We start from the raw sequence: 72,089 nt of genomic DNA, 5'->3' as shown, positions 1-72,089 counted from the left end.
TGTTGATACTCTGAATAGCGACAACAATTGCTGGGTTACCTATGTATTTCTTTAGGAAAGAGACATGGAAGACTGGATGGACTGAGGCTAGATCTGAAGGCAACTCAAGCTCATAAACTACCTTGCCGAAGGGACAAAGAATTCTGAAAGGACCGACATACTGAGGACTGAGTTTTCCTTTCTTGCTGAACCTCTTCACTCCCTTAATGGAAGAGATCTTAAGATAGACATAGTAATTGATATCAAACAAGAGATCCTTTCTATGAACATCTGCATAGGACTTCTGTCGGCTCTGAGCAGCCCGGAGTGTCTCCCTGATCAATTGAACTTTCTCTAAGGCGTTGAATACTAAGTAAGGACCTATGATTGAGGCCTTACTAAATTTGAACCAACTAATCAAAGATCTACATCTCCTACCATAGAGAGCTTTGCATAGGGCCATCTGAATACTAGAATTATAGCTATTGTTGTATGTTAACTCAATCCAAGGAAAGTGGTCATCCCAACATCCCTCGAAGTGAATTGCACACGCCCTTAGCATATCATTAAGAGTCTGAATGTTCCTCTCTACTTGACCATCTATCTGAGGATGAAATGAAGTGCTGAGATGGACTTGGGTACAGAGACCCTTTTGGAATGATTTCCAAAAGTGAGAAGTGAACTGGATACCTATTTCTGAGATGATAGATAGCGGAACACCATGTAACCTTACTAGTCCTTGATATAGTGTTTGGCATAATCCTCGGTGAAATAAGAAGTATAAATATGAATGAAATGAGCTAACTTGGTCATTCTATCTATAATGACCCAAACTGAATAATGCTGATGACGAGTTCTAGGCAAACCCATCACGAAGTCCATGTTGACTTTTTCCCACTTCCAAGTAGGAATGGTGAACTCTTGCATAGAACCACTAGGTTTTTGATGCTCTATCTTAACCTGCTGACATTTAGAGCTCTAAGCCACAAACTCTATAATATCCTTCTTCATCCCACTCCACTTATAGATCGCCTGCATGTCACGGTACATCTTAGTGGCCCCTAGATGAATAGAGTATTGCACACCATGCCCTTCTGCAAATATTCATTGTCTCAATTCATCTACACCTGGAACACATAGATGACACTGACAACAAAGAACACCATCTCCCCCTTGGGAGAAAACCTTGACTTTTTGATTCTTAACTGACTCTTTGAGCTTGACAAGGCTAGGATCTCTCTCTTGTTTCTCTTTCACCTCAGAAACTAGAGATAACTTTGAACTACTATGAACACATACATCTCTCTCTAAAGAATTGACTAAGCGAATGCCTATTTTGGCAAAATGATGGATTTCCTGAGCCATCTTTTTCTTACTAACCTCAACGTGAGAAATACTACCCATGGAGAGTCAACTGAGAGCATCAGCCTCAACATTGGCCTTGCCCGGATGATAAATAACACTTATGTCTTAATTCTTTAAGAGCTCTAACCACTTTCACTGGCGAAGATTGAGCTCTTTCTGGGAAAAGACATACTGGAGGTTTTTATGGTCTGTGAAGACATCTACATGAACATCATAGACATAATGCCTCCAAATATTCAAGGAAAAAAATGCCGCTACTTACTCAAGATCATAGTAGGATACTTCTTCTGATGTGGCTTTAACTATCTGGAGGCGTAGGCTATGACCTTACCATGCTGCAAGAGGACACAACTTAAACCCACTCTAGATGCATCACAATAGACTACAAAACAGTTTAAACTATCTGGAATAACTAGAACTAGAGCTGAGGTGAGTCGAGTTTTTAACTTTTGAAAGCTCTTCTCGCATGAATCTGATCATTAAAAATTAATCTTCTTCTGAGTCAATCTGGACATGGGACATACAATAGAAGAAAATCCCTCGACAAACCTCTGTATTAGCCATCCAAACCCAAGAAACTCCTAATATCTAACAGAGATATGAGTCTAGGCCAGTTTCTTACTACCTCGGTTTTCTGAGGATCTACTCTAAGTCCATCACTGGAAATAATATGGCCAAGGAATGCTACTGAGCTTAGCCAAAATTCACACTTGCTGAACTTAGCAAATAATTGGTGATCCCTGAGAGTCTAAAGAACAATCCTGAAATTGTCTACATGATCACACTCTGTGCGAGAATAGACCAGAATATCATTTATAAAGACTATGACAAATATGTCTAAGTACTGCTTGAACACACGATTCATCAAATCCATAAAAGCTGTGGGGCATTGGTAAGACCAAATGATATGACTAAAATTTGAAGTGACTATATCGAGTACGGAAAGCTATCTTCAAAATGTCACATTCTCTGACTCTGAGGTGATGATAGCCTGACCTGAGGTCTATTATGGAGAATTAAATGGCACCTTAAAGTTGGTTGGATAGATCACCCATTTTGGGAAGAGGATATCTGTTCTTGACTGTGAGCTTGTTGAGTTAATGGTAATCAATACACATCCTGAGAGAACCGTCTTTCTTGTGCACGAATAATACTGTACACCCCATGGTGAAATGCAGTGTCTGATGAATCCCTTATCTAAGGGATCCTTCAACTAATCTGTCAGTTCCTTGAGTTCTGCTGGTGCCATTCTGTATGGAAAAATAGAAATAGGTTGATTATCTAGAAGAAGTTCTATGCCAAAGTCTATTTCCCTTTTGGGAGGAATGCCTGGAAGATCTTCAGGAAAGACATCTGAGTATTTATTAAAAAGAGAGGCTATTTCGAGGTTGGGATATTCAAAACTAGAATCTTTAACATGCACGAGATGATACACACACCCCTTAGAAATTATTTTCCTTGCCCGAAGGTAGGAAAAAGTTCACCCCTGAATGCTAAAATGCTACCCTTCTACTCTAGGATGGGCTTATTTGGGAATTGAAACTGAACCATCCTATTTCTGCTGTCGATTGTGGCATAGCAGGAATGAAGCTAATTCATGTCGAGAATGACATCAAAATTAGTCATTTCTAACTCTACTAAATCTTCTAACGTGGATTTCTAAGATATCATAATCGGGCAGTTCCTGTATACCCACCGGGCTATAATAGATTTAGCCACTAGGGTAGAGACAGAGAAGGGCTCCCCTAGGTCTGCAGGACTAATTCCAAAATTTCCTGCTATGTATGGAGTAACAAAAGACAAAGATGCTCCTGGGTCTAGAAAAGCATAAACATGAACATGGAATATCTATAACGTACCAGTAACGACATGAGGAGAACTTTTCAGATCCTGCCAGGACTGAAGAGCATAAAGTCTCTTTGGGCGTTGCCTACTGGTAGCACTAGAAATGGCACCCTGATGGTTCGGGCGACTAAACTGAGTTGTAGAATGATTTTGCTGCCCCTGAAGACTGGACTGCATAGACTTCCTAATCTTGTATCCTGGCTTGCGACAACTAGAACAGACATCACTACTGGCTCTGCAAATGCCCTTGTGGTTCTTACCACAAGTCTGACAAAGGGGATTCATTCGAGCACTGCTAACACGCCCTAAGATTTAGATCTTTACGCTTTGTCTCTATTGTCGTCTCTGAACTTTGGCACTGGAGTGCTGTCAGAAGAAGGAGCTAGAATGGCTGACTTAGAGCATAATTGTGAACGGTTTCCTCTATCTGACTTAGGGTGACCAAAGTTGAAGTTACCCGACCTTGCTCTCTTGTTCTGCCTCTCCCTAATCTTAAACTTCTACTCTTCTACTTATTGGGCATGGGTTATGAGTCTGGCTAAGGTCATATAACCGATCAGCATTGTAGATCTACACTCATTTACCATGCTATTGTTGACCCCTGACACAAACTTGCTCATCTTAGCTCTATTATCAGCAGCCACATAAGGACAATGCCTGGCTAGCTGAGTAAATCTAAGAGAATACTCCCTATCCGTCATATTCCCCTGCCTGAGGTTGATGAACTCAAGAACTTTGGCGTCCCTCAGCTCTTCGAGAAAGAATCTATCTAAGAAGGCTGTGATAAATTCGTCCAATTTGATAGGGCCTGTATCATCTAACCTCTCAGACTTCTACTATTTGTACCAATCATGAGCAACATCCTGTAATTGGTAGATGGCTAACTCAACACTCTCAATAGAAGTAACACCCATGATGTCTATGACCTTCTAGACTTGGTCAATGAACTCCTGAGGGTCCTCATCAGACTTAGACCCATGGAAAGATGGAGGGTTCATCCGAGTGAAGTCCCGAACTCTAGAAGCTTTGTGAGTGGCCACTGGATTGGATAGAATGACTGGTGGTAGTTCATTCTATGCGGCCATAGACTGAGAAAGTGTGGTAAATGCGGCTCTAAACTCCACATGGGAAACATGTTTGCCCAAAGGATTTTTGGGCTGAGGAGCTGGTTTGTTTCTTCTCTTTGGGGCCATAGTTTGGAATAAGAGAAGAAAGGATTTGACTGAGAGTTTAACTTGTTATTATGCTCACTAGCATGACATGAATAATGAAGAAAGGGGACTTTTCCTAAAATATCTTATAGCCTACCGCACATAAATGTGGCATACAACACACCTATGTACAAGACTCTACTAGATATGATCTTCATACTTCCTAGGACTCTATTGAACCTTAGGCTCTGATACCAAGTTTGTAACACCCCAATTCGTTGCACCGAAATGCTACATGGTTCTCATGACCCCGAGGGAGCACAAGCTAACCCATGACTAATATTTGTACCTGTATATTGTAAATTATGATATAATAATGCTGAATACATAGAACTGTAAGGCCATAAGTTTCAACTAAATACAATCATGTGGGTGAAATTACCCAAAACAACTCAATCTAAACGTAAATCTAAACATAAATCTAAAAGCCTCTAAACTATCTGAATAAGGAGTTCAAGGAACATGTCTCCAACTAACTCTGTAAAACTGAACTAAAGAAATAAATAAATAAATCAAATCATACTTTCCTCAAATCAATGAGGACTCACTATGTCTCTGCGACTGGAATGCTACCACTACTACTGGGCTGAAGTTCATTTCTCGAAACCTATGGTGTAACATGAAAAGAAAGCACTATAGCACAAATGCATCAGTACAACTGGAGTACTGAGTATACGAGGAAGGTAGGCAGAACATAAAGTATTTCATGCATGAATAACACTAACTGACTAATATGAATATGGGAGTGCAAACATACATATATAGAAACTCGGACCGTGAATACGTGATAGCATGACCTGTAAGCTAATACATGGTTTAGTGATAACTTTCATGACTGATACTAAAACTGATAATATGGATGACTGTATATGACAGTCTTGCATGCACTAAAATCTGAAAAACACCCTGAGTTATTTTACTAAGACTGATACTAAAACTGTAGGAAGTAGTGTTTAATGGACATGCACCACGTATGGCGTTATGGCTAAGTTGAGGTCTAATCTCTGCCCCGACTGAAGGGGTGTCAATACCGTGCCACGGGTAAGGTCAGCCTGTGACTAATCCTTATCTGGCGGGTACTCAATGAGAATGGTCGGAACCTTAAACTAACAGGTTAAGCCACCTCATCAACCCTAATCTAACGGGTTCATATGTCTCAACCTACATTGTTTATGTATTTCTGGAACACAAGGATGACTACTAAGAATAACACCCTGAACTGGTGGGTCAGTTCCTATCGCTGAGTTCACTCGGTGCTAACCTCTACTCGCATCTGGAGGTACTGGACATGAATTACTGACTGTGCATGACTTAATCTTACTGAATTCCATTGAATGGCGAAATGTTACTAATATCTGACAGCTGACTCAGATCATGAGTTTTTCTTGAGTCACATGACTGACTGAATTCTATGGAATCATAGCTTGAGTTTGGATATCGTGAAACATGTCTTGGCTCTAGGCACACAGCTATAGTTTTCCGGTACAAGTACCCCCATGACTTGATAAAAGAAAACTAACACGCATGACTGACTTGATAATAAGAGTAGAGTCCAGCATTTATAATATCATAAGTAAGGATCTCATACTAAGCATGGTTATCAACAATGTATTGCATGGAAAGGATTTCATATCATATAGAAGTACTTGCACAATCTTAATATCATGTTCATTGCATAATCATATTGGCGATACATACAAATAGCATGGAAATTCATGTAGATTGCATGGTTATTATACATCTTGTTCATAAGTAGGATTTGCAAGTAAACATAGCATAATCTCATAAGAATAGTTCATGAGTATTCCAACAACATTTACAAGGCACATTATCAATATAGAAGTCATTGGAATGTAAGGGTATATCATGAATCCTTCACTTAGTCACAATTTAGCTATGTTGCATGATTTCTAGTTTCTTAGGAATTTTATCAAACACCTTACATGCACATCTTAAGCATAGGTGAAATCAACAAATTATACATCATGAAAAACCAAATTTACATGTTTCCAACTCATATGATCATGAAATTCAAAAAAAACATATAAAGATTCCATCTTGGGAATCACCCATTATCAACAACATGATCATCAACACCTAACAATATAGCAATCATACTTTATATTGCAAAAGAGGGTTTTTGAGCTTTATGGATGAAAGGGATCCATAAATCAACTCACGCATACCTTAGAAGGAAGATTCTTAATGATTGACGAAGGAATTTCATTGAAATCGGATCTTCAAGCTTAGTTACACAATCCTAGTTGTTTTTGTATTTTAGTTCTCTTGCATGATGATATTTGAGAATATAATACGGTTGTAATATGTTTAGAAGATATATATTTTATAGGGTTAAGTTTAGGGACATGTAAGGAGTGTTAAAAGACTTAATTATCTTCAAAATGACTCAAAACGGAGTATTTTTTGCACCTAGAACTAACTTAGGTGCCACATAACCAATCGCCTATTCTAGGTTTGGCAAAGCCTAACCAATTGCCTATGCTTGGGTTGGGCGACGCCTAACCAATCGCCAATCCTTACTGTCTCTCACGAAATATTTTGCTCGGATATTGGATTAAGGCAAAATTGGTATCGTTAGAAAGCTAATTCAATTCTCTAAAATTGGGTGGGTCTAAATTAGCCAAAATACCACATTAATATCTTTTTATATTTATTCAAAGATGACCCTTGCAAAATCAAACACTAAAACTTGATGAATTCAAAAACTCTTAGCTTGTATTACTTGAAATGACCTATATGAACATTCTTAATGCATCATAAGCTATCCTATCACTAGAATATTCATTGTAAGTCATGTACTCAAGTATGAATCACAGGATAGTAGATTTCATTCATAGGAATACTTATTCATTTCCTAGCTTAGAAACATATGGGGTATTACATAACTCTATTTGAACAATTGAATCAGGCCTTGTGAACTATTTAGACTAATGACTAGTCTTACCACAACCATGACAAGCTCTTGAAATACTCTAAGGTAGTAGGTGCACTAACCCAGAATGTCTAGCATAGCCTAAAGACCAACACCGAATACTCTACATTATCCGATTAGAGCTCTACTTATTGTGATCACCATGACTAATCTTAGAGCCACCTAAAGTTTGAAACACTGCCTATGTAGAATTAATGGGAAACAACTGACACTGCCCTCTGTTAAAAGAATCCTCACTCTAGATGGAATACCAATAGCACTATACTAATAACATGTCCTCTTACAACCACCTCCATAAATCTCAAAACATATTGTTTATGTGCCCATCACATGATTAAGAACATGAGGAAAAGAAGCCCCATTTTATATAAAATTCTTTTACACCAAATAATGTGGCACTGCTAATTCTCTAATAAAATAGCAAACAATTTCACGCTATGAAGGATATAGCATACGAGTGTGTATAGCCCAATCAAGAAATCCAATCATCTAAAACTCATAGAGATCCTTATTGAACATCAGAAAACCCAACTTTAACCAAAAAACTAAGTAATGATTCAAACCTTAACTCCGACTGTGGCGTATTTGGTAAAATAATTAGAATGCTCGATGTTGAATCTTAAAAGGTTAAAGCTGTCACAAACTCTACCAAAGCCTGGATTTGTACCAAATCCTCTAGTAGAAACTAAGGATTTTTAATATCGATCGTTGAATACCTAGTTTGATGTTGCAATAAAGCTCAAGAAATAGGTGTTGATGCCTTATTCTCTTATATCAATAACCTCATATCAACCATCTAGGATAGAATAGGGTCATACAATTTATTTTAGGGTCATATAAACATGGACACACGATAAGGAGCCCAAAATAAAATTTTCTAAAAATTTGTTGTAGCCTGTCAAAGATACGATATAAACATATCTGCATCAATCTGCAGCACTCGACTAGACACTTAGTAAAATTCCCTGGATTTTGACCCTTGAAATTTATTAGATCTTTGGACTCACTGCCTTGGTTATGACTCTACCCCACGACTCATTTAGTATCTTGATGGATCAGTTAATCCTTGTCATAAAGTGACCAGTGTGCAGTGATGAGTTTCTATCCTTGGTAGAACTTGAGGAAATGATTTGTAAAGATTCATGATGAGTCTGTAAGAGATGTCATAACCAAATAATGTAAGATTATTGGATGATTCTTCTATTAGTATGAGTGGCTCATTAAGAGCCTTAGTGATATGTCTGAGTCATGGGATAAAATCATAGAATATCTAGTGTTCTGTGTTTATTACGACAAGACCCTATAAGTCATATGGTGTATTATGGGTTTTTTTTTTGGAGTTTTAGGGATAGAAACTTGTATCCTTGGTAAGACTATCCTTGTTATGACTCATGGTGATGAGTCGTAAGGATTGGATTGACTCGTAGTCAAAGAGGACACTTTTCCTGCTTTTAATTTAAGGGCATTCTTTACATTTTCCCTTTTGTGCAATCGAAACTTGCATGTTATAACCCTTTTAGAGCACCATTAACCCCCAGACACAAATCAAATAACTTCTTAGAGTTTCAAGAGATTAGTTGATTGACGCTACCAATAGTGATTTATCTTTGTATTTCTTAGTGTTAAAAGCATGTCATTTCCCCCCATAGTGAAAATTATAAAAGAATGTGATTTAACATATTATTCATGAGATGATCATGTTTGTTTTGATATAAAGAATCAGAGTTTAGAATTCTTATTCTTAAAGAATCTTTTCCCATGGTTTAATTATGATTATTCATGCTTTAAATAAGGTTTTAAACATGTGGGTGTATAGGAAAGGTGGATGAAAATAGGGGTACAATGCAATCCCCAAATTAATTCTTTTAGTATGGAAATCGGTAATAAACTCAACCCATTTGAATAATTAATTTTAATTTATGCATTATCACTTGGCTTGGTATTTTTCTTAAAACTAACGCATGGTATAGATGGTCAAATGTTTAAGGATGGTTTTAAAAACATTGTGGGGTACAATAAAATCCCATAAGTGAAGTATTTATAAAAACCATATGTAGTACATGGAAATCCCCTATGTGATTATAAAAATGGAGTCGGTGGGGTACTTGGGAATCCTATAAGTGTTAGCAAATGACATTGCTTCAAAGCTCCAGTCATTATGATGATACCACTTAATAATGCCATAAGAATTGACTCCTAGAATTGGTGATTTGGTTATGTGTTAAATGTTTTAGCTAAGCAATAATGGGTGTTCTCATAGTTAGCCGTGAAGGTGTGAGTCCAAAGGATGGACACTAGAAACTCATATTTACAGACATGAGTGTTGATATTGATGATTGGGTTCTTATCGGATACAATATAATCTGCTTGGTCTATACATGTATATATATGTATCATGCATGGTGAAGGGTACAAAGCAATCCCCGACCATCTATGATAACTCTGGTTGTGCAGCTAACACACACTAGGGACTATTCAAGGGTAATACTGGACACATATAGCCCTGTGCAGCTAGCACACACTAGGGACCATTAAAGGGTAACACTGGACACATATAGCCCTGGGTAGACTTATGATATTATAGCTACACAAACCAGGATTAGGTTATGAAATGCATGCTAAACCTTTTTACCTATCCCGGTATGGTATGAATATATGTATATTTGTTTTTACATATGTTATGTCTATTGGTTTGACTTGGTTTTGGATTGGTGGAATTACATTATCTTTATCCATAATTTTAATGCTAGTGTTTACCCCACTAAATATCATTGAATGTTGTATCCCCACACGATGTAGGAACTGGTCATACTTCTACTCCTCCCGCTCAGTGACTAGGTGATTTGGGCATAACTTTTTTGTCATACTAATGCGGTCAACTTTCATAATTTAGAAGACCCATTTCATGTTATAGAATTCCTTATGTCTATACTATACCTTTTGTCTTCATCTTAGCTATGGTCGAGGGAATTTTTTAGCTAGATATTCTTTGGTTTTTATTAGAGATTTTGTCATTCTATTGTAAGAATGGGCAGTGTCGATATTAGTGTTAGCATTAGCATTGGTACTGGTTGGATGTTTTGTTATGAATGGTTGGTTTTGTTTTTAAACTTATTATAATATTTTTAAATTGATATTCACTTATCTTGTTATATGTTAGAAATTCATCCAACTTAAGTGTAATATGGGCCATGGTTTTGGTGTTGGAGATGGTTTTTTGTCCTGGTTGGACATGATATACTCGACATTGTCAGGCCCAAATTTTGGTCGTGTTAGATTGGTATTAGGGAGAAGTTTTACTATAAATTGGGTATCCATAAAGCTGTGCTAAATAAAGTCTCTTTTATCGGTGTGTGTGGCATCACATTTATAAGGGAGAGGCTACGAGACATTTATGTAATGCCCTGCATTTTGGGCTACAAATTGGACCGCGATTCCGATGTGTTGATAAACCCCGAAACCATAAAATCCAATGCCATTATGGCATGTTAATTATTTTTGTAGCATGTGAATCCATTCAAGCTTGAATTTAGACTATAGAGGTCGTTCCTCTCAAGGACAAGTTGAAACTATATTGATCGACTAAGTTTTAGTTGATGTTGTCAAATATGTCAGCTTCCACCAACCATAACTCTATGTATATGTCCAATTAGGGATCCTACTATTTTTCAAATGATAGGTCTTCGAGTTAGCTTTCCAACGATACTAATTTTACCAAAATTTGACACCCGAGCAATAAGTTATGGCCTTTTAAAGTGATATGTGTCGACTAACCAATCACCCATGGCCACCGGAAAGCATAGGTGATAGCCTAGGTGGAGCCTATGTGAAAATAGGCGATGGGATGGGCGGCGCCTATGTAAAGAATTCAAGTGACTTCAACACTCCATTTTGGGGCAAAATGGTCCTTTTCCATCATTACTTAGCCCAAAACACGAAATTCAATTCCAAGGACCCTAAAATACACATTTATTCATCAAAATTTCTCAAGGATTCTCCTTAGGATTCAAAATGAAAACCCAAGAAACTGAAGATTCAACCTGGGATTTTAGGAATATAATCCCGACCGATTATATTATTTGACTAACTGCCAGGAGGCAAAAGTTTCATGAGATGTTGTCACTGGTATGTTATGAATATTTTCTCATGATGTTTATGTATTGCTTCATCCTGTATCTACTTTATCTTATGTTGCCCCTTATATGACTGTTGGTTTTGGGTTTGAGCCCAAAGTTATTGTAGAAACCTTTTCTATTGCTACTCTTGTAGGTGATTCTGTTGTCGCTAGAAGGGTGTATAGAAATTATGTCATGTCTATTCATAGTAGGGAAACTGTCCTAGACCTTATAGAACTTGATATGACAAAATTTGATGCCATCCTTGGGATGGACTAGCTCCATTCATGCTATACACCACTCGATAGTAGGACCTAAAAGGTCTCTTTTTTTCTCGAGTGAGACACCAATTGTATGGGCAGGGAATTTTGTGGAACCTAGAGGTCACTTTATCTCTTATCTTATAGCCCGAAAGCTTATTCTAAAGGCTGCATGTACCATCTAATCTGAGTAAAAGATTTAAAAGTTGAAAATCTTTCTCTGTAGTCAGTCCCTATAGTGAATGAATTCCCAGAAGTCTTTCCCAAAGATCTCCTAGGGATACCCTAGATAGGGAGACAGATTTTGGGATTGATGTGTTGCCAGATACTCTTCCTATTTCTATTCTGCCATATAGAATGGCTCCCGTAGAACTAAAAGAGTTAAAGGAATAGCTTGCAGACCTTCTAGACAAAGGTGTTATTCGTCCTAGTGTTTCCCCATGGGGTGCACCCATGATTTTCGTGCGAAAAAAGGATGGATCCCTTCGTATGTGCATAGACTACCGTAAGTTGAATAAGGTCATGATTAAACATAAATATCCTCTTTCTATGATTGACAACTTTTTTGACCAGCATAAGGGTGCCAAGTGTTTTTTTGAAAATAGACCTTCATTCGGGTTATCATCAATTGAATGCTAGGGAGTCAGACATACCCAAGACAAAGTTTCAAACCCGATAGGCTCACTACGAATTTCAAGTCATGTCATTTGGGTTGACTAACGCCCCTACAACCTTCATGGATCTTATTAATAGAGTGTTCTATCAGTTTCTTAACTTGTTCATCATTGTATTTATTAATGATATTCTGATCTATTCTTGGAGTAAAGAGGTTCACACCAATCACCTCTAAATTATTCTTCAGACCCTTAAAGATCATCAGCTGTATGCCAAATTTTCTAAGTGTGAATTCTAGTTAGATGCTATTGCCTTCTTGGGGCATATGGTGTCTAGTGATGGGATAAGAGTGGATCCCCAGAAATTTGAAGAGTGAAAAAATGGCCCAGACCCATTATTCCAACCGATATTCGAAGCTTCATGGGTTTTGTGAGGTATTACAAAAGGTTCATAAAGAGTTTTTCTTCCATAGCTGTTCCGCTTACTAAATTGACTCAGAAAAAAATAAAGTTTGTGTGGTCTGACTTGTGTGAAAACAGTTGTGAGAAGTTAAAGGACAAGCTAACTATTGCTTCTATTTTGACCCTTCCTGAGGGTGTAGATGATTTATGGTTTATTGCGATGCATCCCGTGTAGGACATGGTTATGTATTAATGCAGCGTGGTAAGGTGATAGCTGATGCATCTAGGCAGTTAAAGGTGAATGAGCGTAATTACCGCACTCATATCTTAGAGTTAGCAGCCATGGTGTTTGCACTTAGAATTTGGAGGCACTATCTCCATAGAGTGCATATTGATATTTATACAGACCATAAGAGTTTGTAGTATGTTTTCTCACGAAATAATTAAAACTTAGGAAGAGGCATTGGATATAGCTTTTGAAAGACTTTGATATGATTTTACATTACCATCTGGGCAAGGCAAATGTTGTAGCTGATGCCCTCAGCAGGTTGTCTATGGGCAGCCTTTCTCATGTAGAAAAAAGAAAGAAAGAGATGGTTAAGGATATTCACCGCCTTGCAAATCTAGGAGTGTGACTGTTAGATTACAAAGATGGAGGGGTGATTGTTCATGAGTTAGCTAAGTCATCCCTTTGTATTGAATTTAAGGAGAAGCAGGTTGAAGATCCCATCTTGATGCAAATCAAGAAAGATGTGGCTCAACAAAAGGTTATGTCCTTTGAAATTAGTGGTGATGGTATTCTAAGATTTCAGGGTAGGTTGTGCATTCTAAATGTTGATGGACTATGGGAAAGAATCCTTGATGAGGCGCACACTTCGAGGTATGTCATTCACCTAGGCTCTACTAAGATGTACATGATCTGAAAACCTTGTATTGGTGGAATAACATGAAATGTGATGTAGCTGATTTTGTGTCCAAGTGTTTGAACTGTCAACAAGTGAAGGTAGAACACATGAAGCTAGGCGGTTCCAAGAGATAGCTCTACCTTTATAGAAGTAGGAGATGATAAGCATGGACTTTATTACCGGACTTCTGAGATCCCAAAACCAGTGTGATTCTATATGGGTGATTGTATATCGGTTAACAAAGTCAACCCACTTTTTGCCTGTGAGGACTAATTATTCAGGAGTGGGTATGCTAACATTTACATTGACAAGATAGTTCAGTGGATTGGGGCACTAGTGTCCATTATATCCGATAGAGGTACACAGTTTTTATCTCAGTTTTAGAGATCTTTTCAGCAGGGTTTAGGTACCCAAGTTAATTTGAGCACAGCTTTTCACCCTCATATGGATGGAAAAGTTGAGTGTACCATTTAGACCCTCGAGGATATGTTGACGGCATTCGTCATTGATTTCAAAGGTAGTTGGGTAGTTCACCTACCACTGGTTGAATTTGCTTAAAATACTATTTACTATGCCAGTATTAAGATGGCTCCTTTTGAGGCTTTGTATAGGAGGAGATATAGGTGCCCAATAAAATGGTATGAAGTGGGTAAGACTCAGTTATATGGGCTTGATCTTGTTCATTAGGCGATGGAGAAAGTGAAGATCATTAAAGAACGACTTAAGACTGCTCAGAGTCGTCAGAAGTCTTATGCCGATGTTTGAAGAAGAGAACTAGAGTTTGAAGTTGGTGATTGGGTATTTCTCAAGGTTTGTCCTATTAAAAGAGTTATGAGGTTTGGGAAAAGGGGTAAATTGAGCCGTCGCTACATAGAGCCATATCAGATTCTAAAAAAGTTTGGTACAGTTGCTTATGAGCTAGAATTGCCTGCATGTTTGGGTTTCATTCATCCGGTATTCCATGTATCCATGTTGAAGAAATGCATTGGAGATCATTCTCTGGTATTGCTAGTAGAGGGTATCAAAGTGACAGACTGCTTGTCTTACGAAAAAGAGCCCATTGAAATTTTAGATCGCCAAGTTTGAAAGCTAAGAAGCAAAGAGATAGCCTCAGTAAAGGTACTGTGGAGGAATTAGAAAGTCGAAGAAGCAACATAGGAGTTAAAAGTTTACATGAGAATTAGATATCCCAATTTGTTTGCTTCGATGGAGGATGAGACAAAAGGTACTATTCATATCTTATCTTTCCTATTCCTTTATTATGCTTGAAATCGTGTTTATTTGTGTCTCCACATCATCATTCGGGGATAAATTATCCTAAGAGAGGGATAATGTAATGCCCCACATTTTGGGCTACAATATAGACCATGATTCCGATGTATAGATAAATCCCGAAGCCATAAAATCCTATGCCAATACGGAATGTAAATTTTTTATGTAGCATGTGAATCCATTCAAGCTTGAATTTAGACCATAGAGGTCCTTCAACTCAAGGATGAGTTGAAACTATTTCGATCGACTACGTTTTAGTGGATGTTGTAAATTGTGTCAGCTTCCACGGACCATAACTCTCTATTTATGTCAAATTAGGGAGCCTACTATGTTTAAAATTATAGATCTTCGAGTTAGCTTTCCAATGATACCGATTTTTCTAAAATCTGACACCTGAGCAAGAATTTATGGCTTTTCAAAGTGATATACGTTGCCTAACCAATCACCAATGGCTACTCGAAAGCATAGGCGATAGCCTAAGCGGTGCGTATGTAAACATAGGTGATGGGATGGGTGGCGCCTATGTAAAGAATTCTAGTGACTTAAACACTCTGTTTTTGGGGCAAAATAGTCCTTTTCTAACCCTTACATAGCCCTAAAACACAAAATTCAGTTCCAAGGACCCCAAAATACACCTTCATTCGTCAACAGTTCTCAATGATTCTCGTTAGGGTTGCAAAATTAAAACCTACGCAACTCAAGATTCAACTGGGGATTTTAGGAGCTAATTGCATGTTTGGAATCCTCTCAGTGTAGGTTTTAAGAAACATCTAATATTTGTAGTAATTGAGGTACGTGGGGTTATCCTAAAATCTCATGAGTGTAGTTTTTATGAACATACATTCTTTTAAATGGGGGTTTTCAATGAAATGCTAATAACTTTCTTTCAATACGATTTCTAAGTCATTTTTCTTTATATCATGGAAATTGTTTGCCTATATACTTCAATGGTTGAAACCATGCATATGTGATTTGAGATTTTCCATGGAAGTTTGATAAATATGAATGATAAATAACTTTCAAATTCCTATGATAATGTCTTGATACCCCATATCATATTGTGACCAATAAAACATGAGTTTGAAATAATTATTGTTCACCACTTGTAAATGATGAAGTAGCTTTGTTTTTACATGATTATGCATATGTGGATATGATATTGATTACTTACAAGTTGGGTATGACGATACCCTACAAAATATGAGATGTGATTGAATCAGATAAAATTTGAATGCATTGATTTTAAATGAGATAGATGGATGCCCTAAGAAGGCATTTAAGTGTAAGGGCTCATCACAACAAACTGTGTTTACCGACACAGAAATTTGGTACCATGCTAAGTGATCTAGTGTACTTGACTTTACGTTATTCCCAAATTGGGAATATAGGTAGAAGCCCGGGCTAAGTGATCTTGGGCACTACCATTGGGTCGAGACACCATGCTTCATGGTCTAGTGTGTCTCTCCGTCACTTATACTCTAATCTAAGCGGCAATCTAGGTTTGACAGTTGGTCTAAATTATGTAGGGAATTCTAACTAGCTAAGTTGTATTTCATTGTTGTTTAGAAACTATTGTATTACGCCCATGTGTTTTAAAATTATTTGATATGAAATTGCTTTATAATGGCTCTCAACTATATTTTGAAACAAAAAATATTATGTTTTTTTTATATTTTCTGCGTGCCAGTACTTTTGTGCTGACCCCCTCTTTTATCTAACCTCTCAAGTTCAAAGGCCCAATCTAGGGGTCAAGAGAATCAGTAGATCATTCAGATAGAGTTGCAGAGACAAGTGGTGAGCCTTCTATATTTTGGAAGGTCTTATGTCATATATTCCTTTTATCTTATATTTATTTTTGGGGTCTATAAGGGGCCTTGTCCCAGTTTATATACAGTTACTTAACTCTGTTATTTGCTAGAGATTTTCTCGGACAGTTGTTTAGAGGTTTATTGATGTTAGGGGAACCTTATTTCCCCGTTATTCTTTCTTTTCATATTTATGACCATGTTTCTGAATTATTGTGTTTCTTCCGCATGACTTTGATCATATAAATTAGGTGCATCATTACCAGACAGATAGGGGTCTTTCGGTCCTCCATAGTTTAAAATGCTTATCACGGCCAGGCCCTGGTTTGGGTCGTGACACTTTAGGAATGTTTTTCTTTGTTATTGTTCTATTTCAGGCTGTACAGTCTAAGGTACTGGATCTCTTTAATTCCTATTTGTTCACATTTTAGATCATGCCTCCAAGAAGATAAGATGTCCATGGGAACCCTTCTGTCCCATCTAAGAAGAAAGGAAAAAGATTTTGTCCGACTCTTGGGTTTCATACTAGGTCTATGAAAAGTGTCTCGAACGGTCCTAATAGAGATACACAGGTTTATCCTATCCTTTCTTAAATACCTTAAACTAGTATGTCTAATACTGAGTTTTGCCAGTCGATCCATTTACTCACACAGTTAGTTGCCTCTCAGATAGAACTTGTCAATGCTATTACTCCATAATTTGAGGCCACTAAAGTTGGTCAACTTATGAGGTTTATGCTTCCTAGTTTCACGAGTGTAAATGTTGAGAAATATCCTTAATATTTCATAGATTCAATAGAAAATATCTTTTGTATGTTAAATGTTATAGAGGTGGAAGGTGTGGATTTTATGGCCTATCAGTTGAAAAATATAGTGCATCAGTGGTATGAGGAGTGGGAGCATCTCAGGGGTGTGGGTGTTGAGTTCTCTTTGTGGGACAACTTCCTAGAACATTTCTCGATCACTTTTTTCCTTAGTAGTTGAGAGAGGCAAAGACCAAAGAATTTGTGAATTTAATCCAAGGCAGGATACAGTTAAGGAGTATGCCTTGAAGTTTCAATAGTTATCCTGGTATGCTCTTGAGTAACTTCTAGCATGAGGGCTAGAATGAGAAAATTTTCTTCTATTTTGTCCCTTAAATTTATTCTACCAGTAAGGTTGCCTTGTCAAACAAGGATATGGATATCTTTAGTATGCTTTTGTATATCCAATAAGTTGTGGAAGTGAAGAAGTAGGTAGAGAAAGGTCATAGGCATAATAAGAAGGTTAGATTTTTTTATCAGAGTGAAGGTTAGCAGCAGAGCAGTAGAGATTCTAGAAAGTGGTCTAAGAGAAAGTATAAAAGTTCTAGTTCCTGCTATATGGCTAATGCTCCTTAGTTTAAGTTATTGGTTGATTATTGTAACAATATAATAGTCTACTTAAGGCATAGGATGCCCAATCTCATGTTAGTGGGGCCGCATAATCTCTATGATATCCACTTCATATATTTTGACATTGATTGAATTAGAGTTTTGGTGATAAGGTAAGGGAAAAGTGCTTCAAATATGGTCAGCCAAGGCATATGCTTAGAAATTGTACTGTCGGTAAGGTTCCTTCTATGGCAAACATACTTTTGGTTGCCTTTTCATTATCTCCTACAAAAAAGTAAGCCCATAGAACTCCAGCACACATCAGAACCTTCTCTATGCTCTAACTACCCGACAAGAGCTTGAGGCATCTCTTGATGTTGTTACTGGTATGCTGAAACTCTTTTCTCATGAAATATACTTGTTACTGTATTTAGGGTGCAGTTTTTCTTATGTGACCACTTTGGTGGATGTGTATTTTGGTTTCTATCTCGAGTGTATTTTGGATTACTTTTTGATTTCTACCTCCGTAAGTGACTCTTTTATGTCTAGCCAAATCTATAGGGGTTGTGTGGTATATGTGGGTTATATCGAGACTTCTGTCGATCTGATAAAGTTAGATATGGTTTATGTGGATTTCATATTGGGATGGATTAATTGCACTCGTGCTATGCTTCTCTAGATTTTTGAACCCATAAAGTCATTTTTAAATTCCCTAATGAGCTTGTTATTAAGTGGGAAAGGGATCCCTAGTGCCTAAGTGAAGGTTCATAACGTATTTTAGAGCAAATATATTAATTTCCAAGGGGTGTCTCTATAATTTATCTAGGTTAAAGATTATAACTCAGAGGGTCCTTCCTTAAATTTTGTCCATGTGGTAAATTAATCCCCTGAGGTCTTCCCTGATGAGCTTCATGGTGTCCCTCCTGATAGGGATGTTGATTTTAGGATTGACCTTATTCTTGGTACTCTTCCAACCTCTATTCTACCTTATAGAATGTCCCCAGCGAAGTTAAAAGAGCTTAAGGAATAATTAAAAGTTCTTATAGATAAGGGTTTTATCCATCCTAGTGTGTCCTGTGGGTTGTAATACTCGGTGCCCCAATATTGTTATTACGAAAGAAGGATGGTCCCCTTCATATATGTATTGATTACCGATAGTTGAATAAAGTAGCAGTACAAAATAAGTATCCTCTTCGAAGGATAAATGATTTGTTCGATCAACTTTAGGGTGCTAAGTTTTTTCGTAAGTTAGATCTTCGATCTGGGTATCATTAGTTAAAGATTAGGAAGGTGGATATCCCTAAGACTTTCTTTCGTACACAATATGGGAATTTTGAGTTTGTAGTTATGTCTTTCGGGATAACTAATGCCCTGATGACATTTATAGACTTGAAAAATATAGACTTTTGTTAGTTTATTGATTTTTTTATCATTGTATTTATTTATGATATTTTATGTGCTATATGAGTGAAGTGGATCACCTTCGCATAGTGTTGCAAACCATGAAGGATCAACAATTATATCCAAATTTTTGAAATGTGAATTTTTGTTTAACGTTGTTACTTTTTAAGGTTATGTCATATCTATTAAATGGATCATGATGGATCCACAAAAGGTTGCATTTGTTAAGAAGTGACCTAAACCCATGAATCCAACTAATATCAAGAAAATATTCAGTTTAGCCGATTACTAAAGGTGATTTATGGAAAGTCTCTCTTTTATAGCTTTCCCATTTACTATGTTAATTTAGAAGAAGGTGAAGTTATTATGGTCTGATGCTTGTGAGGGTAGTTTTGAGAAGCTGAAGGATAAGCTAACTTTAGATTACATCTTGACTTTTCTTGAAGGCATTAATGGTATTATTATCTATTGTTATGTGTCTCGTATGTGGATTGGTTGTATTTTGATACAACATATCAAGGTGGTAGCTTATGCCTCTATACAGTTGAAGGTGCTTGAAAAGAATTATCAAACTAATGAATTAGAGTTATTGGTTATGGTGTTTCCATTGAAAATCAGAGGTCATTATATATATGGATTGAATTTGGTTGTCTTTTCTAATCATAAAAGCTTTCAATATCTGTTCACCCAGATGGAGTTGAATCGTAGGAAATGGAGATGGCTTGAGTTGCTGAAAGACTACTACATGAGTCTATACAATCACCCGAGTAAAGCTAATCTGGTTTTTGATACTCTTAGAAGGTTATCCATGAGATGTCTTACTTATGCGGTTGAGGATAAGTGGTAGTTGGTGAAAGATATTCACCATTAGGGGAACCTTGGAGTTCACTTCTTAGACTCTGAAAAAAATGTCATGTTTGTTCAAGAGGTGGCAAAGTCATCAGGTTATGATGAGGTGAAAGAGAAGCAAGTGTTAGATAGTATTAAGATGCAAATAAAAGAGGATGTAGGTAGGTAGAACGTAATGTCCTTTGTGATTATTTGTGATAGAACCTTGCGGTACCAAAGGAGGTTATGTGTTTTTGATATACATTAGTTGTGAGAGAGGATCTTGGCAGAGCCTTATGAATCTCGTTAGGCCATTCACTCTGGTTTGACAAAGATGTATTATCATCTTAAGGAGATCTATTTGTGGAATAATATTAATTGGGATGTGTCTAATTTTATTGTTAAGTACATTTAGTGCCAATAAGTGAAGGTTGAGAATTTACGGCCAAAAAGGTTGAATGAAGAAATTAAGTTGCATTTGTGGAAGTGGGAAGTGATTAATATGGATTTAGTTACTAGTCTTACTTTTTCCCAGAATCAATTTTATTCGATTGGGTCATCATGGATAGGATGACTAAGTCTGATCAGTTTTTTCAAGTGAAGGCAAATTTCTACTCAATAAATATGCCAAGGTGTTTATTGAGGTAATTGTGAAGTTGCATGGGGCATTCATTTTCATTGTGTAAGATTGTTATATGATTATGGTAATCTGTTCGAATCAATTTTTTGGCATTTATTTTAGGAAGATTTGGGAACTAGGGTGAGCCTTAGTACTGCTTTTCAGCCATAGTTAGATAGGCAAGAAAAAAGGACTATTCAGAGATTAGAAGATATGCTTTGAGCTTACATGAACTGCTATGGTGGTAGTTGGGCTGATTAATTGCCTCTTATAGGGTTTGGGTGTAATGATAGCTGCAACTCTAGATTGGGGTGGCTTCATTTTAGGCCTTGTATGGTAGGATGTGTAGGTCTCCGATTGGGTGGTTATAGATTGGTGAAGCAGAGATACTTGGCGCAAATTTTGTTCACCATGCCATAAAGAAGGTGAATGTGATTTATGATAGGCTTAAAGCCACCCAAAGTCGCCAAAAGTCCTATACAAATATAAGGCATAGGCAGTTACAGTTTGAGGTTAGTGATTGGGTATTCTATAAGGTATCTCCCATGAAGGAGGTAATGCAGTTTGGTATAAAGGGGAAGCTCCATCGTTGGTATATCATCCTGTACATGATCTTAGAGAGGGTTGATAGTGTTGCATACTAATTGGAGTTTCCCTTTAGTTTGAGTTCTATTCACTGGTAATTCACGTGTTGATGTTGAGAAAGTGTGTAGATGATCCGTCTCTAATTTTTCCTAGAAAGGATACTCGTATTTATTGATTCCTTGTCTTATGAGAAAGTCCATATTAAAATTTTGGATCCGTTAGTCCGTCATTGCAAACAAAGGATGTAGCTTTGGTAAAGGTTCTATGGAGGAACCATAACGTTGAAAAGTCTACTTGGGAAGCCGAAGATGACATAAAGTCTAACTATCATTTGTATTCCCTATTTTTGAAAGTCGTGTATAAGGTTTGTGTATTCTCTTATATATTTTTTATGTCTTTGTTAATCGAAAGTGTAATTTCCCTGGTATCTTTGTTTTATGTCTTTGTTAAAGGTAAGAGTAGTGATTATTAAGGCCTAATCGTGCCGGTAAATACCTTGTCCCATCATTCGAGGATGAATAATCTAAGTGGGGAAGAATTGAAACATCCTGGATTATTACCGTTGAATATTTCTTGACCTCTGAGTGCATTGCCTTGGTTATGACTTCACCCCCCAAGTTTTATGGTCATGACGAGTCAAGTAACCCAATTCATACGGTGAAAAATATGTAGTGTTGAGTTTCTATCCTGGGTACTACTTGAGGGAACGAGTCATAAAGACTTGTGATGAGTTGATAGGAGGAGTCGTACCCAAATCATGTAAGATTTTGGCATGATTCAGCTTTGAGTACAAGTGGATCAGTAGGAGCCATAGGCATATGTCACAATTCATGGGAATAAATTATAGGATATCCATTGTTTTATTCTGTGATGACTATGACTGGACCGTATGATTTGTATTGTATCATTATGGGTTAGTTAGTTGAGTCGTAGGGATAGCAACTTGTCTTCTTGCTAAGACTATCCTGATTATGACTCATGGTGACGAGTCGTATGGTGTTGTTATGAGTCAACGGTTGGCTCATAGTCAAAGGAGACCTTTTTTTAGCTTTTAAGTTAAGGGATTTTGGACATTCCCTTTTTGCCCAACTTGAACTCACATATTATAACCCATTTATGGTATCATTATACCTTAGAAACAAATTAAATAACTTCTCAAAACACTGTCAATTCCTCAAGGTCAAGAACATTTAGGGTATTCAAGAGATTAATCAATTAAGGCTTCCAAGGGTAATTTTTCTCTATATTCCACAGTGTTTAATGGATATTACTCTTCCCTCATGTAAATTTTTTAAAAGCATGTGATTTAAAGTATTAGAAAAGATATGTTCATGTTGGTTTTGAAATGAAGGTTGGGGATTTTCAATGCTTATTGTTGAATAATGTTCTCCTATTATTTAATTATGATTATTCATGCCTTAATATAGTTTTGAACATGTGGGTGCATGGGAATATTGTATTGAAATAGAGGTACAATAGAATCCCAAATTTATTGTTTTTATATGGAAATTGTTAATAAACTTGACCAATTTGTATAATTGATTTTGTTATATGCATTATCACTTGGCTTGGCTTTGTTCTTGAAATTAACGCATGGTATAGATGGTTAAATGGTTAAGGATGGTTTTAAAAACCTTGTGGGGTACAATTGAATCCCCCAAGTGATTTTAATAATGGAGACTGCAGGGTACTTAGGAATCCCCTAGGTGTTGGCTAATGACATTGCTTGTAATATATAGAGAGTATGGCGATACCACTTAATAATGCCTTAATAATTGACTCCTGGAATTGGTGGTTTTTCTTATGTTTTAAATTTTTTAATTTCTCTATTATGGGGGATGTGATACCTAGCCATAAAAGTGTGAGTCCAAAAGAAGGACACTACAAACTCATGTTTATTGACAAGAGGGTTGGTCTTGATGACTGTGTGACTATGGCATACAAGGGAATCCCCCAAATCTGTATATGTATATATGTATCATGGAGGGTGAAGGGCACAAGGAAATCCCCGACTATCTATGATATCTCTGGTTCATGCGGCAAATATGTACTGGGCTCGTTCAGCAGGTAACACTAGACCAATATAGCTCATAGGTTACTTATGACGGTATAGCTATACACTCAAAGCTAATGTTTTGACATACATGCTAAACCTTGTTCCCTATCACAGCATTGTATGTATATATGAATATATATTTTCACCACACTAACAATTTTCGTACGCTGTATACCCATGCGATGCAGGAATCGATCATACTTCTACTCTTGCTACATAGTGACTAGGTAATGTAGGGATCACTTGATTCAAACTGAAGTAGTGAGATTCCATACTTTAGACGATCCCATTTTATGTTATAGATTTCTTTACGTGTTTACTATTACTTTGAACTTTGTTTTGGCTATGGTCGGGGGCATGTGCCGATTGGATATTCATTGATTTTGATTAGAGGTTTTGTCGGATTACTGTATGTATGGGCGGTGTCGGTATCGGGGTTGGCATTGGCATTGGTATTTGTATTAGTTGGATGTTTGGTTTTGAATGGTTGGTTTTGGTTATAGACTTTTTATATTTTTACTTCAATTTATATTCTCTTATCTTGTTATTTGTTCGGAATTCATCCAACACCTGTTTAAGATGGGTGATGGTTTGGGGGTGGTCTCTAGTTCTTGTTAGACTTCAGATACCCAACACGGCCCGACCTAGGTTTGGGTCATGTAACTCAGCTCTTCTACTAATACACAAGAAAAACTAGGACTTGATACCAATTTGTCACAACCTAATTTCTTAAATAATGATGGCTCCTACTATAACTCACACAAAGGTCAGCTGACCCATAGTTTGAAACCGCTAGTAATGCACTATCAATAGAAATGAATGGATATTCATGGAGTAAATATGATATGAGGGTTAACATATACATAGTATTTGAAAACCCTTGGGAAGAGTACAGTAGCTTCTAATACAACGAGAGTACAAGGTTCAATAGTGAATAAATATACAAATACAATGCATCACTGAATATAATTTAAATATCAATGACAACGATAAAAGGGAGACTAGTAGTAATCCAAATGCCAGGAGTTCGCCACAAATATCCAATTGTTAGTTGCTCCACACTATGCAAACAACAATAGTGAGAACCCATAATAAGATCTATAGGTAGCAAAACTGTTGTATGAGTACAGAATATTTGGCACTCAGTAGCTAACTATCGACTAAGCTAGAAAGATAATGAAAATATAGATAACATGTTATAATACTCCATACTTTTCTTAGATTAGTTCAGCTCCTAGCTCTATGCATAAGAATCTTAAGGATTTTTGAAAACTAGCCTTCCCGACCCCGAGGCAATTTTTTTGAGTTAATTTATGTTAATGGGTGTAAAGATCATGTCTCATGGAAGTTTTAGATTTTTTGGATGAGGATTGGGGCACGTTTGAATTTTGATTCTAGAACTTCACTATGATAGCGGCGCGTTGCGGTGGGTATAATGGTAAGAACTTCATCTTTTCGTAGTGATAAATCAATCAGTGTTCCAGTTATGAATTTAAATGTCTGAGTGGCAGTAACATCTTTTCCCATCAATCCAAGTCATCATAACCCTACTTATATATTCTTCTCTAGTTTTCTATAAAAGAAACCCTAACCCTATCCCAAGAACATAAAATTCAATTACATTCTTTTCAAGAAAAAAAGAATAAAACCAAGATTTCAAGTCTCCCAATCAAAGAACTTCAGGATTGTATTTCCCTTTTAACTTTAATGGTTCAAGGTTAGTGTGATGTTAATCCATGGTTCCTTTCACCATTGACTCCATCAATCCTTTTTTTTATGTTGAATTATGAGTGTTCCATGTTTTAAATTAATTATCTCTATGAATTACTTGTTATTTTTATTTCAAGTTAAGATTACAGTTTTTTTCAAGTAGAATGGTTTATAATATGTTTTTGATGCTGAAGTTCTCATGTCATGTTAATGCAATTTAGGATAAATCTTCAATTTATGACTTTTGCTGTTTAATCATGCTATCACCTTATGTTTAAAAGCATCCACATGATAAAGTCAATCCCAATGAGTTTGATGACATGCCAAAGAGAATGATTTTGTTGAATGATTCCCCATTATGGATTTTTGAAGCCTTTACGTGCCTTTATTATTATTTTCATTCACTGCTGGATAGTTATGTATACCTGATATTTAGCTGTTTATATAATTTCAATACCTTTATAACAGTTTCAAATAAACCATTAGCATTATCATTCAGTCAGTTATTATGATTAGTTGGTTGTTCTATATAGCTTAGTTAGGTCAAGTAATCAGTGTTAGTTCAGTTGCGAGTAGGATTTAGCACTGAGAAACCATAGGGATAGGGGTCACCCGTTAATTAGGAGTAGGGCCTTAGAAGTAGTCCTTAGGTTTCTAAACTATGAAGCTAGCATAGGATTATGAGACGTCACCCACCAATTTAGGAGTAACAATCTTTGATATGTCACCCCAAGTTTAGGACTGAAAATCTCTTAGGAGTCACCCGCTAGTTTAGGATTGACTCCCTAGCCCTTCGGGACACAATTTATGTGGATTCACACAACAATGTGTTAGAAACCATGGCACGGTACTGACACATTTCCAATTAGGGTTACATGTTTGACCCCACTTAGGTCAAATTGGGGCATATTAGTTGAATGATACCTGTTGTAGTCTCAGTAAAGTATTCAGTACATAATTCAGTTCAGGTTTACTTGACCATAGCATATAGTTTATCAGTTATTCATTAACCATATTTTAGTATTTCAGTTTATAGACTATTTCAGTATCATACTATATGCTTTGTCTTGCATTCTTAGATATTTTAACTTTCACGCATTTATGCATTAGTTATCATATGCTATTAATCTAGGGAGTATTTCATGCACAGTTAACCAATGCATTAACGCCTAACCTCAACTCATATGCCAGTACATTCAAAGTACTGATTGCATACTTTCTTGCGCTATGATGTCTTATATCACAGGTTCAGATGCTCAGTTACTTGACCGCGCTTAGACAGTTAGGCTGATCAGCAGCAATAGTTGTAGTGATTCCTCATAGGTCGAGGATCTATTATATTATTCTAGTATTTATGCATTTCAGTTCAGTTAGTTCATTTTAAAGTTAGTTGTGGCCTATCCCATAAACTCTTCAGTAAGTTGGAGGTTTTCAAATGTTTTTCAGACATTCAGACTATTAGTCAGTTTATCAGTTATTTTCATCAGTCTTTTTATTATGTCTTCAAACATTTAGATTTATGATTTACATCATATTTACAATATTTAAACCGTATGGCGTTGCGAGTTTACCTTTGCACATATGTATTTTGTTACCATATTCAGTGCACATAGTGGGTACCAGTTTATGGGTTAGCTTGTGGTCACTTATGACCATAAGCACCATTAGTGCGAGTAGGGGTAGCCTCGGATCATGTCAAAACTTGGTATTAGAGCCTAATGTTTAACAGTGTCCTAGGGAGTGTTGAACATGTGTTAAGAAGAGTATTGTGCATGGGTGTTAAGGGTGCCACAGTTATGGATAGGAGGCTACAGGACAATTTAGGCAAAGTTTTGCTTCTTGCATTATTCATGCTGTGTGTGCGTGCATAAGCTCTATTTAAACTCTTTTTCTGACTCATCCTTCCTTTAATTTACAAGCAATACCTCCCAAAAGAAACAACAAAAAAACAAATGGAATTTAGCCTGCACCTCTACCTATTAAGAAAGATCCCCTAAATGAGCACGTATCCTATACCTAATTTAGAGCTAAATTCACTACCTTAGATCACTCAATATAAGATCAAAATAACTAGTAGACTGTTGACCCAACAAATCCAGTCGGTAATATAATCGTAGCTACGATTCGGAACTCTACCCGACTGAACCCTTCTTTGTTTTCGGGATCAAAGTCAAAGGAGGATCCAAGGGAATTTCTCGATATAGATCAAAAAGTTATAGATATCACGGGTGTCACATAATGTTACAGTTTTGGCTTGGCTACTTATCAGTTACAGGATGTACATCATATGTGGTATAACTAGTGGAAAGAGCATAGGGGTGCCAAGTTAGGGCCTGTAGAGTGAAAGGAGTTTACTATAGCCTTTTTTGATAGGTTCTTTCATTTAGAGTTAAAGAAATCTAAAGGTCTGGAGTTCATTAATTTATAGCAGGGTAATATGAATGTGAATGAATACTCGCTTAAATTTGCTAAGTTTGCGAGGTATGCTCCTTCTATTATTGTTGATAATAGATCTAGAATGAGTAAGTTTTTTTTGTGTAGCTGATAGTATGATCAAGTAGTGTAGAACTGCTATGTTTATTCAGGAGATAGACATATTAAGGCTTATGGTCCATGCTCAACATATTAAGGAGTAGAAGCTTATGAAAAAAAATAGAGAAAATAAGAGGGCCCGAATAGGTATCTATAATTTTTCTTCCTAATTTAGTGGGTGGTAATCATTCTGTGCTTTGTGAAAAGTTTTCATCCCAAGATTCATCTTCAGATAGTGCGCCAGTGCTAAAGTTAAGGATAGTTTGAACAAAGGTCATACTAATCCTCTTTGCCAAAAATATGGTAGAAATAATCATAAAGTGTGCAGGGATGGTAGTGATGTGTGTTTTGGTTGTGGAAAGCCAGCCTACTGTGTTAGAGAGTGTCTATTAGTCGCTCAAGGGGGAAAGGATTTGCACTAATAGGGCCAGTCCAATCTGTCATCAGTTTTAACAAATTTCCGGACTCAGTAGAGAGGTACTTCTAAGGAAACCAGTGGACAGTGCCAAAATAGGCTCTATGCAATTCATTCCCATCATGATCAGGAAAGCTCTCTTGATGTTGTTATGGGTACTTTATAGGTATTTTATCTTGATGTTTATGCTTTGTTAGATCCCAAAACATCTCTTTCTTTTGTAACCCACTATATAGTTCTTAATTTTGGTGTCAGTCCCATATCTTTAAAAGAACCTTTGTCAGTGTAGACTCCAGTAGGTGTCTCTATTGTAGCCAGACAAGTTATAGGAACTGTCGGATCATAATATCCAAGAAAATCATGTCAGTTTACCTTATAGAGTTATAAATAACTGATTTTGATGTCATTCTCAATATGGATTGGCTCCACCATGTAATGGCTCGGTTGATTGCAAAAATAGAGTTGTTCAGTTATAGTTTCCCAATAAAGCAGTTATTGAAAGAAGAGGTAGTACTTCAGTGCATATGGGTCAAATTTTTTCATACCTTAAGGCGAGAAAAAGGATATCTAAGGGGTGCATTTACCATCTTGTTCGAGTCAAGGACTCTAGTTCTGATAATCAATGTCTTTAGTCCATTTTAGTAGTAAGGTTATTTCCAGATTTATATCTAAAAGGGAAATTGACTTCGGAATAGATCTCCTTCCAGATACCCAACCTATCTCTATTTCTCCCTATAGTATATCTCCAGGTGAGGTAAATGAGTTAAAAGAATAGTTCCAAGACCTCCTAGATAATGGATTTATCAGGCCTAGTGTTTCCCCATGTGGTGCTCCAATCCTTTTCGTGTGTAAGAATGATGAATCACTCAGAATGTTCATCGATTACAGTCAGTTGAGCATGGTCACAATCAAGAATAAGTATCTACTCTCTAGGATTAATGATTTGTTTGACCAACTTTAGGGTGCCAGTTAATTCTCAATGATGACCTCGAATCCAGCTATCAGAACCTCAGAGTAAGAGAATATGACATTCAAAAAATAGCTTTCAAAAATCGGTATGGTCACTTTGAATTTTGAGTTATGTTATTTGGACTAACGAATGACACTAAATATTTCTTGGACTTTATTAATAGAGTTTTCAAGCAGGACCTTTTACATGTTCTTCATTGTCTTCATTTATGATATTCTTGTCTACTCCCCTAGTGAAAATGATAATCTAGATCATCTCAAAATTATTTTCTAGACTCTTCGATCCCATCAGTTATTTGCCAAATTCAGTAAGTGCAAGTTTTGGATAAGATTGTAATAGTAGTTGGCCATAATATTTCCGATGATGGCATAAAAGTTTATCCTCAAAAGATCTAAGCTGTGAGAAACTAGCCCAGACATAATTCTCCCACAGATATCAGGAGTTTCTTGGGTTTGGCTGGTTATTACATGCGGTTTGTTGAATGATTTACATATATTGCATCTACCATACCTCATTAGACTTAGACAAAAATTAAGCTTCAGTGGTCAGATTCTTTCTTATAGTATTTTCAGGAGCTAAAGACTCGAATCACTTCAGCCTCAATTTTGACTTTGCCAGAATGTTTAGATGGATTTGTTGTTTTACTGTGATGCTTCCCGAGTTGATCTTGGTTGTGTGTTGATGCAGAGATGTAAGATCATAGCCTATGCCTCTAGACAACTTAAATACAATGAAAAAAATTACCCTACACATAATCTTGAGTTAGAGTTTGTTGTTTTTCCCTTGAAAATTTAGAGGCACTATTTAAATGAGGTTCATGTTGATGAGTTCATAGATCAGAAAAGTTTGCAGTATGCATTTTTGTAGAAAGATTTAAATCTTTGTCCGAGAAGGTGGTTAGAGGTGTTGAAAGATTATGATGAGTGTGTTTTAGCTTCGAAACAAGACCAATGTAGTGGCAGATGCCCTTAGTAGATTGTCTATGGTAGTGTTGCTCATGTTGACAATGATAAGAAGAAGTTAGTTTAGGAGGTTCACCAGCTTTCTGGATTAGATATTTGGTTGGTTGATTTAGCTGCAGGTAGTGTATGGGTTCAGAATAGTTAGGAATGTTCTTTGATTGTTGAAGTGAATGAGAAAAAAGATAGGGATCCCAGTTTAGTTAAGTTGAAGAAATTAGTTAGAGATCAGAAGGTAGAGGTTTTCTCCGAAGGGGGAAATGGTATGTTCCAATGTAATGGTAGGTTCTGTGTGTCGTACATAGATGGTCTGAGACTGGGTATCCTTGAGGAAGTGCATGGTGTGCGTTATTCAATTCACCCAGGAGCAACTAAGATGTATCATAAATTATGGAAAATATATTAATTGAGTGGTACGAAGATGGATATTGCAGAGTTTATAGCTAAGTTTTAAAATTATTAGCAGGGTACTGTTAAGCACCAAATGCCTAGCGCTACAATGCAGAAGTTCAGTATTCCTACTTAAAAGTGGTAAGAGATGAACATGGATTTTTTGATAGGTTTTCCCCGTTTACGTCATTAGTATGATTCAATATAGGTTATTATAGATAGAATGACCAAATCATCCTATTTTTTGCTAGATCATACTTCTCATTCGTCTGAGAAATATGCCATGCTCTATATTAGAGAGTTAACTAGGTTGGATAGAGTCCCATCATCTATCATTTCAGATAGACGTGCTAAGTGTACTTCTTACTTTATGAAACCTCTTCAGATAGGTCTTGTACCCAAGTACATCTCAATACAGCTTTTTATCTGCAGACAGATAGTCAGCCAGAATGGACCATCCATACACTAGAGGATATGTTGTGGGCATGCGTTCTTGATTTCAAGGGTAGTTGGGATAATCACTTACCTTTGATTGATTTTTACTACAATAATAGTTATCACTCAACTATTCAAATGGATTCATTTAAGGCTCTCTATGGAGGCAGATATAAATCTCCTATTGGTTGGTTTGAGGCATGTGAGGCCACTTTGGTAGTGCCAAATTAAGGGTTTGATGCAATGGAGATGGTTTAGTTGATTAGGGAGAGATTTAAGATAGCCTAAAGTCAATACAAATCCTATGTAGATATGCATAAGTGAGATCTTTAGTTTGCAATTGCGGATTTGGTATATTTGAAAATCTCTCCCGTGAAGGGAGTGAAATAATTTAGCATAAAGGGGAAACTCAGTACACTATATGTTATCCCTTATAGAATTTTGAGTCATTTTGGGAAGGTAGCTTACAAGCTTGAGTTGCCTACAGATTTGGCATCAGTACATCCTATGTTCCATATCTCTTTGTTAAATAAGTGTAACAGTGATCTATCTATTGTAGTCCCGTTATAAAGCACAGATGTTCAAGATAGCCTTTCTTATGAAGAAATTCCTGTTGAAATTCTTGATAGTTAGATTCTTACAGTAAGGAACAAAGAAGTTCCTTGAGTCAATGCATATTGGCTCAATCAGTCCGTTAATGGGGGAAGTTGCAAAGAAGAGAAAGATACACATACCAAGTACCCTCATCTTTTATCCACAAACTCAGACTAAGCTTAAGGTAATATTCTTACTTAGATTTACTCTTATCCATACTAAGTTCCAGCTATATAATTATTCTCATGTCACTGCATGCATCCACAAATTTTGTTCAGTCATGTATCATGTTTTAGACTCGGTCATATAATCATGTTTTTAGTTATGCATGTTCAATATGTGATTTTAGTTTGGTTAGTATTCTAAGCGTAATTACTCTCATTAGAGGACAAATGTTCCCAAGGAAAGATATTGTTACGCCCATACTTTTTTTAGCTCACTTCAGCTCCTAGTTGTTTGTATAAGAGGCTTAAAGCCTGAAAATTTCAATAAGTGTTTGGGTCTTAGTCTTATTTTTGACCTCTTAACTCAGAGTATTTTTTATTAAATTGGCCATCCCGACCTCAATATATAATTTTTTGAGTTATTTCATGTTCAAGTGTGTAAAGAGAAAATATTAGCGAAGTTTCAGATTTTGGTAATAAAGATTGAGGCACGTTTGAATTTTGATTCAATATCCACAATATGATAGAGGCATATCATGGAGGGTATAGCATTGAGTCCTTCATCGAATCGCGGTGACGAGTCTATCAGCGTTATAGTTATGAATTTAAATGTATTTGGGCGATAGCATCTTTTCCCCTTAATCCAAGTTGTCATAACCCGACTTATATCAACAATTTTGAAGTTATTTACCAATTCTTCTCTAATTCTTTATCAAAGTAACCTTAACCCTCTCCTAAGAACATCTAATTCAATTACATTCACTTCAACAAAAAAGGAAAAAAATGAAGAATTCAAGACTCCTAATCTAAGAACTTCAAGAGAGCTTTCAAGATTATGTTTCCCTTTCAATCTTAAGGGTTCAAGGTATGTGTGATGTCCATCCATTGTTTTCCTTTCATCATGGAGTCCATGAATCATTGTTTATGTTGAATTATGAGTTTTCCATGTTTTAATGAATTATCTCCATCAATTCCTTGTTATTTTGATTTCAATTTAAGATTACAATTGTTTTCAAGTTGAATGGATTAAATATGTTCTGGATGTTGAAGTTACCATGTCATGTTCACAGAATTCAGGGTAAATCCTCAATTTATGTCTTTTGTACTGTCATCATTCTATCTCATCATATTTAAAACATCCCTATGTTATAGTCTTAATCCCCATGTGTTTGATGAAGTGCCAAAGAGAATGATTTTTTAGAATGATTCCCCATTATGTATTTCCAAATCTTTTACATGCCTTTGATGTTATTTTCATTCAGTGATAAAGGGTTATGAACACCCGATACTTTGTTGTTTACATAATTTCAGTACCTTCATAACAGTTTCATATAAATCATGAGCATTCTTATTCAGTCAGTTATTACGATCAGTTGGTTGTTCAGTTAACCTTAGTTCAATCCAGTAATTAGTATAAGTTCAGTTGGGAGTAGGATTTATCACTAAGCGAACTTAGGGATAGGGGTTCACCCGTTGATTAGCACTGGGTCATTAAAAGAAGTCCCTAAGTTCCAGAACTATGTAGCTAGCGCAGACGTATAAGATGTCACCCACTACTTTAGGAATGACATTCTCTAAGATGTCTCCCAAAAGTTTAGGACTGACATTCTCTTAGGGTTCACCCTCTAATTTAGGACTAACTCTCTAGTCCTTCGGGATACTAGTTGAGTGGATCCACACTGCCATGTATTAGTACCCGTGGCACGGTACTGACACACTTTCAATTGGGATTATAGGTTGGACCCCTCTTAGCTAAAATTGGGGTATGTCGGTTAGATGATACCTCCCACCGTCTCAATTCAATATTCACTAGAGAATTTAGTTTAGATTTTCTTTACCATAGCATACAGTTTATCAGTTATTTAGTTACCAAATTTCAGTATTTTAGTATATAGACTATTTTAGTGTTATGTTATATTTTTGGTCATCCATTCACAGATTTTACATCTTTCACGCATTTGTGCATCACTTATCTCATGCCATTTAGCTAGTCAGTATTTCATGCATAGTTAACCCATGCATTACAGCCTAATCTTATATAATATAATAGTACATTCAAAGTATTGGCCACATGCTTTCTTCACGCTATGATATCTTATATCATAGGTTCGGATGCTCAATTTCCTGACTGCACTTGGACAATTCAGCTTATCAGCAGCAGCAATTATGGTGAATCCTCATATTTTGAGGACCTGTCATGTTAATTTAGTATTTCAGCATTTAGTTCAGTTAGTTCAGTTTTGAGTTTGTTAGGGACTATCTGATCAACTCTTCAGTCATTTTAGAGGATTTTGAATGTTTTATCAGACATTCAGACAGTTAGTCAGTTTATTAGTTATTTTTATCAGTCTTTTCAATATCTCATCATATTTTCATACTTATGATTTACATTGTATTCTCAGTATTTAAATCTTATGTCATTGATATTTTACTTCTGCACATGTTTATTTTATTACCTTATTTAGTGCTCACAATAGTTACCAAATCATGGGTTAGCTTTTTGTCACTTGTGACCGTGAGTACCATTGTCGCGACTAGGTGGTAGCTTCAGGTCGTGACACATGCATTGTAGGAATATAAACTACAAGCAACTATCCTTTAAGATAACATAATAAATTTAGAGAGGAAATAAGGAGGAACTATCAAATTCTAACCGTACTCGGGAGTTAAAAACTATACCATATATAACTAGCCGATATACAAATAAAGAGCAGAAAAATGATATATTTATATAGCAGTATACAAGGCTAGTAATATTTATGTGACATTAATAGGTAAGTAAGAGAGGGATATATGGTAATATTAATATTATATCTATACACACATATATATATATGTATGTTATACATATATATATAAAACTACTCATCTAATGACTCAGCTAACCCATCTAGCATTTCATGGGATCTTAATCCAGTAGAAAACAAGTGTTGGAATAATTAGAGTCCCTAACCCTAGTGTCTATCCATGAGATAATTATCCATACTATAATTTACCATAAAAGAGAAAACATCAGAAATATACCTCTAATGTTATACTATTTCATAATCAACCTTCTATAGACTATCCATAATAACAACATTAAAGTAATCGGCTACTCCTGACAAATGATACCTAATCGAGCTTCATAAATCAAAAGGTCTAATAACCACTATTCAAACAACACTTATGACCTATATCTATGCAACCCCCATAAGGCTGATAAAAATAGAAACCAAAAAATATTCTATTGATAGGCAACACTCTTAGAAGAATAAACGCAAAGTAAATACCAAATACCATAATCAATCAAAGCGACATAGATTACCTAGTGTATATACCTCATCTAGCTCAACGTTTTTCAAAGGAAGCACCTATAACAAAAAATTTTCTCTAGAACAATGGATTATAGACAAAAGGGCCCCCTATGGGATTTGAATGTCCATATACACTGACCTAGACTCGATCCAAGATTTTCAATAATCATCATCATTAGTCTACTCCGTACGTTACTGGAGAGATATTTTTATAATAAAATTACATACTCAACTAATGTAAAAAAAAGGTGTAAGTTTGAAAATTAATTACCCAAGATCAGCTTCGGGAATAAATCAATATCTTAGAGTAGAAAAGGTTGGAATCTCTCTCGACTTATGTAAATAGTAGTGGTAAAACCATGGACGAAAATCTATCTTGGTAATGTTTCTCAAAAAAAAGTTTTTAGTTGTAAAAACTCTTAAATCATATTAAAGGTAGTATGATTCTAATTATGAAAGAATGCGTTTTAAAAATGGGATGTGGGAATAAATACCCTTCTTTTTGTAAATAGCATTAAAGCCATAATTTTAATATGAATCATACCACTAAGTGAGCATAAATGCATTAGATCCTATACACGCCATCAGTAATATCCACACAATAAAATCATAAGTGGTCCAACAGTATATAACTAGCATAATATAACTACTATAATCAGGGGAAAACATAATAAAATCCACCAAGTAAACTAATAGACCATATACTTAATAGATACTTAGCATAAATAATGATTTACATAATTACATAATTCACCCTTACACACCCAAACTCGTATATTATAGTAAGTCATGGCATTCTACCTGAAATCAAATTGTATATTCCTTACTTAGAACTCAAAATATATCATACATTATCTCATGAAGAAGTGTAGACCAAACCCTACATCTACGCTGAATCGCAAATCCTTAAATCATCCATAAATCATCCACCTGTGTTTAATAGTCCTGAATTATCCCATGCAATCAAAATAGTTACCTATGCATCATTAGAATTATAATTTTACCTGTATTTCTAAATAAATTAATGGGTTAGAATTTGGGTCAAGAACAAGCCGCAAAAGTGTACAAGCCAAATCTAAAATTAAACCTGCCATGAAGTCCCTTGAAACATAAGTTATATGTTCACAAATATGAGCACAAATGATGCATACATTGATTTCTAAATAAGTCCCTAAGGTTTAGGGATTTAACACCTATTTTTTACGAATTTACAATGAAAAAGGGTTAAAATTGATTAGAAAAATAATAGTAAATGACTAAGGAGTGCTAGGATTGCTTACCTTAGCATCAATGGATGATTATCTTCCTCTCTTTAAGTTCTCAAAATAGTAGGAAAACACTGAGCAAATGAACAGGAAATATGGGTGAAGAAAGGTATTTAAAATCCCCAAGTATTGCTTAAGCTATCACCTAGTCGATTAAGTGATTAATTCTAAAGAGGCTCATCTACCACTAAAGTGGTCTGGCAAGGTGGTGCAGGAATTGCTAAAGAAATTCCTAGGGTTTTAAATCAATTCTCTCTAAACCAAACATTGATCTCTTAAGCGACCATTGGAAAAATGGCCTAGGTCGCTAAAGCATCCTAATGTAGTTGAAGTGATAATCGTTTAAGTGGTCAAATGGTTTATTAATTGGATTCACCTACAACCTCAGGAATCAAATTTTTTATGTCATAAAGGGACTTCAATCGGATTCTTAAGACTCTTTAAAAACCCTGAGTTTATCTCTATCACCGAATATATGGTAATTTATATCTCAATTGTAGTTTCGACCTCGATTCCCTTGCTTAGTGATCTTGTTGTCTTGGTTAGACCCTTGTTTCTTAGCTCAAAACAATGTACATGTTTATCTAGATAGTTTGCTTCCTCTTAAAAATATGAATATTCTTTCGTCGATGTCTTACCTTGTGTACCTACGACATTTATCTTCTCTACTATTATTGTAGGAATTTTTTTGTAAGCAACCTAGTCTTAGTCATCAGTCAAGCTATCTCTTGAGCTACTATCTCGTCTAATGCTATCTACTCTAGAAAAGTTCCACTTGTATTAGTGTCTGCAGGTTTATCCGTATTTGGAGTATGCCAACCTCGACTTTTCTTTATGATTCAATCTAGGATATTAAAAGCATATACCAATGAAGAATTATGAATGCCCTATTAGTGATAGTGTCTGATACATCCTTGGTGTTTGAATTCAAGTCTCTACATATGACCTGAAGAAAATTTCTGCTAGTTGTCTTGTGATTTAGAACATTCCATAGCATTGTCTTGAATCTCAACCAAGTCACATATAGTGTCTCAAAATGGAAATTCCTTAAATTATAAATCCTATCCTTTAATTGCAATATTTTGGAAGGTGGGAAAAATTGGTCGAAGGATTAAGTCATCAAATTATTCCAAGTAGTACTAGATCCCTACATTAATTCATCAAACAATAATGTAGATTTTGCTCTCAAAGAATGGAAACAACCTCAGTGTAATCGCCTCTTAACTTACTCAAGGAAGATCGTACAAAGTTCAAATCCCTAAAAATTTCATCACATACATATTTTCATCATCGGTAGGTAGGCTCCCAAATACCCTTTAAATTAGCAAGTGGATCATGACTTTAGTAATATCAAACATAGACCCTAGAGAAAAGTTTGGTGGGATGATAGTTATGTCTCAACTTGTAATACCTCGTACTTGTACCTAGCTTAAAAATTGTCCCAAAAATATTAAAGACTTGCTTTAAAGGATGAATCCACTTTTTACACTTAGAATATATAATTCACCTAAATCTGTTGTGACGGAATAAGCTTTCCATCAAAATTAAACTTACCTAAATTTGGTATCAGGGTAGAAATATATGGCCAAAATATAAAAAGAAGTCTAAATCACCCAGGTGCAATGAAAATGGTTGAAGGACTATTGATCTAGTGATGAGCTATCACCCAAACAGTCCCAATAGAGAAAGTTAGTGGACCTTCTAGCCAGGCATAACGGAATGGCCAATACTCTCAATAAACTATCTGTGGGTAGTTTTACACATATTGAAGATAGTAAAAAGAAGCTAGGTTAGGAAGTTCATCAGCTTGCCAGACTAGGTATCTGCTTAGTTTATTCAGTTGAGGGTAATATATGGGTTTATAGTAGTTCTGAAGCATCTCTAGTTTCTAAAGATTAGGAAAAACAAGATGGAGATCCTAGTATAGTTAAGTTTAAAGAGTTAGTTTAGGATCAGAAGGTTGAGGTTTTCTCCCAAGTGGGAGATGGTGTATTACGTTGTTAGAATCATCTGTGTGTCCCAGGTGTAGATGACTTAAGCAAATAAATTATTGCAGAAGTGTATGGCACGCGTTACTCAATTTATCAAAGGGCAACTAAGATGTATCATGATTTGCAGGTAATCTATTGGTGGTGTAGGATGAAAAGAGATATTACTGAATTTGTCTCTAAGTTTTCTATATATAAGTAGATTAAGGTTGAGCACCAAAAGCCTAGTGGGTCCATCTAAGAGTTCAATATTCCATCTTAAAAGTGGAAAGAAGTGAACATAGACTTTGTGAAAGGTTTTCCTGGTACTCATCATCAGCATGATTTACTCTGGGTCATTGTAGACAGGATAACCGAATCAACTCATTTCATTCTATCCTATACCTTTTATTCAGCCAAGGATTATGCCAAACTCTATATCACAGAGTTGGTCAGATTTCATGGTGTTCCCTTGTCTATTGTCTAAGACAAAGGTACCTAGTTTACCTCATATTTCTAGAAAGCATTCCAAAAGGGTCTTGGTACTCGAGTTCATATTAGTACAACCTTTCACCCTTAGACTGATGGTCAAGTAAAAAGGACCATTCAGACCCTGTAAGATATGCTAAGGGTGTGTGCAATTTATTTCAAGGGTATTTGGGATGACCACTTTCCTTTGATTGAGTTTGCATACAACAAAAGCAATCATTCCAGTCAGATAGCTCTAATCTAAGCTCTCTATGGTAGGAAATATAGATGTTTAATTGGTTGGTTTAGAGTCGGTGAGGCCACAATATTAGGGCCTAACTTTGTATTTGATACGTTAGAGAAAGTTCAGTTAATTAGAAAGAGGCTCAAGATATCTCAAAGCCGAGCTCAAGAGCATCCTTAGTAGGTTAGTCATTCAGCAGATGGACTAGCATTAAGTCCTCATAATTCAAGGATGTTATTATTTGACTAGTTCATTCTTTTAGTACTTAGTTCATTTCCGCAGTTAGAGTCAGTAGGGGATATGTCCCATCAACTCCTTATTCAAACAATTTAGAGGCTTTCGTATTAGCAAGTTCAGACAGTTATTTTAATTGTTTTGGTATTGATATACCATATCTTTAGACATTATGTTTTATCAAATTTTTGAACCTTATGGCCTTTCAGCCTTTTATTCCATATTTATACATTATGTTATGCAGTTATCAGGTATAGATATCAGCAATGGGTTAAATTGTGGTACATCAAGGTCATGAGCGCTGTGTGGAATTTTGAGTACCAGATTCGGGGAGTTACAAACTTAGTATCAGAGCCTATGGTTTTAATAGAGTCCTAGGAAGTCTGAAACTAGCATCTAGTAGAGTCTTGTACATGGGTGTATTGCGCGTCATATTTATGTACAGGAAGCTATAAGATATTTTAGGAACAGTTTCCCTTCTTTCAGTGTTCATGTCGTGCCAGTGAGCATGAGCTCAAATTTAACTCACAGTCTAATTTTTTTTCTACCTTTTTGTTAATAAAAGATGCCTCCCAAAAGAAGAAATAGAAATTAGACAGCCCATCCAAGCCGATCACTTGGACAAATATATATCCCATGCAAAGTTTAGAGATGTATTCTCTATTCTTGCCAACTCAGTTGCGTCTCAGAATGAATGACCAGTTGCTATTTTGGCAAATCCTGTGGCCAACACATTGTACAGCTAGGATTTGGAACTTTACCTGAATAAATCCTCCGTTCTTTTTTGGGTCTAAGACAGACGAGGATCTTCAGGAATTCGTTGACCAGGTTTAAAAGGTTATGGATATCATGGGGTTCATCGCTAGTGAGAGTGATGGGCAAGCTGTATATAAGTTATAGTATGTAGCTCACACATAGTTCAATCAGTGGAAAGAACAGAAGGATATAGATGGACGACCTACTGAGTGGGAGGAGTTTTCCACTGCCTTTTTTGGTAGATTTTTTTCCCTAGAGCTGAAGGAGGTTAAGGTGTTAGAATTTATCAACCTCAGGCAGGAAAACATGACAGCGAAAAAGTATTCTCTCAAGTTTACTTAACTCTCTAAATATGTTCCATATGTGATGAAATATAGTAGTGCTAAAATTAGTAAATTTGTTTTTCGGGTAAAGGATAGTGTGGTCAATGAGTGCAGATATGCAATGCTGATTAGTGAGATTGACATAGCCAGGCTTATGATACATGCTCATTAGATAGAAGAGCAGATGATTAAGATGAAAATGAAGCATAATAAGAGACCTAGAACATGTAGATTCAACTTCAATCGGCCTAAGTAAGAGGGTGGTAACCATTCTCATTTCTGCTTAAATTTATCTATTCGAGATCCTTCCTCAGCCAGTGCTCAAGCTACTAAGTTCAGGGATAGTTATAGAGATAGGGAGCCAAGCTCTAAGTCTTAGGTAAATATTAGCAGTTCCCGCACCCATCCTCTTTGTCAGACTTATGGTAAGAACCACAAGTGTATTTGCAGAGCTGGTAGTGATGTATGTTTCAGATGTGACAAGCTAGACCACAGATTAAGAGATTGACCCAGTCAGGATTTCAGGGTTAGCAGAATCATTCCTCGGTTTATTCTGATCCCCTCAATCAATAGGGTGTCACTTCAAGCAGAACTAATGGGCAGCACCCAAATAGACTTTACGCTCTTTAGTCCAAACAGTATCAGGAAAATTATCTTGATATGGTCACTAGTACATTATAGATCTTTCACTTTTATGTTTACTCTTTGCTAGATCCAGGAGATTCTTTGTCTTTTGTTACTCTTTATATAACAGTTGATTTTGGAGTCAGTCCTAAAATTCTAGCAGAACACTTTTCAGTCTCTACACCGCTGGGTGAAACTATCATAGCTTGGCGGGTATATAGAAACTGTCCAGTAAGATATTTTAGAAAGTCACATTAGCAGAATTAGTCAAATTAGAGATGACTGATTTTGACGTCATTCTTAGAATGGATTGGCTTCATTCCTACTATGCAAGGATCGACTACAGAAATAGAGTGGTCCAGTTTTAGTTTTCGAATGAATCTGCCCTTGAGTGGAGGGGTAGTACTTAAGTATTTAGAGGTCAGCTTGTTTCCTATATTAGAGCACAGAAAAAGATATACAATGGATGTTTCTATCATCTTGTTCGAGTTAAGGACACTAATTCCTAAACTCCAAGTCTTGAATCGGTCCCAGTAGTGAATGAATTCTCAGATGTCTTTCCCAAAGATCTTCCAGGAATTTATCCCAAAAGGAAATAAACTTCGGTATTAATTTTCTTGTGGATACTCAGGTCATATCTATTCAACCATATAGAATAGCACCAACAGAACTCAAAGAATTTAAGGAACAATTGTAGGATCTCTTATATAAGTGATTCATTTAACCCAGTATGTCCCCATAGGGTTCACCAGTCTTATTCATGGAAAAGAAATATGGTTCTCTCAGAATGTACATTGATTATCGTTAGCTAAATAAAGTTACAATCAAGAACAAGTATCCACTTCCCAGAATTAATAATTTTATTTACCAACTTTAGGGTGCCATCTATTTCTCTAAGATAAACCTCAGATAAGGCTATCGTCAGCTTATAGTCAGAGAAAGAAACATTCCAAAAATATCTTTCTGAACTCAGTATGGTCAGTTTGAGTTCATATTCACGCCCTTTGGTCTTACCAATGCCCCACCAGATTTCATGGACTTGATGAACCATGTATTCAAGCAACACTTGAATATGATCGTTATAGTCTTTATAGATGATATTCTTGTCTATTCCCACATCGAACGTGATAATACAGACCATCTAAAAATATTATAGTAGACTCTCAAAAATCATCCGTTGTACACCGAATTCAGTAACTGTGAATTTTTGCTAAGGTTAGTAGCATTTCTTGGTCATATCGCTTCCGTTGATCGTATTAGAGTTCCTCAAAAGACCAAACTAGTAAGAAACAGGCATCGCCCTATTTCTCAATCAGATATCAGGACTTTATTGTTGTTGGATTGGTATTACAAATGGTTTGTTGATGGATTTTATTATATTACACCCCTTATGTCCATATTGACTCAGAAGAAAGTCAAGTTTTAGTGGTCAGATATTTGTGAGAAGAGTTTTCAGGAGTTGAAGACTCGCCTCACCTCAACCCTAGTTTTAGCTCTTCTATATGGTTCAGATGGGTTCGTGGTGTATTGTGATGCATATAGAGTAGGTTTGGGTTATTTTCCCATACAGAATAGTAAGGTCATAACCTATGCCTCTATAAAACTTAAGCCCCATGAGAAGAATTATCCTACTCATGACCTTGAATTTCCAACCATAGTTTTTACCTTGATGATTTAGAGGCATTACTTGTACGGTGTTCACAGATCATAAAAGCCTTTAGTACATATTCTCTCAGAAAGATCTTAATCTCTATTATAGAAAGTGGTTAGAGCTCCAAAAATATTATGATATGAGTGTCATTTAGCATTCGGGCAATACCAATGTAGTGGTCGATGCTCTCAGTAAATTGTATTTGGGTAGTGTTTCTTATCTTAAAGATTGTATAAAGAAGCTAGCTCAGGAAGTTCATCAGCTTTTTGGACTAGGTGTTCACTTAGACTATTTAGCCGAGGGTACTATATGGGTTCAGAGTGGTTCTGAATTATCTCTAGTTTTTGAAGTTAAGGAAAAACAAGATAGATATTCCAGTCTAGTCAAGTTGACAGAGTCAGTCCAGGATCCGAAGGTTGAGGTTTTCTCCCATGGGGGAGATGGTGTATTACATTATAAGAATAATCTGTGTGTGCCAGGTGTAGATGACTTGAGGCAATGAATTCTTGTAAAAGCGCATGGTGTGTGTTACTCGATTCATCCAGGAGCTACTAAGATGAACTGTGATTTGTAGGAAATCTATTAGTGTTGTTGGATGAAATGAGATATTGTAAATTTTGTGGCTAAGCTATCTATATATAAGCAGGTTAAGGTTGAGCATCAGAAGCCTAATAGGTCTATGCAGGAGTTCATTATTCCCCCTTAGATGTGCGAAGAAGTGAACATGGACTTTTTGATGGGTTTGCCTCATACTCGTCATCAGCATGATTCAATCTGGGTCATTGTAGATAGGATGACCAAATCAGCTCATTTCTTTCCAGTCCATACATCTTATTTAGCTAAGGATTATGTCAAACTCTATATCAATGAGTTAGTCAAATTGCTTGGTGTTCTGTTGTCTATAGTATCAGATAGAGGTACCTAGTTTACCTTATATTTTTGGAAAGCATTCTAAAAGGGTCTTGGTACCCGAGTTCATCTCAGTACAACCTTTCACCCTCAGAAAAATGGTCAAGCCTAAAGGACCATTCAGACCTTGGAGGATATGCTCAGGGCATGTACAATTAATTTCAAGGGTAGTTGAGATGACCACTAGCTTTTGATTGAGTTTGGATGCATCAAGAACTATCATTCTGGTATTCAGATGGGTCCATTAAAAGCTCTCTATGGTAGGAGATGTAGATCTCCAATTGGTTAGTTCTAATTCGGCGAGGCCACAGTAGTAGGGTCTGGCTAGGTAATAGATACATTAGAGAAAGTTTAGTTAATTAGAGAGAGGCTCTAGACAGCTTCAAGCTGATAAAAATTGTATGTAGATGTGCACAGAAAGGATCTTGAGTTCGATATTGGTAATTATGTGGACCTAGAAATATATCTCGCGAAGGGAGTGCAGTGGTTGGATAAGAACGGAAAGCTCAGTCCTCGATATATCGATCCCTTAAAAATTCTCAGTCGTTTCAGCAAAGTAGGTTATGAGCTTGAATTGCCTTCAAATCTTGCTTTAGCGTATTCATTATTTTATGTATCCTTGATTCAGAAGTGAATAGGTGACCTATCAGTCATAGTCCATATTGAGGGCAAGACATTCAGAACAGTCTCTCTTATGAGGAAATCCCAGTCGAAATCCTTGACTATCAGATTTGTAGACTGAGGAACAAAAAAGGCCCTCTAGTAAAAGTTCTGGGCAGAGTTAGTTTGTAGTGGGAGATATTTGGGAAGAAGAAATAGATATACGGGAAAAGTATCCTCATCTCTTCTCTGTATATTCAGACCTAGCCCAAGGTAACAACTTTCCTTGAGTTTATTCAGCTTATGGTACAAATTTCAGTTACAAACTATGCTCAGTTTTTGTTTCAAACTGTATATCTTTACCCTTACATGTTCATTTTCAAGTTCATAAGTTAGTTCATTTGTGTATTTATGCATCATATATGAGTGATCAGCTTATCAGTACTCTCAGTCATGCATTCATGTATCAACTCAGTCATAAAACTATGCATCAGATACATATGATTAGCATGAATCTGAGTAATGTCAGTCATGCAGTCATGTTACAATTGTTCATGTTTAGTATGTACTTTATCTTATCATTTCTCTCATCTAAATCAGTCTCACTCGAGGAAAAATGTTTCCCAAAGGGGAGATATTGTAATACCTTATACGTCTACCTAGCTTAAAAATCATCCCAAAAATGTTAAGACTTTCTTTAAAGGATGAATCCAGTTTTACTCACGTAGAATTTTTAAGATTTTTACTATTGTTGTATGGGAAATTCAATAAGCTTTCCATTGATACAAAATTCACCTACATCTGGTATCGAGGTAGAATGTTATGGCCAAAATATAGAAAGCAGTCTTAACCACCCAGGCATGACAAAAAGGACCGACGGACCATTGATCTAGCGATGATCTATCACCCAAACGTATACAGTGATGACAGTAAGTCCACCTTCTATCCTGGCGTGATGGAATAGCCAATGGACCATCGAGCTAGCGATGGTCAATCGTCCAAACCATCGCAACCAAGGGTGAAAGATCACATTCTAGCCAAGTAAGATAGGAATATTGATGGGCCTTCGAGCCGCGATGGACCATCACAGATTCCGTTCAGCAATTTGACTTCATTATTAATCTATAACACCAAATTAGGGTTTCTTTGAAATATCAATCCCCAAGAACAAGATCCCAACCCTTCTTCAAGAAACTAAGAGATTTAAGTTCTTCAAGTTCAAGAACTTCAAGAAACTCACAATCAAAGTATTTTAAGTGTTGATTCATAGGTCCCTTTCACCCTTGAAGATCAAGAATCTCTTTTAAAAATCCAAGATTTGTGTATTTATGAATGTTCATGATTTAGTTGAATTACAATTCATGTCTATGTTGTTGTGGGGTTTTGAATCATATTTTTAATTACACGTTCCAATGATTGATCCTAGTGTGTGATGATTTGCATAATATTTAGGATAAACCCTTAAAATTGCAAATTTACTTATGGAACCATGATAATTAGATGCATTGATGATGGTATAACCAAAGTATGCTCCCCATGTGTTTGATTAAATGCCTATGTGAAGGAAAAGGGGCCATTGTAGTATGACAGTATGAAATCCCCATTCATGTTCAAGTTAATGAATGTCAAGCGTTTGATAAAATGTCTTAGTCAATGAATTACGGATATAGGCGTATTTATTATTGTTCTCTCGAACTTGTTCCATGAATTAATTCTATGTTATCGAGTCCAAGGGGTATTAATAATTGATAATTTTTCTATGTGCCTAGAGCCAGTGTCAGTTTCATGATAATCTTAGTCACACCATGATTAGTAGAATTCAGACAGTTACATAACAAGGAAAAACTCACTAATCTTTTGAACTCGGTCCAGTTCATCTCAGTATAATAAATTCAGTGTCTACTCAATTGGGTGAAGGATTCAACACCAAGAGAACCCAAGGACAAGGGCACATACTGATAGGTGAGGGTGTGAGCCTTAGGAGCAATCCTTGCATTCCAAAACTACTTATCCAGCATAGGTTAAGACATCAAAACTATTGGTTGAGGGTTGATAAGCTGGATAAATAATTCCAGATGAGGGTCCCATCGTTCTCCTTTAAGGACACTGCCAGATAAGGGTCACTCACAGCTTGTCCTTACAAATGGTGTAGTATTGACACCCTTCTAATTAGGGAAAGAGAATGGATCCAAACTCAGCTTTAGTGTCTTATTGGGGGTATGTCGGTTAGATGACTATCTCCCACAGTATCATTCTCAGTCTTAGTAAAAGAACTTAGATAGTTTTTCAGATTTAGGACTGTCAGTTAAAATCACACACTTTAGCAAGACACTCAGCTAGTCCATTAGATTCAAGACTGTAAAACACAATCACTTAGTTAATACAAAACTCATGTTATTAGCATTCAGATTTAGTATTATCATGATTTTACTTAAAGTTCACGTATTCATGCATGTATTCTTACGTAGTCATGTTCCTGTTCATGTCAATCAGTTATAGTTCATGGATATGAACCTTTGAATTCAGCTTACCTCACTTACATACTAGTATATTCTCCTTTACTGACGCATACTTTTTTCCCTATGGTGTTTTATACCATAGGCTCAGAAGCAAGAGCTCCAGAACATCCATAGTAGATCATCCGTTTAGCAGATAGACAACTAGTAAGTACTCATCATTTGAGGATGTTATTATTTTACAATTTCATTCTTTCACTACTTAGTTTATTACAACAGTTGGATTTAGTTATAGACATGTCCCATCAACTCCTTATTTAGACAATTTAAAGGTTTTCAGACTAGCATGTTCAGATAATTATTTCAGTTATTCTGGTATCGATATAATGTATCTCCAGATATTTTGTTTTATCAGATTTTTGAACCTTATAAACATTTACCCATTTATTTCAAATTTATAATGTATATTATGCAGTGCTCAGTTAGAGATATCATTCATCGGTTAACTTGTGATCCTTTGGGGCCATGAGCACCATGTGGCATTCTAGGTACCAGATTTGGGGCGTTACAATATTGGTATCTGAGCCTAAGGTTCAATAGAGTTCTAGGAAGTCAAAAACCTTCATCTATTAGAGTATTGGGCATGGTTGTTTTGTACGCCACATTTATGAATATGAGGCTCTAAGTGATTTACAAATAGTTTCCCTTCTTTCAGTATTTATGTCTATAATACCCGTGTCTTTTTCCTAGCTAGAAATCATTTGAAGAATGCTAGGACTTACATTGAAATGCAAAATATACTTTTTTACATGCATTATCTTTGCGATATTCACTTTTGATCACGTGGTAAATCGTGTTGGGTTTCCAACGATACTAATTTCATCCAAATCCAACATCAGACGGAGGAGTTCTGAACGTTTTACTCAGAATGGTTAGAATTGCCCAGGTGCGACGGCCCAGTTGGTGGACCATCAAATTAGTTATGGACCACCATTTGGACCATCATATCCAAGGAAGAAGGTTCCCATTCTGATTACGGCCTAATGGAAAAGTTGATGGACCATCAACTTAGTGACGGACCACCACTTGGACCATCAAAGCCATGCCAGTTTAGCGTTATTCTAGATAAGGACTGACGGAAGAGTTGATGGACCATCAAAGTTGTGACGTACCTTCAGCCAGGCCATTAACCTTTAACCAGTGGAGCCCATTTCTTGTCCACGTCTGACGGGCTGAATGACGGTCCACCAAAAGTCTGATGGACCATCAGTCGGACCATCACATGCCACGTTCAACTTATTTCCAGGTACTATTAATAGGGGTATTTTTGTCACTTATCACCCACATATATATACCTAGATAAGTCGGAATTCAGCCAATTTTCTTTCTTTTATTTCACAAACAACTACTAGGGTTTCCCCCTAAATTAAATCTTCAAGACCAAAACTCAATCTTCTTCAAGAATCAAAGTATTTCAAATCCTTCCAGTTTAAAAACATCAAGAACCTTAAGTCAAATATGTGTAATGTTCATCTATGGACCCCTTTCATTCATAGACTTCAAGAACTATGGTTTTAAATGAGAAACTTTGATTTCCTTATTGTTATGTGATGTTGTTCATGTCAATGACCATTTTTTAAACTTCAGAATATTATTTTAAGAATATTTTAGTGAAGTATGCATGTTGTGGTTAAAACCCATGAAATTGGGTGGTTCATGATGATTAATATTTGTTGAGCAAACCTATGCCTATGGTGTGCATGCAGTTTGTTAAAATGCCTAGGATTCTATAAGTTCATATTTACATGATTCTATGATATCTAAATGACAAGTCCATATTAGATATCACTCAATATGAATTCCATGCTATTTATGTGTTGCTATTGTTGTGGTGTGAAGCATGTACACGAAATGTATGCATGCTTTCCCTACCATGTTTGAGATGTTGAATAGACTCATGAAGCACACTAGGCCTCACTTATGATAGTTTGAATTGTGGACTCAAATCTTATGATCAAGTCAGGTCATTTGTGTTAGTTTCCTTCTATCGAGTCCTGGGGGTATTAGTACCCGAAACATTAGTTGTGTGCCTAGTGCTATGTTCTATTGAATTCAGTCAGTCGTGAGACTCAGGAAACCTCAGAAACCTTATGATCTCTGTCAGTTATCAGTATTATTTTGTCAGTCAACGAAAATTCAGTAAACCCTGTTCATGTATACTTAGTTAAATCATGTTCAATATCTGCAGATGGGAGTAGGAGTTAGCACCGAGCGAACCCAAGGATGGGAACTCACCTGCTTTAAATGAAAGTGTGATTGTTAGAAGCAATCCTTGTGTTCCAAAACTATGTATCCAGCATAGGTTGAGACATCAAGACTTCCAGCTTGGGGGTTTATGAGGCCGACATTCTCCATTCTCTTTTGGGGAAACCGACAGACTTGAGGGTCACTCATAGCATGTCTTTGCCCATGGCATGGTACTGACACCTTTCCAATTAGAGAAACTATTGGATCCCAGTTTAGCTACTTTAGCATACATGAGGCATGTCGATTAAACAACTACCTCCCACAATTTCAGTATCAGTATCAGTAAAAGAACTCAGACGGTTCTTCAGATATCAGTATACCATGACTATTAGATACAGTCAAACTCAGTTATAGCATTGGACTCAGAAAGTTTCACCAGATTCAGGACTGTTAGACACAGTCGTTCATCTAATTAGAACTACAGTTTCAGCCATGTATTAGCATACAAATTTAGCTATCATGTACTCACGATCTCAGTTACTATGTATGTATATTTGTACTCTTACGTTCATAGCAATATATCAGTTAGCATTATTTATGCATGTAAACCCTTCGCTTTAGCCTACCTCACTCATATACTCAGTACTCCAGTTGTACTGATACATTTGTGCTATGGTGATTTCGTTTCATGTTACACCATAGGTTATAAACACGAGTTCTAGACCAGCAGTGGCAGCCGTATTCAGCACACAGAGTTGAAGTAAGTCCTTTTTATTTGAGGATGATATTACTTGATTTATTCATTTATTAATTTAGTTAGTTTTTAGTTTATGGAGTTAGTTGGAGAAATGTTCCCTCAACTCCTTATGTAGACAATACTTAGAGGTTTTTAAATTTAGTATTCAGATTCAGTTGTTTTGGGTATTTGTTACCCACACAGATGTCATGTTTTGACAGTTTCTTTATTCAGTTGAACCTTATGGCCTATTGTTCATATTTTCCATATTTTACAAGTATATTATGCTGCGTACAATTATAGATATTAGTCATGGGTTAGCTTATGGTCTTTTGGGGTCACGAGCATCGTGTAGCATTCTGGTTTAGAAAATCGGGCCATTTCAAACTTGGTATCAGAGGCTAAGGTTCAATAGAGTCCTAGTGAGTCTGAAAGCTGCATTTAGTAGAGTTTTGTACATGGGTGTGTTGTGTGCCACATTTACATTTAGGTGGCTATAAGATGTTTTAGGAATAGTTCCCCTCTTTCAGTATTTATGTCGTGCTAGTAAGCATAATCTTAAGTAAAATTATAAGTCTAATCCATTCTTCTCTCAGAGTATACCTCCAAAGAGAAGAAACCAGCCAGCTCCTCAGCCCAAAGATCCTTTGGGCAAATATGTTTCTCATGCGGAGTTTAGAGCCGTATTCACTATACTTTCTATGTCTGTGGCTGCCCACAATGAATGGCCACCAGCTAATCTAGCCAATCCAGTGGCAAATTCTGCATCATCTAAGATCCGGGACTTCACCCAAATGAACCCTCCTCCTTTTACATGGTCTAAGTATGATGAAGACCCTCAAGAGTTCATTCACCAAGTCTACAACACTATTGACATCATGGGTGTTACTTTCATTTGGAGTGCTGATTTAGCCACATATCAGTTGTAAGATATTTCTCACACTTGGTACTAACAGTAGAAACACAAGAGGGTAGATGGTGAAAGTCCTATAGAGTAAGAGGAATTTGTCATGGCTTTCTTAGATAGATTCTTACCCAAAGAGGTGAGGAAAGACAAAGTTCTTGAATTCATCAACCTTATGTAGGGAAACATGATGGTTAGGGAGTATTCTCTCAAATTTACTTAGCTAGTCTGATATGTCCCTCATGTGGTTGCAGACAATAGGGCTAAGATGAGCAAGTACGTGTCAGGGGTGAACGAAGGTATGGTAAATGAGTGTAGGTCTACGATGCTGAATAGTAATATGAACTTAGCTCAACTCATGACCCATGCCTAACAAATATAGGAGCAGAAGGTTAAGACAAGGGAGAGGCAGAATAAGAGAGCAAGATCAGGAAGTTTCAACTTTGCTCTACCCAAATCTGAGGGAGGAAATCATTCACAGTTTTGTCCTAAGTCATCAGCTCCAGCTCATTCTACAGCCAGTGCTTCAGTTCTTAAGTTTAGAGAGGGTAACCAAGATTGAGCCCCAAGCTCTAAGTCCTAGGGCATCTTTAGCAGTACCCGAACTAATACCCTATGCCTGATATATGGTAAGAACCATAAGGGTATTTGCAGAGATATTCGTCATATTTGTTTTAGATGTGGCAATCCACGCCACAGGATCAAGGATTGTCAGCAGTCAGGTCAGCAAAAATATCTCCATTCCCCAGCTCAGTCTGGTCGCCTGAATCAGCAGGGTACCACTTTCAGTGTTATTAGTTGTCAACGCCCAAATAGACTATATTCTCTTCAGACCCGACAAGATTAAGAAAATTATCCTGATGTCTTTATCGATACATCACAAATTTTCCATATTCATGTTAATGCTTTACTAGATCCAGGTACATCCTTGTCTTTTGTTACTCTCTTTACAGCAGGAGATTTTGGAATCAGTTCTGAAATTCTCATAGAGCCTTTTTTAGTCTCTGCCCCATTGGGTAAAACTAACATAGCTCAGTGGGTATACAGGAACTACCCAGTTATGATATTTTAAAAAGTCAGCTGAGCAGATTTATTCAAATTAGAGATGACTGATTTCAATGTCATTCTCGGCATGGATTGGCTTTATTCCTACTATGCTATAGTCAACTACAGAAATAGAATAGTTTAGTTTTAGTTTTTGGATGAACTTGTCTTAGAGTGGAAGGGTAGTACTTCATCTTTTAAGGGTCAGCTTATTTCCTACCTTCGGGCAAGGAAAATAATTTCTAAGGGTTGTGTGTATCATCTCGTGCACGTTAAGGACTCATGTTCCAAATCTCCTAGTCTCAAATCAGTCCTAGTGGTTAATAAATATTTTGATGTCTTTCTTGAAGATCTTCTAAGCATTTCTCCGAAAACAGAAATAGATTTCAGCATAGACCTTTTCCCAGATACTCAGCCTATCTCTATTCTTCCATACAAAATGGCATTAGCAGAGCTTAAAGAGCTAAAAGATCAATTGAAAGATCTCTTAGATATGGGATTCATCAGACCCAATATTTCCCCATGGGGTGCACCAGTCTTATTTGTGCATAAGAAAGACTATTCTCCCAGAATGTGTATCGATTACCATCAGCTCAACAAAGTTACGATGAAGAATAGGTATCCACTTCCCATAATAGATGATCCATTCAAAAAAATTAAAGGAGCCAGTTACTTCTTTAAGATAGACCTAATATCAGGATATCATCAGCTCAGAATTAGAGAATGTCACATTCCAAAGATAGTTTCGTATTCGGTATCACTTTGAATTTTTAGTCTTGTCCTTTGGTCTTACCAATGCAGCTGTATCTTTCATAGACTTTATGTACCAGTTGTTCAATCAGTACATGGACATGTTCATTATCGTCTTCATAGATGACATTCTGGTCTACTCTCGCATATAGCATGATCATTTAGACCATCTCAAAATAGTTCTTTCGACTCTCAGAGATTATCATCTATTTGTCAAGTTCAGCAAAGGTGAATTTTGGCTAAGATCAGTAGAATTCCTTGGCCACATTATCTTCGGTGATGGCATTAGAGTAGATCCTCAAAAAACTAAAGCAGTAAGGAATTGGCCTCACCCTGTCTCTCCATCAAATATCAGGAGTTTCTTAGGTTTGGCTAGCTAGTACAGATGGTTTGTATTGGAATTTCTTTTATTGCATCTCCTATGTCCAGATTGAGTTAGAAGAAGGTCAAGTTTCACTGGTCAGATTCATACGAGAAGAGTTTTCAAGAATTAAAGAATCGACTCACCTCAGCTCTAATTCTAACCATTCCAGATTGTTCAAATGGTTTCGTGGTATATTGCAATGCATCCAGAGTAGGTTTAGGTTGTGTCCTCATACAGCATGGTAAGGTCATAGCCTATGCCTCCAGACAGTTAAAGCCACATAAGAAGAATTATTCTACTCATGATTTTGAGTTAGCAGCCGTAGTCTTTGCCTTAAAGATTTGGAGGCATTATCTTTACGGAGTTCATGTAGACGTCTTAACAAATCATAAGAGTCTCCAGTATGTCTTTTCTCAGAGAGATCTTAATCTTCATCAAAGAAGGTAGTTAGAGCTCTTGAAGTATTATCACATGAGTGTCCTTTACCATTTAAGAAAGGCCAACGTTATGGATGATGTTCTCAGTAGACTCTTTATGGGTAGTATTTCTCACATTGACGATAGAAAGAAGAAAATAACTCAGGAAATCCATTAGCTTGCCAGACTAGGCGTTAGCTTAGTTGAATATTCAGAGGGTGGTGTATGTGTTCAGAGTAGTTCAGAGTAATCTCTAGTTTCTAAGGTAAAAGAAAAGTAAGACAGGGATTCTAGCCTTGTTAAGCTAAAAGAGTCAATTCAGAATCAGAGGTTGAGGATTTCTCCTAAGGGAGAGATGGTGCTATTCGTTTTCAAGGTCCTTTGAGTGTTCCAGGAGTAGATGAGTTGAGGCAATGAATTCTTGGTGTGCGATACTCTATTCATCCAGGGGACACTAAGATGTACTACAACTTAAGGAGATCTATTGGTGGAGTGGGATAAAAAGAGATGTTGCAGAGTTTGTGGCTAAGTTCTCTATATATCAGTAGTTCCATGCAGTAGTTCATCATTCCTACTTGGAAGTGGGAAGAAGTGAACATCGACTTCGTGATGGGTTTGCCTCATACTCATAGTCAGCATGATTCAGTTTAGGTCATCATAGATAGAATGACCAAATTAGCTTATTTCTTTCCAATTCATACTTCTTACTCAGCTGAGAATTTGCCAAACTCTACATCAGGGAGTTGGTCAGATTACACAGTGTTCCCTTATCTATTATCTCAGACAGAGGTACCTAGTTCACCTTTCACTTCTTGAAAGCATTCCAAAAAGGTCTTCGTACCTAAGTCCATCTCAGTACAATGTTTCATCCTCAGACAGATGGTTAAGCAGTAAGGACCATTCAGACTCTCGTAGATATGCCAAGGTCGTGTCCAGTTGACTTCAAAGAAAGTTAGGATGACCACTTTCCTTTTGTTGAATTTGTATACAATAATAGCTATCATTCCAGTGTTCATATGGCTCCATTCAAAGCTCTCTATGGTAGGAGGTTTAGATTTCTAATAGGTTGGTTCAAAGTTAGTGAGGCCTCAGTCATAGGTCCTGACTTGATATTCAAAACCCTAGAGAAAGTTCAGTTGATTTGATTGAGATTTTGGGCTACTCAGAGCCGACAGAAATCTTTTGTAGATGTTCATATAAAGGATTTCGAGTTCCAGGTCAACTACTATCTCTATCTTAAGATCTGTCCCATAAAGGGAGTGAAGAGGTTTGGCAAGAAAGAAAAACTCAATCCTCGCTATCTCAGTCCCTTTAGGATTCTCAATCGCTTTGGCAAGTTTGATTATGAGCTCAGATTACCTTTAGATCTAGCCTCAGTCCATCTAGTCTCCCATTTCTCTTTGCTTAAGAAGTGTCTAGCCTCAGTCCATCAGTCAGAACAACTTCTCTTATGAATAGATTCCAGTTAAAACCTTACACTATCATACTCTTCGATTGAGGAATAAAGAAGTCCCTCTAGTTAAAGTTCTTTGAAAAAATCAGTCTCATGAGGGTGCAACTTGGGAAACAGAAGCAGATATGCTTACCAAGTACCCTCACCTTTTCTCCGCCAATTCAGATCAAGCTCAAGGTAACAATCCATCTTAAGCTTATTTAGTTTCAAGTTCTGCATTAAGTATAAACTTAATATCTATTGCTATTGCATAATTATACATGCGTTCATGTGTCGGTACAGTATTTAATCATGCATCATCTATGCATTCTCACCTTCAGAAACTCAGTTTATCAAATTTCTCAGTTATATATTCATGTATCAGTTGTTCATGCATCCGAAATGCATGATCAGTATGCTATGTACAGTTTGTCAGTCATGAGATCATATTCCAGCTATTCATTTTAAATTATTATTTTTGCCCCCAGTCAGTTTCATCTGAGGATGAATGTTCTCAAGGGGGAGATATTATAATCCCCGTGTCTTTTTCCTAGATAGAAATCATCTCAAGAATGCTAGGACTTACTTTGAAATGCAAATCTGATTTTGTACATGCAGTATTTTTGAGATTTTCATATTCTATCACGTGGGAAATCATGTTGTCTTTCTAATGATACCAATTTTGTCCAAATCCGACATCAGGCGAAGGAGTTATGGACGTTATACTAGGAACGGTCAGAATCGCCCAGGTGCGATGGCCCAGTTGGCAGACCATCAAATTAGTGATGGACACCACTTGGACCATCACTTTGAAAGTAGAAGGGTCCCATTTGTGTAAAGGCCTAACCACAAATTTGATGGACCGTCAACTCAGTGATGGACCACCACTTGGACCGCCAAATCCATGCCCGTTAAGCCTGTTCTAGATAAGGACTGATAAACGAGTTGATGGACCGTTAGAGTTGTGATGTATAGTCAGCCAAGTCGTCAACCCTTATCTAGTAGAGCCCATTTCTGGTCCAGATCTGACGGGCTGAATAACGGTCCACCAGAATTCATATGCCACGTTCAGCTTATTTTCCAGGTAGTTTTAACAGGGGTATTTTTGTCACTTATCACATGCCTATATATATCTACAAAAGTATGAATTCAGCCATTTTGCTCACTTTTATTTCACAAACAACAACTAGTGTTTCTCCCTAAATTAAATCTTCACGACCAAGACTCAATATTCAAGAATAAAAGGATTTGAAATTCTTCCAATTCAAAAACCTCAAGAACCTTGAGTCAAGTATGTGTAATGTTCATCTATGGACCCCTCTCGTTCATTGACCTCAAGAACCATGGTTTTAAATGAGACACTTTGATTTACTTGTTGCTATGTGATGTTGTTTATGTGCATGACTATTGTTTAAACTTCACAATATTATTTTAAGAAGATTTCAGTGAAGTATGCATGTTGTGGTTAAAACCCATGAAATTGGCTGGTTTAAGATGATTAAAATTTATTGAGAAAACATATGCTTAAGGTGTGCATGCAAGGTGCTTGTTAGAATTCCCAGGATACTAGAAGTTCATATTTACATTATTCTGTGATATCTAAATGACAAATCCATATTAGATATACATTCAATATAAATTCCATGCTATTTATCTGTTGCTATTATTGTGGTGTGAAGCATGTGTGATAATTGAATTATAGAACATGTACACAAAATGTATCCATGCTTTCCCTACCATGTTTAAGATGTTGAGTAGACTCATGAAGCATACTATGCCTCACTTATGATATTATGAATTGTGGACTCAAATCTTGTGATCAGGTCATGTAATGTGTATTAGTTTCCTTCTATTGAGTCCTGGGGGTATTAGTACCCGAAACTATTGCTATGTGCCTAGAGCCATGTCATGTTGTCATGATATCTTCAGTCAAACCACTTTCCATAGAATTCAGTCAGTCATGAGACTCAGAAAACCTCAGAAACCTCATGATCTCAGTCAGTTATCAGTATTATTCCATGAGTCAATGGAAATTCAGTAAACCCATTTCATGTATAATCAGTTAAATCATGTTCAATATCTTCAAATGAGAGTAGGAGTTAGAACTGAGCGAACCCAAAGATGGGAACTCAGCTGTTTTAGATAAAGGTGTGATTCTTAGAAGCAATCCTTGTGTTCTAGAACTATGTAGCCAGCATAGTATGAGACATCAACACTGCCAGATTGAGGGTTGATGGGGCAGACATCCGTCGTTCTCTTTTGGGGACACCGCTAGATTTGAGGGTCACTCATAGCATATCTTTACCCGTGGAATGGTATTGACACTCTTCCAGTTAGGGCAGTGATTGGACCCCAGTTCAGCTACTTTAGTATACGTGGGATATGTCAGTTAAACAACTATCTCCCATAGTTTCAGTATCGGTCTCAGTAAAAGAACCCAGACATTTCTTTAGATATAAGTATACTAGGACTGTTAGATATAGTCAAACTCAGTTATAGCATGGGACTCAGAAAGTTCCACTAGATTCAAGATTGTCAGACACAGTCGTTCATATTATCAGAACTATAGTTTCAACCATGTATTACCGTATGGATTTAGTTATCACGTACTTACGATCTCAGCTACTATGTATGCATGTTTCCACTCTTATGTTCATATTAGTCAGTTAGTTAGCCTTATTCATGCATGTAAACCCTTTACTTTAGCCTACCTCACTCGTATACTCAGTACTCCAGTTGTACTGATGTATTTTTACTATGGTACTTTGTTTTTATGTCACACCATAGGTTAAGTGATACGAGTTCCAGACCAGCAGTAGCAGTCGCATTCAGCACACAGAATTGCAATGAGTCCTCTTCATTCGAGGATTATTTTACTTGATTTATTCCTTTATTAATTCTATTATTTTTCAGTTCATGGAGTTAGTTGGAAATATATTACCTCAACTCCTTATTCAGACATTACTTAGACGTTTTCAGATTTAGTATTCAAATTCAGTTCAGATTTAGTTATTTTGTGTACTTGTTACCCATAGAGATGTCATGTTTTGATAGTTTCTTTATTCAGTTGAACCTTATGGCCTATTGTTCAAGTTTTCTACATTTTACAAGTATATTATATAGCATATAGGTACAGATATCTATCATGGGTTAGCTTATGTTCCGTCGAGGTCATATGCACTATGTAGCATTCTGGTTCAGAAAATTAGGGCGATACAATGTCGTGCCAGTGAGCATGAGCTCAAACTTAACTCTTAGTCTAATCCATGTCTTCCCTTTTATTTATAGAATATGCCTTCTAAAAGATGAAAATAAAATCAGTCAGCCATCCAAGAAGATCCCATGGAAGAACATGTCTCCCATGTAGAGTTCAGAGATGTATTCACTACTCTTGCTAACTCAGTTGTTGCTCGAAATGAACAACCAATTGTTCTTTCGACCAATCTAGTTGTCAACATTGTTGTAGCTAGGATTTAGGACATTACCATAAGGAATTCCCTGACTAGGTTCAGAAAGTTTTGGATATCTTGGGGGTTACCTCTAGAGAATTTGCTAGGCTAGCTACATATCAGTAGAAAGATGTGGCTCACACGTGGTTCAAATAGTGGAAAGCAGAGAGGGCGATAGATGCATGGCCTATTAAGTGGGTGGAGTTTTCCACTGCCTTTCTTCATAGATTATTTCCCTAATAGCTGAGGGTGGCTAAGGTGGAAGAATTTATCAACCTTAGGTAGTGAAATATGATAGTGAAAGAGTATTTTCTTATATTTACTCAGCTAGATAGATATGCTTCTCAGGTGGTGGTATATAGCAGGGCTAAGATGAGTAAGTTTGTTTCTTAGATGAATGATAATGTGGTCAATGAGTACAGATCTGCAATGCTGATTAGTGAGATGGACATAGCCAGGCTTATAATCCATGCTCAACAGATAAAAGAGCAGAAGATTACAATGAGAGAGAAACAAGATAAGAGAGCAAAAACTGGTAGCTTTAACTTCAATCAGCCTAAGTCGTAGGGTGGTAACTATTCTTAGTTTTTCCCGAAGTCATTAATTCCAGCTCCTTCCTCAGCCAGTGTTTCATCTCCTAAGTTCCTGGATTATGACAGAGATAGGGCGCTAGGATCTAAGTATTAGTGCAGTGTTAGTAGTGCCCTTACCCAACCACTTTGTCAAACTTATGGTAAGAACCACAAGGGTATTTGTAGAGCTAGTATTGATTTATGTTTTGGATCTGGCAAGCAAGGCCACAGAGTTAGAGATTGTTCGAAGTCAAGATTTTAGGCTCAACAAAACTATTCCTCAGTTAAGTCCAATAACCCAAATCTGTAGGGTGCCACTTCTAGCACAACCAGTGGGTAGTTTCCTAACAGACTATATGCTCTTTCACCCAGACAGGGTTAGGAAAATTCTCCTAATGTGGTCACTGGTATGTTATAAATCTTTCACTTGCATATTTACACTTTGATAGATCCAGACATTTCTTTGTCTTTTATTACTCCTTATATAGTAGTTGATATTGGAGTTAGTCCTAAGATTCTAGTAGAGCCCTTCTCAGTCTCTACTCTAGAAGGTAAAACAAACATAGCCTGGTGGGAATACAGGAACTGTCCAGTTATGATATTTCAGAAAGTCACATCAGCAGACTTAGTCAAATTTTTACGTAATTCTTGGCATGGATTGGCTTCAATCGTGCCATTCCACAATGGAATACAGAAATAGAGTAGTCCAATTTTAGGTTCTTAATAAACCTGTCCTAGATTGGAGGGGTAGTACTTCAGCATTCATAGGTCAGCTTATTTCATACCTTCGAACACAGAAAATAATACCTAAGGCATGTGTCTATAATCTTGTTCGAGTTAAGGACAATAATTTCAAAAAACACAGTCTTGAATCAGTCCCAGTAGTGAATGAAAATTGAGATATCTTTCCCCAAGATTGTCCAGGAATTACACTCGAAATGGAAATAGACTTCGGCATTGATCTTCTTTTAGATACTCAGCCCATTTCTATTCCGCCATACAAAGTGGCACCAACAGAACTCAGAGAATTGAAGGAACAGTTGAAGGAACTCTTAGATAAGGTATTCATCAGACTTAGTATATCCATATGGGATCCATATGGGGTACACAAGTCTTTTTCGTGCAAAAGAAAGACGGTTATCCTAGGATGTGCATTGATTACCATCAACTCAATAAAGTAATGGTCAAGAATAAGTATTCATTTCCCAGAATCAATGATTTGTTTGACCAACTTTATTTCTCTAAAATAGGCCTCAAATAAGGATATCATCAGCTCAGAAGCAGAGAAGGTGAATTTCAAAACACATCTTTCCATACTCGGTATTGTCACGTTGAAGTCATAGTCATGTCTTTTGTTCTTACCAATGCCCTCATAGCTTTCATGGACTTAAGGAATCGTGTGTTAAAGTAGCAATTGGACATGTTCATCACAATCTTTATAGATGATATTCTTTTCTATTCCCGCAATGAGCGTGATCATGCAGACCATCTCAGAATAGTATTGCAGACTCTCAGAAATCATCAATTATTTGCTAAATTATGTGTAAATTTTGGGTAAGGTCGGTAGCATTCCTTGTTCATATCATTTTTGGTGATGGTATTAGAGTAGATCCTCAAAAGACCAAACTAGTAAGAAATTAGCCTCGCTCTGTCTCTTCATCAGCTATCAGGAGTTTCTTGGGGTTAGCTGGTTATTATAGATAGTTTGTTGAGGGATTTACTTCTATTGTATCCCCTATGTCTAGATTGACTCAGAAGGAAGTCAATTTTCAGTGCTCTAATCCTTGCGAGAAGAGTTTTCAGGAGTTGAAGCCACAACTCACTTCAACCCCAGTTTTAGCTATTCTAAATAGTTCAGATGGTTTCGTGGTGTAGTATGATACATCTAGAGTGGGTTTGTATTGTATCCTCATGCACAATGGTAAGGTCATAGCCTATGCCTCTAGACAACTTAAGCCCCATGACCTATGCCTCTAGAGAACTTAAGTCCCATGAAAAGAATTATCCTACTCATGACCTTGAGTTAGAAGCTGTAGTTGTTTCCTTGATGATTTGGAGGCATTACTTGTATGGTGTTCATGTAGATGTGTTTACAGATAATAAAAGCCTTCTTAATCCTTGATATACAATGTTCATAAAAGCCGTTAATTGCGGGAAATCTATTGGTAAAGTGGGATGAAAAGAGATATTGAAGTTTTTATGGCTAAGTGCTCTACATGTCAGCAGGTTAAGGTTGAGCATCAGAAGCCTGGTAAGTCCATGAAGAAGTTCAATATTCTATCTTGGAAGTGGGAAAAGGTAAACATGGACTTTGTGATGGGTTTGCCTCGTACTCATCATCAACATGATTTAGTCTGGGTCATTGTAGATAGGATGACCAAATCAACTCATTTCCTTCTAGTCCATACCTCCTATTCAACCGAGGATTTTGCCAAACTCTATATCAGTGATTTTTTCAGATTGCACGGTGTAGCCACTATAAGTTGAGTCATCAATACTTTCAGTTGAGGGTTGATGCGGTGGATAAATACTACCAGATAAGGGTCCCATCGTTATCCTTTGGGGACACTCCAACATAAGGGTTACTCACAGCTTGGCCTTACTAGTGGGGAGATGTGACACCCTTCCAATTGGCATTATAAATTAGACCACAACTCAGCTATAATAGTTTATTAGGGGCATGTTAGTTAGATAACTATCTCCCACAATCTCAGTCTCAGTCTTTGTAAAAGAAGTCCAATAGTTTTTCATAGTCAGGACTGTCGAATACAGTGACACACTTCAGCATAAAACTTAGCTAGTTCCATTAGAATGAGGGTTGTCAGACACAGTCACTCAGTTAATGAAAAACTCATGTTATTAGTATTTAGATTTTGTATTATCATGATTTCAGTTATAGTTCAGTTATTCATGCATGTATCCTCTTATAGTTATGTTCATGTTCATATCAGTCATTTATTGTTCATGCATATGAACCTTTTCGTCCAGCTTACCTTACTTGCATACCTGTACATTCTCCTATACTAATATATACTTTTAATTTGTTCTATGGTGTTTTATACTATAAGTTCTGAAGCACGAGATCCAGAGCATCCTTAAAAGATCAGCCATTCAGTAGATAGACTAACAGTGAGTCCTTATCATTCGAGAATGTTATTATTTGACTATTAGTTGGGGACATATCCTATCAAATTCTTATTCAGAAAGTTTAGAGGCTTTCAGACTAGCATGTTCAGACATTATTTCAGTTGTTTTGGTATTGATATACCATATCTCTAGACATTATGTTTGATCAGATATTTGAACATTATGGCCTTTCATTCTTTTATTCTGCTTATATATAGTATGTTACTCCGTGCTTAATTACAGATATCAGTCATGGGTTAACTTTTGGTACTTCAGGGTCATGATCACCATGTGGCATTACAGGTATAAGATTTGGGGCGTTACAAAATTGGTACCATAGCCTAAAGATAAATAGAGTCCTAGGAAGTATGAAATCCGCATCTAGTAGAGTCTTGTGAATGGATGTGTTGCGTGCCACATTTATATATATGAGGCTATAAGATATTTTAGGAATACTTTCCCTTCTTTCAGTATTCATGTCATTCCAGTGGGCAAGAGTTCAAATTTAACTCTCAGTCGAATCTGTTTCTCCCTTTTCATTTACCGAATATGCCTTCCAAAATAAGAAATGGAAATCAGTTAGCCCCTCAGCCCATCTAACCAGATCTGTTGGATGAACATGTCTCCTGTGTAGAGTTCATAGTTCCATTAACTACTCTTGCTAACTCAGTTGCTGCTCAGAATGAACGGTCAGCTATTGTTCCTGCAAATCTTGTTGCCAATACTTCCACAGCTAGGATTTGAGACTTTTCCCAAATGAATCCACCATCCTTTTCTGGTCTAAGATAGATGATGATCCTCAGGAATTCCTTTACTAGGTTTAGAAGGTTATGGATATCATAGGGGTAACCGATAGTGAGAGTGCTAGGCTAGTTGCATATCAATTACAGAATGTGGTTCAATCATGTTTTAAATTGAGGAAAACTTAGAGGGCTGTAGATGCAGGGCCTATTAGTGGCAGGAGTTTTCCACTGCCTTTCTTGAAAGATTCTTTCCCCTAGAGATGAGAAAGGCTAAAGTTTTAGAATTTTTCAACTTCAGGATGGGAAACATGACAGTGAATGAGTATTCTCTTAAGTTTAATCAATAATCCAGATATGCTCCTCATGTGCTGGTAATTGCACGACCAAGAAGAGTATGTTTGTTTTTAGGGTGAATGATAGTGTGGTAAATGAGAGAAGATCCATAATATTGATTAGTGAGATAGACATAGCTAGAATTAGGATTAAGGCTCAACAGCTAGAAGAGCAGAAGATTAAGAGGAGAGAGAAGTGGAATAATTGAGCTAGAACTGGTAGCTTTAACATCTATCAACCTAAGTCAAAGGGTGGTAAGCATTCTCAGTTCTGTCTAAAGTCATTTGTTCCATCTCCTTCCTCAGCCAATGCTTTAGCTCCTAAGTTCAGGGATGGTGACAGAGATAGAGCGCCAGGATCTAAGTCTCAGGGCAGTGTTAGCAATGCCTACACCGATCCTCTTTGTCAGAGTTGTAGTAAGAACTATAAAGGTATTTGTAGAGTTCGCAGTGATGTGTGTTTCTGATAAGGCAAGACAGGCCACAGAGTTAGAGATTGTCCCATGTTAGTATTTTAGGGTCAGCAAAGCCATTCCCCAGTTCAGTCTGATCACCCAAATCAGTAAAGTGCCACTTCTAGCGCAACCAGTGGTCAGCGCCTAAGAAAAATCTCCGCTCTTCAATCACAATAGGATTAGGTCATTGTGAATATCGACTTTGTGACACGTTTTCCCCTAACTCATCATTGGCATGATTCATCAAGGTCATTATAGATAGGTGACCAAATTAGCTCATTTCTTTCCTGTCCGTACCTCCTATTCACCCGAGGATTATGCCAAATTCTATATCAGTGAGTTTTTTTATATTGCATGGTATTCCATTATCTATTATCTTAGATAGAGGTACCCAGTTCACCGCTCATTTCTTGAAAGCATTCTAAAAGGGTCTTGGTACCTGAGTTTACATCAGTACAACCTTTTACCCTCAGGCAGATAGTCAAGTATAAAGGACCATTCAGACGTTAGAAGATATGTTAACGGCATATGTAATTCATTTTAAGGGTATTTGGGATGACCACTTGTCTTTGATTTAATTTGCATACAACAATATCTATCATTCCAGGTTTCAGATGGCTCAAGTTAAAGCTCTCTATAGTAAGAGATGCAGATCTCCAATCGATTTGTGTGAAGTTGATGAGGTTAGAGTAGTAGGGCCTGACTTGGTCTGCAATACCTTAGAGAAAGTTCATTTCATAAGAGAGAGTCTTAAGACAACTTAGAGCTAACCAAAATCCTTTGTAGATGTTCGCAGAAAGGATCTCAAGTTTGAGATTATTGATTATGTCCACCTAAAAATATCTCCCATGAAGGGAGTGAAGAGGTTAGACAAGAAAGGAAAGCTCAATCTCTGATATTCCCATCACTTTAAAATTCTCAGTTGCTTCGGCAAAGTAGCTTATGAGCTCGAATTGACTTTAGATCTTACTTCAGTGCATCCAATCTTTTATGTCTCCTTGCTTAAGAAGTGCATAGGTGACCCAACAGTCGTAGTCCCTATTGAGAGCAAAGACATTTATAACAGTTACTCTTATAAGGAAATCTCATTCGAAATCCTTCACTATCAGATTCGCAAACTGAGGAACAAACAAGTCTCTCTAGTCAAAGTTCTTTGGCAGAATTAGTCTGTTGAGGGATCTACTTGGCAAGAAAAAGTAGATATCAGGACCAAGTATCCTTACCTCTTCTCCGCTAATTTAGAAACAGCCTAATGTAATAGCTTTCCTTAATTTCATTCAGCTTATGGTTCAATTTTCAGTTTCAAACTATGCTCAGTTTTCATTTCAAACTTGGTATCTTTACCCTAACATGTTCAGTCGCATGTTCATGAGTCATTTCAATTATGTATTCATATATCAGATATGTGTGATCAAATTATTAGTACTCACAGTCATGCATTCATGTATCAGTTCAGTCATAAAACAATCCATTAGATATGCATGATCAACATGAATCTCATAATGTCAGTCATGTAGTCATGTTTCAGTTGTTCATGTTTACTATATACTTTAGCTTATCATTTCTCCCATCTAAATCAGTCTCATTCGAGGACGAATATTTATCAATAAAGAGATATTGTAATATCCCGTACTTTTAATTAGCTTAAAAATCATTCCAAAAATATTAAAGACTTGCTTTAGAAGATGAATCCACTTTTATAAACATGGAATTTTAAAGATTTTGACTTTTTTTGTGTGGGAAATTGAATAAGCTTCAAATCATTACAAAATTTGCCGAAATCTGGTATCAAGGTAGAAAGTTATTGCCGAAATATAGAAAGCAGTCTTAACCACCTAGGTGTGACAGAACGGACCGATAGACCATCGACCTAACGACGAGTCATCGCCCAAATCATTGTAGTAGAGGCAGTGAGTCAACCTTCTGACCAGGAATTATGGAATTGCCGAGGAACCGTCGTGCTAGCAATGGACCATCACCCAAACTATCGCAACCAAAGCAGAGAGATCATATTCTATCCTATTACAACTGGAAGGTCGATGGGCCATCGAGCTAGTGATGGACAGTCGTCCAACCCTTTGCAGATCTCCTTCAGCAATTTAAAGCCATTTTTTAAAGGTTTTTAGGTGTTTTCTACCCTTTCTAACACCAAATTATACCAGACCAGGGCTCGTAACTTCATTATTTATCTGCAACACTAAATTAGGGTTTCTTTCAAAGATCAATCCCCAAGAACAAGATCCCAACCCTTCTTCAAGAAACTATGAGATTCAAGTTCTTCAAATCCAAGAAATTCAAGAAACTCACAATCAAGGTATGTCAAGTGTTGATTCATAGGTCCCTTTCACCCTTGAAGATCAAGAATCTTTTTAAAAAATCCAACATTTGTGTATTTATGAATGTTCATGATTTAGTTGAATGGAAATTCATGTCTATTTTGATGTTGGGTTTTGATTCATGTTTTTAATTACATTTTTCAATGGTTGATCCTAGTGTGTGATGATTTGCATTATATTAAGGATAAACCCTCACCTAGTTCCATTAGAATCAGGACTTTCAGACACAGTCACTCAGTTAATACAAAACTTATGTTATATGTATTCAGATTTAGTATTGTCATAATTTCAATTATAGTTCACCTATTCATGTATGTATCCTCACGTAGTCATATTCATGTTCATGTAATTCAGTTATTGTTCATGCATATGAACCTTTGCATTTATCTTACCTCACTTGCATACAAGTATATTCTCCCGTACTGATGCATACTTTTGTATTGGACTCTGGTATTTTATACCATAGTTTCAGAAGCACGAGCTCTAGAGCATCCTTAGTAGATCAGCCATTCAATAGACAAACTAGCAGTGAGTCCTCATGATTTGAGGATGTTATTATTTGACTATTTCATTATTTTAGTACTTAGTTTATTTCAACAGTGAGAGTTAGTTGGGGATATGTCCCATCAACTCCTTATTCAAACAGTTTAGAGGCTTTCAAACTAGCATGTCCAGACAGTTATTTTAGTTATTTCAGAATTGATATCGTATCTCTAAATGTTATGTTTTATCAAATTTTTGAACCTTATGTCCTTTCAATATTTTATTCTACATTTATACCATATGCTACACAGTGCTCAGTTATAGATATCAGTCATGGGTTAGCTTGTGGTCCTTTCAGGTCATGAGCACCGTATGGCATTTCGGGTACCAGATTTAGGGCGTTACACAACTTGATCCAAATGATCCAAGCCTTCCTGTGGATCTTTTTAGTAATGGAGAAACTTTTTTTAAGGTTTTTTCCCCCTATTTTTTCTCTACTTGACCCTCTTATTAAGCTTAGTTATACGGTTTGATTTATCTTTCCTAGAATTTTCTTCTCTTTGTAGCCACCTGATGTTTCTTGCCTAGAGATTTCCTCATCCATTTAAAAAGTATTAATCTATTCCATAGCTCTATTACAATTATTCCTAAGTGGTGGTTGATTTAATATTCCAGCCTCATCATTAACCCATTCGAGTAGGGTTTCTTGATCATGAACTCCTTCATTCACCAGTCTTTTATTATTTCTCAAATTTCTCACAAGCTCCGTATTAAGTGAAATCAATGGATTTCCTTGACTATAAGAATGATGCATACACCTATGTGTGCCCTAAAAATAATAGAAAAGTAAAAATAGGATACAATAACCAAAAATCCCAACAGACACTATTCGCCAATAATGGTACTGAATTTTGATATTTCCCAACTTACACCACTAAAAAAGCATAAAGAAATTATTGATCAGATATAGAAATTGACTAAGTTAGGGTTAATCCCATAGGGAATAGGTCAAAATATTAACTAAAAAATCAATAAAAGTGGGTCAGTAACAATTCATAGTAAGAAAAAAGAGGTTTTCTTAACCAAAACATCAATACTAACATTTTTTATTTTTGTAGATTTTGTAATCAATGAATCTGAAGTACTAAATTTGTGTTCCACATGAATTCATAACATCACAATTTGTTAGTATTAACAATATATTTGAAGCATTTCATGCAAAATTTAACAAGCTAGGTTCATCTAAATGTGCCTTGGCATTAATCAGATGAATATCACCCTTCTCTTCTCGGTCTCCTAGTGTATTACTTCTAATCCTTGTTCTTGATCTGTGATTAACTCTCCCTGCTAGGGCTCAAGTTATTAAATGAAGGTTGATATCTTCAAATCTCTATTTTGCTTTTATTTATCTAATCTTTACTTCTTTCTAGATCAAGCTAAGAATTCTGTAAAGTTCTTAATGTTTTCCATCGTTTGAAAGCAGTCAGAACAAAGAAAATAAAAATAAATGCATGCACATCAGTCAACAATTACCAAGCATAAATTTTTCTTAGTTAATGCATCATGGTTCCCACAAACCTAGTTGTGGTGTTTAGCTACTTTTTATTACAAGAAGGTGGTAAGAATTCTAAGAAGACATCATAATGATGTACTTATAATAAGAATATGAAAACTCCAAGATTTTTTGTCAATATATGTGTGATGTTTGTACTTGCAAAATCAATAATATGTCTTTAATATAAATTGTAGAATACAACCTAAAACAATTGACCTAAATTGGGTATTTATAGATATTAATGAAACCTATACTTAAAAAATACAGAATAGGAGGTCGGTAGTGGTGACACCTCTAACAACGACTCATATAGACTGCCGACGACTCATTGTTGATCTTTTTTCCCTATATGTTTCATGCTTGTCTTATTTAATGGTGATGAATCATCTAGTTACTTGATGATTCATGGGATGAGTTATTTCGACTAAGATCCTTAAGTCTTCTTTCAGGACTTTTCTTTACTACTAAGGAGGACTTATCATGATGATTCATCGTGTAATCATACTGGTTGTAGCCTCCTATTATACCCTAGTTATCCATCAATCTTTCCATGCTTGAAATTTACTTAATAAACAATAGTTTTAGTCTAAAACTCATAGCATTGCCCAAGGAGTCATAGCTTTTCCTTATCAACACTGGCCCTAGCTTTCTTATCTTCAGGATTTTGGCTGCTACTCTTAATATCATTACTCCTCATGACTTGTTATATAACTGAATGAGTCATAGGCTGCACTCATAGTTAACAGACACTTCAGTTCTCTAAAATCAAAAGTTTTGGATTCATAATAACTTGTACTAATAGTCATATTATGACCGAATGATTTGTAGCCCAATGTACTTTTTTCACACTTTTTTAAATACTTCTTAATTTTTTTTCACTCACTTTTTTCATACTAACTTGCTATCCAACTAGTATCGCAACCAAGGTGTCGGGCCAAATGATGGGCATCGAGTTACTGAGAGGACCTAATTGGGTGATATCACCCAAATTACTATGTGATCTAGTAAAACCTATATTGAGGGATCCTTAATGTCAACCTTAAGTAAAACAATTATAATTATGATCAATAGAATCCTACAACCATAGTGGGTATTCTATGATACGGCTCAATTCACACTTCTATTATAAATTCCGTAAATATGTTAATATATGATATACTAGCTATTAGCCTATCCTATAACTCCCACCTAGGATTCAATCTATATAGTACACCATCTCATAGAGAAGAGTAGACCATAGAATATCTCGGTGTTGAAAACTAAATGAATTGTTCACCTCCACTTCATGATTTTTTACTGATGTTGCACTATCACCGACATAATATAGATGCTAATATGGGTAAAATAATATAAATATTGACTATATTTATTTTGAGTCCAAAAAATAGTTTGAAAGATTTCTCAGAATTGAATAGGGGATATCTAAAATTTTGTTTAAGAGCCATGTTGCTCATATCATTAAGTAGGACCTGAAATTGAAAGAAAACATAATTTCTCCTTCACAAGGTAAATATTTCTTTAGTATAGAGGGATGCACTGATGGTTTCAAAAGTGTGATTCTACAAGTGGGCCTATATTAGTTTTTTATATGATTTTGGACCCAGAGCATACAAATGTGATATAAGTACGGTTGTTCTCGTATTGATATCAAAAATTAGCATTTTTATAGCATGATATTATGTGGAATATTATTGGAAGGGGAAATAATCTATTTAGTATATTTTACTGAGCTTTCTTCGGCATTTAGGTAGACTAGGTTTATTATAGATTGATAAAAATTGTTGTATATTTAGAATAATATTATAGATATGGGTTTAAATTAGTTGTTGGAGGTCTATTTAGAATAATTTAGGTTTTTTCTCTATTTAAGGATTCGTAAATTTGGCATAATTAGTTTAGTTATTCATTCTTTAGGTAGAATTCCAATCTTAGACTTAAAAGTGACTTATTAATGTCTTATAGTGAAATTAATATTGATTTCACCCCAAAACAAACCTCCAGAAGAAGTATGCTATGGTTGATGCTAAATATCGTAACGCAACTAGAATGGAGTTGAATTCACAGGGAAGATATTGAATAGTTCTTTGACTTGACGTAATTGAAGAGCACTATAGAAAAGTAAATGAGGGATTTTTTAAGTAACTAGTAAGTAGTAACCAAACTGGAGTGCTTTGAGTTATAAATAGTAGAAGAAGAACACTAGTATAATGTTTCCCCTGGCTTCTTAATTCTAGAAGTTTCTCATGTTTAACCCATCTGTTGTGCTGCTCTGTATGTAAGGTCAACAATCTACGTTTTATCAATAGTCTTGTGAACGTGTTGATAAATCTCACCCTTTACCTTGTGAGTCTCGGGTTGTCAGCTTATTGCTCCTTATCTATAAGTTCAGTTCAACTTTCACCCTTTGAGTATCGAGTTGATTAGATGATATAATGGAATGATAATGATGGAATTCAATCTCAAATTCCTGTCTTAATCCTATTTTTCCATTAATAAACTCCCTTGTGGGGATGTTTACAATTACGGGCTATCACCGAGCTTCTGTAGTAGCTCTGAGGTCAATTATGATGAAGAAGATTAAGATACGTGCAATTTACATTAGAATAGATAAATCTCGCACTTCCCTTGTATAATTAATCCATCTGGGTTTCAACAACCCTAGTCAGGGAAGTTAGCCGCTCATGTTCATGCAACAATCCATGATAATCATTAAAAAAATCATGTATGTAATTGCACAGTAATGATATTAATAAAATCAAAATGTTTGATTGAATTAAAACCCAAAATCTAAAGAACAAGGTATCAATAATGCAAAAATAATGCAAAAGAGTTCAATAGAATAGCAAAGTGTGTAAACAAATAAAGGAGAAACCCTAATGTATTTGTAGTATCTCAAAAATACTAGGAAATTATAATAAAAAGGAAAATGTAAAGTTAAGTTGACGCATGGTACGACTCGTCCATTAACTCGTATGCCCATCATATATGTTGTACCATGGATTTTTGTATCCATTCAGTGTCATGTCTCCCATGGCTTCATCATTCTATTCATCATGCGACTTCTGCTTATGATTCATAAATTGATCAGATGACTCGTGTTTTGTTCTTGTATCTACCTGGGACTTCCGTGTTTTTAATATTGGACACTGGTTTTCTTAAGGTTTTATCATACGAGTTGTATTCATACTTGTGACTCATGTACCTATGAGACTTCAATGCTAGATTATCACTTTGGACACTGTTACACTTAAGACTCCTGCTCCTATCCCATATCCTTACTATACGACTTATATGGATGAGTCGTATCTTTTTGTCACTTAGTTTTTTGTTTTTATCTTTGATTTTGTTGTGATTACGAGTCATCCTATGAGTCGTATGATATGCTGATGACTTATGAGGTGACATGTATCTTTGTCAGACTTGGTCATCTTAGGTCTTTTTATTTTATTTTCCTCCCAACATTATTATCGAAAAATTTTAAGTTCAATAAACACAAAAGTGCATCATATCTACAAAAATAACCTAAGTAACTGCATAAATTCATGGTTTTAAGCATCCATTTATGGCATTACATTAGTTACAGAAAACCAGACTTCAATATTAACAACCTAACAACACAACCCCATGCGCTCATAGTAAATAAAATCTCATTCACTCAGCGAAGATTAATCAATTAATTAAGGGATATACCAAACAACACTCTTGCTCACAAAGAAGTATCACCGGTGTATAAAGAATACCATAGGGTTGCCCATATTCTCTCTTCCCAAGTTTTTGAAGTCGAAGTAGGATCACTAAAGGACTTTATTCGGATTGTAATGTAGGTTATGGGATGGTATGGTAACTTTTTCGGATTTATTGCCTCCTTGACACTATGGTTGTTTGAGGTCCACTTATTTTCACTTTCTCTTCAAATTTATTGACACCCTTATATCTCCCTTTATATTTTCAAAGCATATTCTGACTTTGGCAAGCTACGATTTTCTCACTTAAATTTTCTTTTCTTTCTCTTTTATTTTTTATTTTCTTACCTCACCTATCCTCTTTCATTTTTCTTTGTACACTTCATTCTTCATTCTCATTCTTCCTATGCACCATTATAATAGCCACCCTCAACTTAGGCGATTTTACTTGGTTAAGTGCATAGTGTCTAAGAAGGACCATGGCCAAAACAGGTTCATTGTTTAAATAGGAAGGTGATATTAGTGTATTAAACAAAAAAAATGGTCACTTAAGTCTCAAGTATTTGGATCAAAGGGATTCATACTTATTTGGTTGGACATTTAAGATCAAGTGGACTAACAAAAAAAAGGTCCTATAATTTTCTCCTACTTGACTATCTTAGACCTTAGTAAAAGCAACCAGGAAAGTTCTAAATTCCCCTACACCGGAAACTCCATGATACCTTACACTCACATAGGCTTCATTGCTACAAACTACTTATCCTGTTATGCAACTGTTTACCCTGGTTGCTCTATCCCTTATCCTAATGCCATTATCAGAATCACAATAATTTTATTCACACACATACACACATCACACAATTAAAAAAAAAATTGAAGGGGTCTCAAATTTTCAACACCATTCTATTAAAGATAAATACTTTCAGAATAATCA

Source organism: Capsicum annuum, unplaced genomic scaffold, assembly GCF_002878395.1.
Source record: "Capsicum annuum cultivar UCD-10X-F1 unplaced genomic scaffold, UCD10Xv1.1 ctg82411, whole genome shotgun sequence".
Taxonomy (NCBI): domain Eukaryota; kingdom Viridiplantae; phylum Streptophyta; class Magnoliopsida; order Solanales; family Solanaceae; genus Capsicum; species Capsicum annuum.
Note: the sequence above shows the minus strand (reverse complement) of the source record.